This window comes from Onychomys torridus, chromosome X, assembly GCF_903995425.1.
Source record: "Onychomys torridus chromosome X, mOncTor1.1, whole genome shotgun sequence".
NCBI lineage: Eukaryota > Metazoa > Chordata > Mammalia > Rodentia > Cricetidae > Onychomys > Onychomys torridus.
Genome location: NC_050466.1, coordinates 43,072,881 through 43,144,969, shown reverse-complemented (window position 1 = coordinate 43,144,969; position 72,089 = coordinate 43,072,881). Strand labels below are relative to the sequence as shown.

Sequence of the window (72,089 nt, the reverse complement as noted above, 5' to 3'; positions counted from 1 at the left end):
TACCATCCTTTTATAATTATTAATTAATTAACTTAGTCCACTGAGTCTAGATAGTGATGCCCATATCTTACGGGGTGTGACATCATTCACTGGAGCATATGGAACCTACTAGTGCCCATGCACCCATAAAACAGATACTCTTTCTCTCATGATTATCAAAATGCTGCATTCCCTTCAATTTAGGTCTTCAAGATACATGGGATCAGCCTCAACTAGGAAGTGACTTATCTTCCTCTTCACAGTCTATAAATTTACACATTTCCAAATACTCTCTCTATTGATCATGAATTCTGACTGTTGAAAGGGATGGAATAGGTGAAGTGGTAGAATGGTTATAACACATTGAGTTTTGTGAAACTCATAACATTGAGATTGGAATATAACCTACTTATAACTACTGAAGTTAGTTTTAATACCAGCTGAGTAAACAAAAGACACATATATGTGCACCAGCAATTTCTAACAACTTAATGTCCCAGATAAGTTGTCTATATACCATGTTTTTCATCTTGTAAGTATAACAAGGAAACCTGATTGTCACTATTAAAGTTTCTTGTCTCCATGTATGCCATTGAATCCTATTCAGTCTTCCATCCTATGTGAGACAACTATTAGATGGTCATCAAACTTAATTCTACACTGTATAATGCACCTTTTTTTGAGACAGATTTTCTCTGTGTACTTTTGGTGCCTGTCCTGGATCTCACTCTATAAACAAGGCTGGCCTTGAATTCATAGAGATCAGCCTGGCTCTGCCTCCTGAGTGCTGGGATTAAAGGTATGTTCCACCACTGCCCAGCATAATGCACCAATTTAAAATAACTATTTAATATAAAGTATCTTTAAATTTTGGATTTATATTAGAAAAGAAACTCATTTATGCTTGCTTTGGGTTTGAAATAACTAACAATATTTTTGAGCAATAAACCACTTTATGCCAGAGTCTTAAAATTCACAGAACCTAGGAGTTAAAACTTTGCATTGAAGCTGGAACTCAAACAACACAGTGGCAGATATTTTCCTGATGGGAGACTAAGGGACTGTGTTAAAGTGAGTTAGGGCATTTAATGAAAAATATTTTACCAAACCTAGAAATAATGGGAAACCTAAGTCTTGCAATTAAATTTCACCAGTTTGGGTCTTGTTCTGATGTAGTATTAGACTACTTTCATAACCATCTCTGTTCTTATTTTAAAACTGTTTTTGTAAGGTTTTAACAGGCACTAGTACTTAAGATTCAATGAGCAATAGATAGTACAAGTATAATGAACAGTGACTGTTTAATTTGCTTACTCTTCCTTATATCATTATGAAATCTTTTCCAGTTTTCCTGATTATCAAGCCTTGACTAAAGAAATGTCTTTAAATACCATTATAATCACAATCATATTTTGTGGTTTGAAGAGGGTAAGGCTTAAAGCACTAGGCCACACCTTAAGCAAACAAAGAGATGTGACATGTGCAGTATCATTCTGACTCAGAGGAACCTGCAACTGAATCCCCAAGATGACAACTGCCAAAGTAAGACCCAGGTCCAAATCAAGAAATACCACAGCAGCTGGAAGCAAAGCCTGCCAAATACCACACACATAAATAACTCAGCTCTTTGTTTAATAAATGAGATTCCTTGCATACCTCCCAGAATCTGTGCAGTTGATTCTACATCTGTCCACCCCCTGACCCCAGAATCAGAGACAGAGGGACCCCAGCTGCAGAGCCAGCAACATTGGGTTTGTTGATACAGCTAAGATGTCAAAATGCAAAGTGAATAATAAAAAGGTATAATTCTAAGGACTCAAAAAAGTGATGAGCATTGAAGAGTAAGCTTTATCAACTTCCATGTCTAGGGAACTGTGAATTTCAGTACAAATAAACCAGCAATGTAAACTAAAAATGCAGAAAAGAGAGAAAAAGAAGGTAAATCTTCTAAGTAACTGCTGTGTCACCACCACCATACTGTGCATATCACAGGTGACCAGTTTAATATTTGCAAAATTATTGCATTTAGATTGTATTTTATAAATTAGTAAAGTCTGTCATCTATTGAATGCCAAAAGAAAGTTTGAATTGTAGTCTTTCTGATTCATAAAATGATGTACATTTTACTATATCCTTAGAATAGAATAGTTGGCTTCCTAATGTTCTGATGATCACAATGAAAAAATTAAAATGAGATCAAACATACTTATGACAACATACAGACATTATTCATAAAAGATGAGGGAAGTAGTAAAATAATGATAATCCAGCATAATATTCTCACTTGTTATAGAAAGACTTCAAGATAAAATAATAATTTTCACCAGTGATGAGGTGATTCTAAAAAATGTAAACATGAAATGACAATTCTCCCATGCACTATTACCACAATCTCTCATTATAGCTCATAGAAATACATTAGATTTTTCTAATTTGTGATGGTTTTCAGCAATCCAAATTTAATATGATTCATGTATACATGCAAAGCCCTATTATACCATTGTATGCCTTACCAGGCCAGTTGTTATTGTAGTTCAGACAGTTCTCAGTTGGGTAAAAAAACTGATGATTTTTATCTCTAAAAACTTGAATAATAACTTCATGAAGTATGAGAGCTGTGCAGTTCTGGCCATTTTCAACTCAGTTATAGCATGATTTATCCATTTCTTATTACAAAATTGTGTCTTGTTTTGAGCAATAGGGTATTATTATAAAGGTCTAATGTGTAACCAAGAAAAACTGCAGTAGCCTATATTGCTTGTGGAGTTATGTGTATAATTCCTCTTTCCCAAAGCTTAGGGAAGCTCCCAGAAGGTGGGACAGAGAGTCTGTAAGAGCTAGAGTTTGAGAAAGAGTATTTGGAAACTGTATTTTTTGGGTATGACCCAGACAACACACGCACACGTTTATATGCACAAAACATGTACAAGATCAAAACATTGAACCTTTTATCATAGAAGGCAGAAGGGGTAACAAGGCTGCATCTCCCCCAATGAAATACTAGCAGTTAATAGTCCCTAGCAAAGGAGTATCACTTTTGACAGTAGTGGAGCCACTGAAAAGTTGCCTATGCTCTGATAAAGAATCTCCCACCCATATTCATGCAATCAACCTTACTTATACTCAGTGGAACACACACACACAAACATACACACACTCAAACACACCATAAAAGTAAGATTGAGAGTTGTTATGAAAATTAAAACCTTTCAACAGGAGAAATAGAAAAATAAGGCAGGGTAATAAGGAGTGAAAGGACTAAAATTCATATACATACAAAGAATAATATAAAATTTCAAATAATAAAAAGAAGAGATGAAAGTACCCCCAAATTCTTCTGTATCTGTTGCTCTAGTGCAGAAATGAAGTATTACTGTGGCTATTTGGTGCCATAAATAAATGGATGGTGGATACCTGTTTGAAGGTCCTTGCTATACTTCTTGAAATATAGGGCATAGACCTCAGTATCCCTTACTGGTCCAGATATTTTGAAGTATAAGTTTCCTATTAGGGTTGCGTGTACCAAAACAGTCAAAAGAGGTTTTTTAAGACACATATATTGGAAGAATAAAGAAAAATCTCCTATGTCTTTACTTCATGAACTTTGGAGAAGTATTACAAGTATTTTAGTATGAAAGATAAAAGATGTAGGAATATACAGCTGCTCTTGTTGAAGTAGTCTCCCAAATAGAAGAGTCTGGAACAAAACTTGCAATACTTCCAACAAAGAAATTTAGTTAGAATATATATAAAGACCACATACGACAGTGGTATTTGAGCCACCAGTTGCAGCCACATAAGGTGATTATAAAGGATAGAAAGAGTTCCATGGCCATGATCTTTCTTTTCCTTCCCCAACTCTAACATTGTCAGTATAAGTAAGAAAAGACTGTTTGACTTAGGTTTCTTCAAAATAGTACCAGATTCTTCAACAATGTTTGGGAAATGTTAGGTTTCCTGAAGCTACATAGGCTTTCTTTTTATAGGTTTTGCAGAATGTTCCTGCATTTCAATATATTTTTTAAGTCATAACAATAAGAGTGTTATATATAATAGATCCTGTGGAACACCTATTAACAAGTCTCAGAAGGGTATTTGCAGAACAGTTCAGGGATATGTTACTTTAGTCATTTTTACTATGAATGTATTGATATTGTCCTCAGGCAGTTATATTAATATGATCTGATTCTGTTCTTTATTAAATAAATAAAGTACCTTATCACATTTTGCTTACCATTCTTTAGTGCCCCAAAATTGTTGGAAATGATTTTGCTGCAATTTCACATTCTTCTCAAACATTGTGAATGGCAATATAGTATATTTGGTAATTTTGCTGTCAAACACTACAGAAATTTTTGAGTGTAGTTTTTTTTTTCTTTTTGGTTGAAATTAAACATTATCCTTGCTTTCCTCTGTATCTCTCTCCAAATTTCAATAATCTTTGTGACACTGAACAACACTTTTCCTTTCCATACATAAAGTTTGGACAAACTAACAGTTTAATCCCAATGCTATGTAATCCTTTAAATTCAAAGCTTGGATTCTTTTTGAAGAAAGAAATACATGTTTTCTATCATCTCACTCAAAAGAAGGAACTGAAAAAGAAAACTTTGAGCTACAAGTATTTTGAGTTTTTCTATGAAATTTGTTAGGTTAGAAAGATAGGAAAGCATTTTGATAACTGAGCTTACTTTCAAGAACTTAGAATTGAGAGATTTCTCATTTAAAAGGCACAGATTGACACACTTTTATCAGTTTCAAATATTTTAGACTCGACATAAAACTTCAAATAACTTGAAATCAAGCAATATCAGGAAATATTTTGCTTTAGGTTATAGTAAGCCATACTGCTAGAGGAAATGTTCTCCCAAATGTTAGTGACTTTAAGCATCAAAGTCTATGCCTCACCCTCACTAAAACAGTCTTGCATAATGGTCTTCTATCACATGATGATACTTCTACACTCAGTCTATTAGAAATGACACTATAAACTATTCCTTAATGGTCATAAAACAATTTAAGCTTCCATTTGGCCAAATTCTGCTGTCTGTCAAATATAATTTAATAATTATTTTGTTATTTTATGTGTATGGATGATTTTCCTGAATGTATGTTTGTGCACTAACATGCATGCTTGGTACCTGCGAAGGTCATAGGATGGTGTTGGATACCCCGTAACAGGAGCTACAGGCAGTTGTGCAGTACTATGTAGGTGACTGGAATTGAACCACGGTTCTCTGTAGGAATAACACATGCTCTTTAACATTGAACCAACTCTTCCATACCACTTTAAATATGTTTTGGTTCAGTCAAAAGCTATCACATGTAAAAAATATGTCATCTCTCTAATAGCTTATCACAGTACTGAGGATATAGTTCAGTTGGTAAAGTGTCATAAAAATATAACAACCTGAGTTTTAATCACCCCAAACCCATGTAAAAAGCTGTGTGTTATGACATGCACTTGTGAACATAATCCTGGGGATGTAGATACAGAAGGTTCCCTGCAGCTCATCGGTCAGCCAGCATAACTGAATCAAACTCCATATTCAGTGAGAGATCCTGCCTCAAACAAATAAGATGTAAAGTGGCTAAGGAAGATAAACAATGATGATCTCTGGTTTTTACAAGCATGGTCACACTTCTGAACTAATGTGCACCTGCACAGAAACATAGACACGTGCATGAACACATACATAGCCATACTCCATTGGTGAAAATAAAATGTAAAAACAGTAAATATCACAATTTAAAGGAATAATTCACTGAGACTCATTATTTTTGTGGTTTAACTACCAAAATTTATAATTCTATTTTTTAATATTACTTAACATATGTTCTCCCCCACAGAGTATAAATTTTATTGAAAAGTATAATTAATGGAATGGAGAAAATACACCCAGTAATTGGTTTTATTGATAGTATTTTATCTGAAATGATGTCATTTAATATAACCTTGATTATCTTACTCCCTTTCAGTTGAACAGTAATAAAACAGAAGACAAGCTTATTATTCCATCTTTAAACATTTTGGTGAAATATAACCATTTAGTTAATGAGAATTCAGTACTTCATTAGATTAAATTAGATTTTCTGGCTTAACTCTATTTCCTTTTATACTATAGAATTAATAGAACTGAATTAATAAATGGGTATTTTAATATTTTCACTGAGCTCTGATTCCACCTAAATAACACAGAGACTTGCACTCCTGCTCACAGTTTTGATTCAATTATAGCATCCCAGTACTGTCAATAGCAAATGCAAAGAGCTGGTACCAATTGTGATATAATCTGTTGCTTCCCTTTTCAACAAGTGGTATATTTTCAACTTTTGGGTTTCTACTATAAAACACCTGAGATGGGTATATTGATAATGATTAGGAATTTACTAGTTACAGTCCTGGAGACAAAGAATCCCCAAATTAAGATGGGAACAAAACCAATGGGGATAATCCTTTTCACAAAATGCATCTTATTGCATATGACAGAAGGACAAGGGGCCTCTGAGTTATCTTTTATAAGGGCATTTTATTTAGGATTCCTATTGCTGTGAAGAGACACCATGACCACAACAATTCTTATAATGGAAAACAATTAATTGGTGCTGGCATTGAGTTTCAGAGGTTTAGTTCACGGTGGGAAACATGGCAGCATGAAGACAGACATGGTGTGGGAGAGGTAGCTGAGAATTCTACATCTGGATCTGAAGGAAGCAGGAAGAGAGAGTGACTGGGCCTGTTTTGAGCATCTGAAACCTCAAAACCCGCTCCCAGTGACATACTTCCTTCTACAAGGCCATATCAACTCCCAAAAGATCACACCTACATATATTGCCATCAAGTATCAATTAATTAAGAATCCTCTCAATGGCTCTGGAAATTTTCTTTTCATAGTAAGATGACTATTGTTGGTCCAGAGATTGTATTGGTATTAAAATTTTTAATGAGGGGTGGTTACTTTTGCCTTTTAAAATATCAAGGCTTTCTTAGACCCCTTGAAGGAGAGGTATATTTCATACCTTCAGGAATGTCACATAGGTATGTTTAGTTCCAAAGGCTGCAAATGTAGGCATAATTTTTTCAAGTAACATTGGAAGCTATGGAGAGGTTATTATTGTGGATTTTAATCTATGTGGCCATTGAAATTATTTTGAGAGTCTTACTACATATGCTTCTCTAAAGTATAACTTCATGAACAAATTGTCTTCAGCTTCTCTGGAGATATCTTAAAGTCCTGTTAGCTGATCATATATGTGAGATTTTGATTTTAAGTTAGGAAGTGGAAGAGCATATTCATGTGAAAGTTATCTTGCTGTTGAGGGTTGATATATTTGCACTGAGTTACTTTTCTTCTTAAGCTAAAAGAATCATGTCTATTGTTTGCAAATAAGACCTTAGGCTTATAACAGTGAGTTATAGTTGAACACTAGTTGGGAAGTTGTTATCCAAGGGAGGGTTTTGAAAATTAATGTATGATGTGTACTTGTTCTAAAGAAATCATGATCTCTTAACTACATAAAGTAAAAATGAGAGACTAGAATCAAGGAAGCCAGTCAACATAGGTTTTAAATAATCTAGTTGTGAGTTAAACTATTTGTAGCAGACCTAAAAATGAAAATAAAAACAAATGCAATTAAAAATAAAATGGGAATCTCAAGAAGGAGAGATGTTAATAGTTTAAAGTATTTGACAGGACTACTATTTAGAGGAGATAAAATAGGTCATATTTCTCTATCCTGTGATTTTGTTAATGTAAGTAAATGTGTTAAATAGTTGTACATAAATTTGACACAAGTTGGAGTCATTTGGGAAGAGAGACCCTCAATTAATAAAATATCCCCACTAGATTGGCCTATGGACAAGGCGACAGTATAGTGCACTTTCTTGATTGATGCTGGAGGTGGGAGGTCCCAGCTCACTGTAGGCAATGCTACCTCTGGGATGGTAGTATTGGGTAATATAAGAAAAGAGTCTGAATAATTTGTAGAGAGCAATCCAGCAAGTGACATTTCTTTCCTCTGTGGTCTCTGTTCTAGTTCCTGCCTCCAGGTTTCTGCCTTGAGCTCTTGCCCTTACTTTGCTGGATAATGGAAATAATCCCTTTCCTCCCAAAATTGCTTTTTGTTGTGCTTCTTTATTGCCAAGCAAGAAGCTCTAACTAAGACAATAAGTGAATTGTCAAAGGAGGAGTTCATTGCTGTTATAGAAAACATAAAATAGAAAGAAGTTAACTATTGGTGAAATTATTAAGGCCACTCCATGTAGTTAAAAGGGAGGTTTATTTTGTGGGGTAACTTAAAAATGAAGGGATAGGTTGCAGGGTCTTGGATAAGTATGGCACAGTCCGGTGGTGTTCCCCGAACCAAGAGAAGCCTTTCCTCTTGATCCTGGGTCTTCTGCTTCCTCCCTCAGCCCCGCCCTGTGGGCGTGACCATTACCGAAGCCTCAATGAGGGTTGGAACTTCGAGGCCAAGGCTGGGATGGCTACCCACTACAGTTAACAAAGAATCTAGGAAGGACTCTTCTCTTAAAGGAACTGAAGATTTATTTGGAAGAATAAATAAAGATAAGTGTGTGTAGGAAAGGAATCCATTACAGAATTATGAGAAGTGAACAAAAATAGGAATTTCTTATTATTACACATTTGTCTATAAACAGTTTTGAAAAGTAAGGACATAGGTGTCATTTGGATTGAGAGTTTGTATCATTATTTTAGAGCACATGATAAGAAGTTATGAAAGATGATAGTGACATCAGCAAATATGGGTAATGGTGTTAGTGATGCAGGCATGCATTGAGAGAGCCAAGATAATTGGTTACACCAGAAAAGAAAAGGCAAAAAAATGACAGGAATGGGAGACAGAAGGAGAGATTCATGAACATTCATCAGGTTCAGTTTTTCCTGAATTATCAGACTTATAATTTTAAGTTATGCAGCACCCACACCCATAAACATATTGACCATCAAGTCCTGTCAAAAAACTGAGAAGACCCTTATTGGACACATTTCCCCAAATGCATTATTCCTTTATTCATATTCATTATACTTATGTCATTCTTTCTCAACATCTTCCAAAATATATCTTCTTTCAAAATTGCAATTATCTTTTCTAGAAAAAGACCTCTCTGTATTAATCGTACTCATTTTAGTATTTATGTCAATGTAGCCTTTATTACAGTATCAAACAATCATTTTAAGTTTTGACTCCTTCATTATACCAAGATAATTGATGGTACATACATTGTCTCATATGTCTTTGTTTTTCAAATATCCATAACAATAGCAGTTTGTAGTAGGATCATAATAAAATTAATGACAAAACAATCAATTAATGAGCCAAAGCTTGACTATTCATGGCATTCAGAAAGGCCATCTTTTTCATTATGCTTAACATATTTTATGAACTGTAGCTTCACATTCATCAGTCCTTACTCCCTCAACATAAAATGAAGTCAAGGTATGGGATTTACATCTGGGTCAACAGCTGGCAGTGCAACTCATTTTGCATCTGGAGTATGTACTAATTTTCATAAGGAGAAATATTTTTGGAAATGCTATTTAGTATGTGTGATTTCTATGTTAAACACAAAATATGCCAAATCCACTTGTTAGGAGGAAATTGAGGCTAGAGAGATGGTTCAATGTTTAAGAGCAATCATTACTCTCACAATCTAAGTTTGATTTCCCATATCTACATAGTGGCACATACTTCCTTTTAACTCCAGTTTTCAGGGGATCTGATACCATACTTTTGCCTGCATGGGCACTGGCATGCATTTGGTACACACATACAAATGCAGACACACACACACACACACACACACACACACACACACACACATACATACATATAAAACTAATAAATCTTTTAAAAAGAGAAAACTAAAGCATAATCTAAGGTGTTTGAGGTATAATGAATGTTAAAAGTCATTGTTCTGATGTAATCAGTTTTATTTTTACAATAGGGAGAATACAGCCACTATAAATACATATAAGTTCCTCAAGTGACTCATTAGCAGAGAAATAACGTGACTATAAAATAGACAAAGAACCTGAATAGATATTTTTCAAAAGGACACATACAAATGGCCACCAGGGATCTGAAAAGATATATACCATTTCTTATCCTTAGAGAAAGGCCCATTAAAACTACAATGTGAAATCCTCTTATATTTGTTAAGAAGTTGAGTATCAAAAGAAAAAATACTGATACCAATGAGAAAGAAATAAAACATTTTTATACACAATATCTTTATTGACACTTTGGGAATTTCTCATCATACACCCCAATTCTGCCCACTTCTCAGTCCCTCTATATCCACCCTTTCACTCTTACAGCATACCCCCAACAGATAATTAAAAAAATTAAAACCAAACCAAAACAATCAAAACAAACACCTCTCCCCTCCTCCATCTTTTCTTCCTCTCTAACACCTATTCATTCATCCTGGTGACATTGGGAGCTGCTGTGTGTCATATAATATAGCTTTTTCCCAATCAGCTTTACTAGCAAATGTTCATTGCAATGAGTCATTGGGCTGGTTCAAATCATCTGGTTTCTAGTACACTGGATCCTTACTGAAACACATTTCAGCTATCCCACTGCTGCCTTGTGTCATTGAGATACTTCAGGTATCATTCTGCAGGATCAAACACTTCACATGTACCAGTAGGTCATAGATGGGGTAGATATTAGGGTGGTCTACTCCAAGGCTCTCAATGTGGGTCTGGGTTGTAGATGAGCTGGTCAAACATGGCTTCTGAGGCTGGCCCTGTAAAGCACAGGCCAAGCCAGCTCTCCTAAACCTGTATCAGTGGGCCCAGCTTTCCCATGCTTGTCATAGAGGAGGGGCAATCACTCTTGATTACAGGGTGCCAGCTCTCTCATGCTCAAGTCATTGGAGCCAGCTCTCCTGTGAGGGTCCAGGCCAGCTTTCCTATTGCAGTGTCCAGTATTGGGTTTGGCAGGGCCAGCTATCCTAGGACCAGAGAAGGGTGGGGCCAGCTCAGTCTGGACCTCAGATTTCATCATGTATTGTTTTTATGGACCCCTGTGGTAACACAGGCCACAGAAATCAACACAGACCACAGCTGGAGCAGGACCATGGACCCAGACATGGCCCTTGGCAGTAGCTCTAGCCCAGATGTCATCATAACCCCTTTGGCAGTACAGGTCATCCAGATTAGTACGGCCTCTGCAGCAGCATGACTCTTGGACACCAACATGTCCTTAGGTGGCTAACCAGACCCTAGGCATCCTCACAGTCCTTGCTTGTTCCAGGAACCACAGATGTCAACTCAGACCCTGGCTGCTATAGGGACATGGGCCCAGACATGGCCCTCAGCAGCAGCTTGGTCTTGGACAATACCATGGCTCTAGGTGGCAGCACCAGCCAGTTATATCAGTATGGCTCCAGTGATAGCATGGCCCTTAGACACAGGTTGTGGCCTAGACCCTGGACATCCATATTACCTTTGGTGGCAACATGGCCTCAAACTTCAACACAAACCATGACTGTAGTAGTAACACAGACTCAGACATAGTCCTTGGCAGCAGCAGGCCTAGATATCACCATTGCCCCAGGTAGCAGATTGGCCACTCATATTGGCATGGCCCCAGCAGCAGCATGGCTCTCAGACACCAATGTGACCACAGATGGTTACCCAGACCCAGAGAATCTGCATGGCCTTTGATGTTAACAAGGCAAGAACATCAATATAGGCCTTGGCGTTAACTGGGCCAAAGACCCAGATACGGTCTTTAGCTGTAGTTCAGGTCCAGATGTTACCATGGCCTCCAGGTAGCAGCACAAGTTATATATATATATATAACAACATGGTCCCAGTGTTAGTGTGGCCCACAAACACCAACATGGACTCCATGTCTTTCAACAGCACATGAACCATTCCAATTATTTTTCTCTCCCATTTCTCCATCACAAATTTGCTCATCATAATGGCACCCTCCAGACCACAGCACTGGACAGTACTCTAGTAGAATAATCTTTTTTGTCAACTGTGAAGATTTGTCACTCAGACTGCTTTAATAAAATGCTGAATGGCCAATAGCTAAGCAGGATTTATGACCAGAGAGAATGTTGAGAAGAAGTAGGGCAGAGTCATGAGAAGACCCCAAAACTCAGAGGAAGCAGCATGGGCAGTACAGAGTAAAGGTAAAAAAGCCATGAGACAAAAAGTAGATGGGTAAAAATGGGTTAATTTAAGTTATAAGAGCTAGTCAGAAAAAAGCCTAAGCTATTGGGCAAGCATTCATAATTAATAAAAAATCTCTATTATAGTGATATTTTATTTGTATTGAAATGTGATTTTATTTCTATGTTAATAAAGTTGCCTTGAGGTCAGAGCAAGCCAGAGCAGAAGCTGAGCAGTAGTGGTGCATGCCTTTAATTCCAGCACTTAGGAGGCAGAGTTAGGCGGATCTCTGTGTGTTCAAGGACACAGCCAGCATGGCAGACACATGCCTTTAATCTCAATAGCAACCATAGAAGACCTGGAGGTCTGTATAAACAGGCAGTGACGAGGAGGTCATGTGGCTGGGTTTACAACCAATGAGAAAACAGAACAGAAAATCTACAAAAAAGATAGGACACACAGAGGTAGCTCTCTGATGGAGAGGAAGAACAGCAGAAGCAGGAAAGGTAAGGTTTTCCACTCTTGCTCTGACCTCGTGGTTTTTAAATCTGCAATTGGTTCTGTGTTTCTTATTTAACAAGCCGGTTACAACTACACTCTATGTTGTTTCTTGTAAGCTGGTAGCTGAAAGAAAAATCTTCCTACATTGAACCCTGTATTTTTAGCCAGTCCAGGCCTTGAGGACCCAGGCTGGCCTGTGGGTGGCTTCCCACCAACCCAGGACTTGAGGACACAGGATGGCCAAGAAATCTTTTTTACACTATTGTTAGGAATATACATTGTTGTAACTATTGTGCAAAACAGAATGGAGATTGATATACTAACTAAAAATAGAACTAATTGTCTTAGTTACTATGCTATTGCTATAAGGAGACATCATGGCAAAGGTACCTTATAAAATAAAACATTTGGTTGAGAGCTTGCTTACAGTATCAGAGACTTAATACATGATCATCATAGAGCGAATCATGGTGGAAGGCAGACAAGGCATTGTGCTGGAGCAGTAACTAAGAGGTACATTTGATTGACAAAATGGAAGTAAATAGAGAGTGAGACTGGGCATTGCTTGGGTTTTTTTAAACCTCAAATCCCACCTCAAGTGACATACCCATTCTTTTTTTGGGGGGGGCATAATTAAAGCCTGAGAGAAAGATCAGAGTAATAGGACAAACCATAAGCTAACCTTACCAACACCCCAGCTTCCAAAGAGAGCTTCTTCCTGTATACTCATGTTTATATGCCTTTTCTTTTCTGTTCTCTCATTGGCTCTCTTAGCCCCGCTACATCATTTCCTCTTCCTACACAGCTCTGTCACTTTCTGTCTGTACAGACTTCCAGACCTCTATAGTTGGTGCTGAGATGTGTCGCCATGTTTGGCTCTGTTCCCTAGTGTGATCTTCAACAAACAGAGATCCTGCATACTAAGTGATAAGATTAAGGGCATGTGTTACCCCTGCTTGACTTATTTGTTTATTTATAATGTCCTTTTTCCTCTGGTCTCCAGGCAAACTCTATTTATTAAAGCACAAATAAAATATCACCACATGTCAGCACAAATAAAATATCACCACCATACAGGGTGATACTTTAGATTAAAAATGTTTTAGAATAAAAATGATTTGAATAGTGTCTAAGAGTTACAATAGATAATAAGAAGGCTTAGCTTCACTTTTGGGGCCCAATTGTGTAAAGACAGCAAAAATAAAGGTTCATGTGTCTTGAAAGGCTAACCACTTAAAAAAGAAAAGAGAAAAGAGAAGGGTGTGCCTAAGGGTAGCACATATGGATAGAAGTCTCCGTGGTTATAAGCAAGACCATGGTCTATGGGTCTCATAGATAAAGATATTTTCCATTCCACATCACAGCCTTATGGTATTATGTTCCCCACAATATTGTGCAACCTAATAAATTTATCTGGGGTCAGAGAACAGACAGCCACTAGAACAGAGCCAGAAATGGTGGTTAGAAAATGAGTCAGAGCAAGCCACAGCAGAATTTGGGCTGTGGTGGTGCACACCTTTAATCCCAGCACTTGGGAGGCAGAGCCAGGTAGATCTCTGTGAGTTCAAGGCCACATTGGAAACGGCTAGACATGGTGACACATGACTTTAATTCCAGGGAGTGAAAGCAGAAAGCAGAAAGGTATATAAGGTGTGAGGACCGGGAACTAAGTTAGTTAAGCATTTTGGCTGGTTAGGCTTTTAGGCTTTGGAGCAACACAGTTCAACTGAGATTCATTGGGATGAGGATACAGAAGTTTGCAGCTGAGGAACTGACAAAGTGAGGAAACTGTGGCTTGTTCTGATTCTCTGATCTTCCAGCATTTACTCCAATAACTGGCCTCAGTTTTGATTTTATTAATAAGACTTTTAAGATTCATGCTACAAATCACAGTTCCCACTCCCTCCCCTCCTCTCACTCACCTGACACATTCCTCCCAATTCAGCTCCCATCCACTCTCACACTTTTGCCCTCTTCCAACTCCTACAAGATTTTCTATACCTCCCTGCCCACCAAAATTTGTGCCTTTTCCTTTTCTCTCTTTAAAACAAAACAAGAAATAGAAGCATGTGCATACAATATCCACAAATTACAAAACTGGAAACAATACTATAGAAACAAAAGACCAAGTATAAGATGTAAAAATTACAAAACAAACCTATATGCGACAAAATTCCACAAATGTATTATAAAAGTAGTTTTGTGTTGGTCATCTACTCCTGGGATTACCCTGAAGAATATACCCAGTGAGATTCCACTAGAGAAGACTAGTTTTTCCTTTGCAAGAAGGTACCAGTTTTTGATAACTTCTTGGTTAGAGGTGATATCCTGCACCCATTTGCTTCTGTCCACATTGGGCACCTGTATGGAGTGAATGTGTGCAGATCCTAAGGAAACCCTCACAGTCTCTATGGAGTGTATATTTGAATTAATCCTGTTGTGTCTGCAAGACACTTGTTTCTTAGATTCATCTACACCCTCTGCCTCTTTCCACCTCTTCTTCAGATTGGTCCCTGGGCCCTGAGGGAACAGTTTGATGAAGACATCCATTTAGGACTGAGAGCTCCAAAATCTCTCACTGTCTGCACATTGTAGACTATGGGTCTATGATTCATTTTGCATCTACGGAGAGAAGAAGCTTCTCTGGATGAGGCACTGAATTCTGAGGTCTTTGACTTCTTGCATATTTAATTTCCAGTATCAATTTAGTTTGGGTTTTCTCTAGTGACTTTATTTGTTAAATCCTATTTTCATTTCTTTAATGGTTTTCATTATTTCATTCAACTGTTTCTTTTTGTCTTTAGGGTCTTAAATAACAGATTTATGGTGGCCAGGCAGCGGTGGCACATGCCTTTAATCCCAGCACTCAGGAGGCAGAGGTAGGCAGGATATCTGTGCATTTGAGGCCCCCCTGGGCTACAGAGGGAGTTCCAGGAAAGGTGCAAAGCTACACAGAGAAACCCTGTCTCGAAAAACAAAAACAAACAAACAAACAAACAAAAAACAGATTTATGTATCCTCTTTAAGGTCCTTGAACACTAATATTTGCTTCTGTAAACTCCTTCCCTTGTGATTCACCTATATTGTTTGTCTCATGGCTTACTGTAATAGGTTTATTGGGTTCTGGTGGAAGCATATTATCTTGCCTTTTCATGTTTTTGTTATTATGCTGGAGTCTAAACATCTGGAGTTATAATGACTGAGTTATTTTAGGTGTTGATATCTTTTCTTCATTTTTGTTAATTTGCTGTCCTCTTCTATAGTTGATATTGCCCTTTCTGTGTTCTAGGCAAGTGTGATAGCTATAGTAGCAGGTACTCCTTCAGGTTGCTTGATGTCAGAAAGGAATAGAGATTGACTAGGAAGGAAGGCTGAGAGAGGACATGGAGATGAGCTAACAGGATTATGTCTTTATGAAAAGTCAAAGTCCCCAGGGAGTCATGTAGTATGAATATTAAATGGTCTTATTAATAAAATCAAACCCAAAGCCAGATACTGGGGTGAATGCTGGAAGATTAAAGAAGCAGAACAAGCCACAGCTTCCTCACCTTGCCAATTTCTCAGCTGATCCTGTTTCCTCAGACTGGAAGCTTCTGTATCCTCATTCAAATGGATCTCAGCTGCACGACTCTGTTAGGGACCAAGATTTCAGAAACCAAACATGAACCATGGAAAGTACTAGCTAGGCCAGAGAACAAGTCATAAGCCCACTGCTCTTCCACAGAGCAGTAACACCTGTTTACTAACTGGAGGCTCCCAAAGATAAGAACATTCCACAGTCAGGTGCCATGACAACTGAATGTAAAGAGCATTCCATGGTCAGGTAGCCTAGCAACAGAACAAATGGCCCCTGACCAGTGACCTTAGCCAACATCTTGCAGTTGCATGACCTGCATGTCTCCCACGTCTTGCACACCTTCCACATCTCTTCCTCTTCCCACCTTCCTGCCCCCTCCCCTCCTATGCTATATAAGTCTTGCAGAGATAAATAAAAATTGCAGCTTGATCAGAATCTTGTCTTGCTGTCAGTCTCTCATGTCCCCTGTCTCTTTCATTCACTCCCATAGGTGGGTTGCTCCCATTGAAACCCTGCTGGCCAGGGCACTGCTCCTAAAAACCTGAAAGCTTAACCAGCTCTAGTTCCTCGTCCTCACATCTTAAATACCGTTCTGCTTTCTGCCATCACTTCCTGGGATTAAAGGCATAAGTAACCATGCCTGGCTGTTTTGAGTGTTGCCTTGAACCCACAGAGATCCAGGTACATTTCTGCTTCCTGAATGCTAGGATTAAAGGAGTGTGCCACCATTTTTTGGCCTCTACATTTAGTGGGTGTTCTGTTCTCTGCCCCCAGATATGTTTTTTTTATGGTGTACAATAATTTGAGGAACACAATATTGCCAGAGAGTGGTGGAAGAGGGGCTCCAGCAAGTAGGTTACAATATGACAAAGATCAAGTTTTGATAGACAGGGTTAAGAGGTTAAAGGAGTCTCTGTACCAATGTGTACAGTCCACAGTGAATGGAACTGGAGGGAGTGTAGGGGCTTCTGCAATCAGGCTTCTACAATATTAAGAGAAGCCTGAACAGGACATAAAGGAGGATTGAAAGGATAGTGAAAGTTGCTTAACTGAGTCTTAGACTCATGTGGTCTCTAGTCAAAAGTGTTTCTGAATATTGGCAGCTCACACAAATTAAGGAGATAGGAAAGAAGGGAAGTCTGAGATGGTAGTGAATAAAGAGCTAAGCTGGTACTGCATCAAGAAGCAGAGTTCCTTCAGATATAAACATAAAGTGATAGAAGTTGAGACCATTAAAGATATTGTTATTCAAATTTTTGGTACAATGTCCTGAACTCAGTGGCTCTAATAAGTGACATTTTGGGCATCTCTCTCCAATATAGCTAAAGAAAGAAAAAAAAGTAATAGTGAAAACAAGAGAAGAGATTCATGTAGTATGGCTACATTGGAAAGAGAAACAAGTAAAAATGGTAGTGAACAATAAGTCCATTTTGGAAACCTCACATGAGTTTTAGGTTTAATGTTCAGGCTTGATGTGTGCATAACTAAGCAGTCCTGGTTAAGATGTGGTTCAATTCATCACTGAACCAACTTATATTGGTAGAATTGTTAAGGCAACTCCATATAGTTAAAAGGAAGGTTTATTTTGTGGGGTAACTTACAAGTGAAGGGAAAGGTAACAGGGTCTCAGAAAGGTGAAGAGCAGTCCAGGGGTGTTCTCTGGAGAACTCTGCTCATTCTACCTCCATTGTCCAGGATCCAGGAATCATGAGAGCTGGCCCATCCAGATCTTGGTCTTCAGGGGTCATGTCTCAGCTCTGCCTTGTAGGCATGACAGTTACAAAAGCCTCAAAGAATGTGATACTTCTAGATCAAAGCTGGAATGGCTACCCACTACATCTCCCCCTTTTGTCTAAATAAGAAGGTTCTAACCCAATACAAGACTATATGCAATAAGAATGATTATCAAATATTGTCCAGGAATGATAAGGGATAATGACCTAGATAAGATGGAACTACAACCAACACGAACAATATCAAACAAGAGACACGTATTAAATGTCTTAGAAGTCCAACATTCTCTCAGGATCAAATTGGTGCTGCTAGGAGCAATTGTGTCCCATGTCAACAGAATTCTAAGTTATTTAAATGCCATATTCTCCAGGTCCATGAAGAGTTTGAAGATTACCTGTCCATCCAACATATGTATCTGTAAACCTGAATAACATAATAACATAACTATAGAGATGACAAGCATAGGTGACTACAAATCTATAAGTTTTATCTACTTAAATAACCTAAGGACTAAGGCTTCATGTAAACAAGGTAAACAGCCTGTAAGCAAATGTATAGTAAAAGGACAATGACTTCAAAATTGTGACAATACACAAAATATCTTTAGCAAAGGTAGGAATATATAGTACAATAAGCAATATGATAATAATCCTAAATATATATCAGTATACAGAATATCTTAAACAGTTGTGCTCTCTTGGTGTACAGCGTGAATGGTTGGTGACTGTTTTTTTATAGCATATTATGATATTATGCCTAGAAACATGCATTGGGCTGTATTCCTTTTCTGAGAGTGTAGGAAATTTAATCTGGGTATTCCACTGTTGTAACAGATCTTGGTTCCAAAGATTGATTGCTACATTTGCTACATATGGCTTCATCCTTCCTCTCTATTTTTCTGGCACTATGCATTCAACCAATCTCAAACTCTGTTTTATCTGAGATAGAGTTCCAATCCCTAGCAGCTGGACATCTACCTTTTGAAGAGGCCAATTTGGATGCCATGGTTTTTGTGTAATTATAGTCACATCTGTACCTGTGCCAGCCAGGCCCTCCAAAACAAGGGCATTAATTCTAATTCAAAGCTTTGGTCTTGTTCATTTATGGAAGCCTGCCAAAATATTTGGTTTATTGTGTTCTTTGGAAATTATGATTCATCTATCAGATCTGTTAGCAGATTCCAGAGAAAGAATCTTTTTATGTAAGCCTTTATTGCTGTCATCCAAAGCCTGTATCAGTCCTAATAATGACATATCTTTGTTCTTATTATTAAACCAGTATTTGAACACTGTGTGAATTATTACAGTAAATGCCAAAATGGTACAGGCCAGATACGCCTTAGGAAGGTCATATATTTCCATGATAATGTCATTCATCATACAGGCAAAAAAAGTTTTTAAATTCTTGTGAGGTAATGTTGTTGGCCATATTAGAAAAATTACTCAAAATTTGTTAGTCAGTTTTAAGGTGTAAAATTATCAAGTACTCTTATTTGAAATAAAACCCTGGCTTGCCTATCTAACCTTCCTTTCAGTAGTTTTGGGAGTGTAGTAGCACTTTTCAGCCAGAAGGAGGTGCTGGTATAGCTGCAAAAGGCCTTGGCTGGCAGCAGCTTCTGGCAGGTACTGAGTGAGCACAGGCAGGAGGAAGTAGTAGGAAGTTCTTCCTGTGACTCCCTGGAGCTTCAGGGCAGGGAGAGCTCCAGGCCAGTCCAAGCCCCTTGCTGCCTAAGCATGGTGCCCCTGGGGACAGTGTGGTGTCTATTTTAACCAGGTGAAACTGTGAAAGCCTCGGGCTAGGGTGGGGAGTCAGCACTCTGGGAGGAGGGGAAATGCCTCACTCACAGGGGTTTTTCAATGGTCTGGGAGCTAAACTTGCCTGGGCAATGAGATCAGGCATAGCTGCTTCATTTTTCAGGAATGGAACCTTGTAGGTGTTCCCTGTTTATACTAATCTCTGCAGGAATCTTCAGGTGCCCGCCAGCTGGGGAGGAGGAAGCAAGGGAAGGGAAGAAACAGTTGGTCCCTAGGAGAGTGTGTGTGTGTGTGTGTGTGTGTGTGTGTGTGTGTGTGTGTGTGTGTGTGTATTTTACAGAAAAGAAGCGACTGGGATGCGTAGTAGGTGTGGAAACTGTACCACAACAGCCACAGAAGAAGCTGATTGTGGGGGCCACCCAGGCCTTTGAATTTGCCTCACATGAGTGCCAGATATTGGTAGGATTATTAAGGCAACTCCTGTAGTTAAAAGGGTGGTTTATTTGGTGGGATAACTTCCAAGTGAAGGGATAGGTAACAGGCTCTGGGAAAGGTGAAGAGCAGTCCAGCAGTGTTCTCTGGAGAACTCTGCTCAGTCTACCTCCAGTTTCCAGGATCCAGGAACCAAAAGAGCCAGCCCTTCTGGATCTCAGGTCTTCAGGGGTCCTATCTCGGCTCCACCTTGTAGGCATGACAGTTACCAAAGCCACAATGGGGGTGGCACTTCCAGGTAAAAGGTGGAACAGCTACCCACTACAAACTTACTATTAATTCTCTCTAGACACTCTTACAATATACTCTTACACCTGTGAAATATCTTCATGGGAAGTTAGTTCAACCTCTGGCTAGGAAAAGAACTTTAGCTTTTCCCTTACTACAGAAAGAGCTTCTAGGGATCATTTATTTCCCTGAGGTACATTCTTCCAGCATTCTAAGAGCAAAAGCAAGAGACAGAAGTGCCTATGTGTTGTGTTATTGTGTCCCCCAGTATATTGTGCATCTTACTAAATTTATGTGGGGTCAGAGAACAGAACAGCCACTAGATAGATATAAAGGCCAGAAAATGATGGCACACACCTTTAATCCTACCACTTGGGAAGCACAGATCCATCTAGATCTCTGTAAATTCAAGGCTACACTGGAAACAGCCAGGCATGGTGACACACAACTGCTGTGAATATTGCTCTGTGTAAATAAAATGCTGATTGGCTAGTAGCCAGACAGGAAGTATAGACAGAACGAGAGAAGATAAATCTGGGAGGTGGAAGGCTGGGTCAGAGAAATGCTGCCAGCAACCTCCATGACAAGTGAGATATAAGGTACAGGTAAGCCAGGAGCCACATGGCAAGTTATAGATTAATGGAAATGGGTTAATTTAAGGTAGAAGAAGTAGATAACAAGAACCCTGCCACAGCCATATAGTTTATAAGTAATATAAGAGTGTGAGTTACTATTTTACACATGGGTTGTGGGACTGAGTGGGCTTGGTGGCACCTGAAGAAAAGCTCTCAAGCTACAAATGGCACCCAAAATCTTGAGTTTCCACCTTAAACCTGACAATATTTAATAATCAATTCAAAACAGACCTAAAAACAGTTTCCTACTTTGTTGAGACTGCCTCGACCAGCAAGGATGACGCAACACTGGAGCTCTTCTTTAAGCAGTTTATTCAGGACCTTGTTAGTAGTGATGTCTCCCCTCGGGCAAGCCTCTCCCAGCCCTTAAGTAGGTCTGGGCTACCAACCCCAGACAGCCACGTGGGCACTATCCATAGGTCCACACATATGCAAGCGGCACACAAATCCAGCCATAGCCAAATAAGGAGCTGTTTACCACAAACAGTACTTGCTGTCGGGAAGGCAGAGGGTGGAAGCCAGCACCATCTTTAAGGTGCGGCTACACGCAGCTCTCTACACTACTTGTCTCTCTCAAGTTGGCAGGTTCCTGGCAAGCACATTTGACCAACAGTATGGCAGAAATGAGGCGTTTGCAAGCAGCACATTACACTGCATGGTGGATTTAGCCTTTGCTAGTAAAAAACCAAAAAGGTTTCTGGGCTGCATGCTGTTTGATAAAACCATAGAACCACTGTTTCTAAGAGTTGATGGTGGCTCCTAGAGCTGGCAGTAAACATACTACGGCCATGTTGGGAAGCTGAGGTGGGTGGAGTCAGCAGCCAAAGCTGCTGTTTTGGCCCTAGTAATGCTACATTAAACAGATTCAGATGAAATAAGACTTTAAAAGCTCTACAATGTGTGTAAAAATGTATATAGGCTTGAAAGAGAGAGAAAAAGGAATATACACAGTTATATAAACAAATAGTAGTTTTTTAAAAATGAAGTCTTTAAAGAGACAGTAAAGGTAGCATGAAAAATAAGCCATGTAAAGATGGATATTATACAGAGAATCTGGATTGTGTTGTCTTTGGAATTTTTAACTGAAGAGAGATATTTGATTGTAAAGACAGCAGAGTTAAGCCAGTATGTATATTTTAAAAACACCTTGACTTCAAAATTTGGATCTAAGGATATTTTGCTTTGGAAAGGAGGCTCTGCTTATGTTTCCACAGAAAGCCAGAGGCTATGGATTTGTTCCAGATTAAGATACATCAGGTTTGACCAGCCAAGACCCCCTGACTGGTCTCCAATGACACCATGGCCCAGATGATCCAACATCCAGAATGGTTTCAAGTCAACTGGCTCAGAAGATATTCCCTCACAGACTACTCCATAATCCCAAAATTTTCTTTGTGTCCCGATAAGATACAGCACCCACCTCCAGCAGGAAGTAGTAACAGAAACTATGCCCAAATTCCCAATATATCAAGCTGGCTTTGGAGATGGAATTGGCTCACCCCTTCTCTAAACCCAGGCATATTGCTAAAAGAAAAGGCTAAGAGATTCTTGTATCCAAAATCAAAATAGCCCTCTGGTGTGGGACATAGAAAAACCAATATTTTTATTTAAATCAGGTTGATTATAAATGCAATCTCTTTCTAAAGAAGAAAAGGGGGTGGTTTAGATATGATAGAATGAAAGGGTAGATTAATGAACCTACTTTTAAATACCAACAACTTGTTTGAAATGTTTTACATTGGTATAGATTTTAGTTTACTGATACAAGTTTAAACTTAATTTTGTTATACTTTATATACATTTCTACTCTTGTTTGAGGCATTATGTTTATGTAACTCATTTAGATTTTAATGAACAATTAAGAAATACAGAACAATTAGTCTTCTATGATAGTCAAATTTATAGTCATGTTAATTTTTCTAGGTATACAAAATATATTTCAGATAGACAGGTAATCTTCAAACACTTCAAAGACCTACAGAATATGGCATTTAAAATATTTTTAAAAATTTAGACTTTCTGGACAGTGAGACATGTCTGTTCCTGGTAGCACTGACTTACTTCAGAGAGGAGGATGGGCATCAAAGACACTCCATTATGGAGTTTATCTTCTTCTTGGTAAAAATAGTCATTTGGGCAGGAAACTGTTCTTGCCTGAACTGCTTGAAAAAATGTATCGACTGGACATGCAGGACCCATAGGAAGGTGACAATTAAACTTTGCTTGGTGAAATGGTCCGTCAGGTTCCTGCTTCTCAGAGGAAACTGCCAGAAATTCTACAGGACACTGAGAAAAGTGACTGGGAGACTATAGCCCTGTGGGCTGAAGACAGATTCCCCATCTTTACAAAGGAACATTATGTGACTGTCCAGGCTGCCAGCTGTCTCTGTCTATTATTGCAAGATTCCTAAAAGTTGCTTACATCTTGCTCCTGGTTCTCAGGTAATATTATATCCTTCTGAGGTCTTTGATGTGGTTGAAGACTAGATAGTTATAATTTTCCTTTGTTATGATAAAAGATAAGTTAGATATAAAACCTTAGACTCATGAATATAGGATAGATAGAATATTTTGTTTAATTTTGCCAAAACAAATAGACTAGATATTGTAACTGTAATTATTTCTTGATAATTGTTTTGTTATATGTAATTTTACTATGTAAAAGTTAAAACCTTCCTTTTAAATAAAAAAAGAAAAGGGGAAGTGCTGTGGATATCACTCTGTATAAATAAAATGCTGTTTGGCCAGTGGCCAGGCAGGAAGTATAGGCGAGACAAGAGAGAAGAGAATTCTGGGAGGTGGAAGGCTGGGTCAGAGAGATGGTGCCAGCTGCTGCCATGACAAGGGAGACATAAGGTACTGTATGCCACAAGCCACATGGCACTTTATAGACTAACAGAAATGGGTTAATTTAAGGTATAAGAACTAGATACCAAGAAGCCTGTCATGGCCATACAGTTTGTAAGCAATATAAGTTTCTGTGTGTTTACCTAGTTGGGTCTGAGCATCTATGGGCCTGGTGGGTGAGAGAAATTTGTCCTGACTGTGGGTCAGGCAATAAAACTCTAGCTACACACAACTTTAATCCCAGGAAGTAATGGCAGGAAGCAGAAAGGTATATAAAGCATGAGGACCAGGAAATAGAGGCTTTTAAGCTTTTAGGCTTTTAGCAGCAGTTCTTATGGGATCCATTACAGTGAGGATTCAGACATTTCCAGTTTGAGGAAAAAAGATCAGCTGAGCAGCTGGCAAGGTGATGTTGGCTGTGGCTTGTTCTGTTTCTCTGATCTTTCAGATTTTGCGCCAATACTTGGCTCCTGAATTTTTTTATTAATAAGACCAGTTATCAATTCATGTTACATTTTGTGCCCAACTTGTGGGGTACCAATTCTCAAAAAAAGCCACTTGTCTATGGCCTTACATTCCCCACTCGGGTCCAAACTGCACATGGCCAGTTTTAGTGGCACACACTGGTAGTATTTCCTTAAGGAGGCAGAAGCAGGAGGATCCTGAGATTGATGCCAGCTTAGGAGAATTGCTAAGGAGAAGCTGTGGCTGGGGCAAGCCAGGCTAAAAATGGTAGCAGTGGGACCAAGGAGGTAGTGCCTGCTGCTCTGCATTACAGGCTGTTTCTTATCATGTTGGTGCTTGGCAGTGACACTGCTACTGGGGATGAAGGGTTTTCTACTGCTTGTTCTGAGAATAATTTCCAGCACTATCAGTTTACAAGGAAGCATTGGCAAAGGTCAGTTTGGAGAAGTTTGGTGAGCCAAATGGCAGGGAGAATTTGCTGTGAAAATATTTTCTTCTAAGGAAGAAGATTTGTGGTTCCCAGATACAAAGTTTTATCAGACTTTGATATTACACCATAAAAACATCCTAAGATTTAGAGCAGCAGACAACAAAGACAATGGCACATGTACTCAGTTGTGGCTGGTGTTGGATTACCATGAACATGTATCCCTTTTTGATTACTCAAAAAGATACACTGTTTAATCAATTGATGACCAAACTCATTCTGTCTGTGGCAAGCCTTCTTGCCCATCTTCACATGGAGATTGTTGGTACACAAGGAAAGCCAGCTGTTGCTCACAGAGATTTGAAATCAAAGAATATGTTGGTGAAGAAGACTGGAACCTATTTATTGTAAATTCGGGACTGTCTTTGAGATACAATTCTGCCACAGATACACTTAAGATTGCTCCAAACCACAGAAGAAGCACACAAAAAAATTCTGCAGGGAGCCATTACCAGGCTTAACAGTGACTTTGAAATCTTCAAAGAGATGACATGATCTCACAATGAGGATTCCACATGGACTATGATGAAGCCATTAAGCTGATTAATACCACTCAAAGATTGGGTTTGGACTACAAACTATTCAGGATAATTTTGAGATGGCTAGGTAAGATGATCCAGCTTCACAGCCTACTTGAGCAAGGACTTGAGATAAGCTCTGCACTTTCCCATTATGCAGAGACTGGACAAAAGGTACAGCTACCTCTCTCAGGACTTGACAGTTAATCCAATATTTTCCTTTTCAGGATTCCCTGAAGTTGACTTCACCCCAAGATAGCAAGAAGTAATTTTAAGAACACAATTCCCACATTCCCAAGAGGTAGGGAGAGTGGTTTTTTATCATTTGATTATGGATATTTTTGTCATTGTTTACAATGGTTGGTTACAAGTTGTTAATTGTTAGTGATTAGGGAAAAAAAAACTAAACAAAGGAGATTGGAGTCAGGGTTCTTGTTATAAAAATAAATAGAAAAATGAGGATATAGATAAGAGGTAGATTATTGAATCTATTCTAAAAAAAAGACATAGAAGTACAGAATAAAATGGTAGATTATTGAATATCCTATGAAAAGAAAAAAGAGAGAATATAGATATAATAAGATAAAAAGTTAGTTTATTGAATCTACTTTTTAAAAGAAACTAATTGTTTTAAATATTTTACATTGAATTTGATGATTATATATTGCATAAAAATTTTGGACTCATCAAAATAGGAATTTTTTCCAGAATTTGTCAAATGTTAATGGACTGGACATGTTAATGTAAATCATGACTGTATTTATTTTGGATATATTTTTTCTTATATTAGCTGTAAGCTTCTTTTATTATTTTAGATAAAAAAGAGGAAATATTTTATCCCCCAATATATATTTGCACCCTAATAAACTTTTCTGGAGTCAGAAAACAGAATAGCCACTAGGTAGACATAAAGGACAGAAAATGGTGTCACTCACACCTTTAATCCTATCACCTTGGATGCAGAGGCTTTTAAGTTTTTATGTGTTTAGCAGCAGTTCATCTGAGATCCATTCACATGAGGACTCAGAGGTTTCCTCTTTGAGGAAACAGGTTTAGCTGAGAAGTTGGTGAGGTGACATTAGCTGTGGCTTGTTCTGCTTCTCTAATCTAATAGCTGGCACTGAGTTTTTTAAAATTTAATCAGACCATTTGAGATTCATGCTACACCTGTTTTTAATATCTCTTGGACTGCCAGTGTGCTGTACTTCCATTTATGTGATACCATTGTTCCCAAAAACCATGATATGTAAACACTTTGAAAGTCTATTAACGCATGAATAGATAAAGAAAATAGCCTATTTACAAAGTAGAATATTGTTTATCCCTAAGAATAATTAAATTCTGCTACTTGCAAAAATATAGATGAAGAATATGATATTATGTTAACTGAATTAAGCAAGACACAGAAAGTAAAGGATGATATAATACCACTTTATAAGGACTCTAAAATTTCATACACATAGAAGCAGATGAAATAAAAAAGTCTTAAATAAATGGGGCAGTATTACTCAGGGGATCTATAGTTCAAGTTTTCCACTGTACAGCATAGTACCTATTGTCATAAAAACTACACTATAAAGTTAACATTTTGTTTGTAGTTATTACAAAAAATAAATAATGTTGTTAATAAAGAATGTGATGACATTCTTGTTATATATAGTGTCCTAATATTTTAAAAATATATACTTATCTAAAAAGTCATCAAATTATTCTTGTATAATATCTCCATATCGCCATTACTTCCTTAAACTGGTTAAAATCTTATGTAAAATAAACCAGGAAGGGTTGAGATGAAGAAAGTAGACAAGTGCTGTTGGATATCTTTCTGTATACTGCGAATTTGTGCTGCTCTGATTGATTGATAAATAAAGCTTTATTAGTCTGTGGTAGTGCAGCTAAGAGGCTGGCTGGAAATCCAAGCAGATATACAGAGAGAAGAAAGGAGAGGAGGGGGAGATGCCAGCCGCCACAAAGGAGCAGCAAGATGTCAGCAGACCAAGAAAGCCATGGCCAAATGTCAACATATAGATTAATAGAAATGGGTTAAGTTGTAAGAGCTAGCAAACAAGAAGTCTCTCATAGGCTGTACAATTGATGATTAATATTAAACAACTGAATAATTATTTTATAAGTGGCTGTGGGACTGTGGGCCTAGGTGGGACCTGAGAAAATTTATAGCTCCATTTGGCTGCCCAACATTGAGCAAGAATTTCCACCAAAAACCTGACAGACTTAATTAGAGCTTCTAAAACAGAGCCCCAAACAGCTTCCTACTTCATGTCTCATGGGGTCCATGATACAGAGACATTACAGTAAAGAGACTTCACAGCATTCAGGCTTGAGCACAGCATGGTAGATTCTTGAATTTGTAAACAGAACTGTCTCCAAGCTGTACATCATGCTGCATGGTGGATTTAGCTTTTACTCATACAGACAAAAAGCATTTAGGGGCTAGCAGCACACTATCTGATGGCAGCATGGACACCAGAATTGGCAGGGTAAGCATGACTCTCCTGGGTACCTTTGCCATGTTGGGAAGCTGAAGTGGGCAGAGTCAGCAGCCAGGGCTTCTGCTTCAATCTTAGCCACACTGCAGTTTGCAATGATCAGAAAAGGAGTTTAGATACACAAAAGAAAGATTCAGATGGAATAAACCTCTAAATGGTTTACATTATATGTAAAAATGTGTGTAGGCTTGGAAGAGAGAGGAAAAGGATAGACAGTTATATAAAAAATAATTAAAAAATAAAGTCTTTAAAGAGACAGAAAAAGTAATATAAAAAGTAAGTACATACAGCTGGAAATCACACAGAGAGCATGGATTATATTGCCTTTGTGTTTTTTAATTGCAGGAAGACATTTTATTGTAAAGGCTGCTAAGATATATATATATATATATATATATATATATATATATATATATATATGAATATACACACACATATATATGTACATATATATATATATACACACATACATACATACATACATGTATTCATATATATATACCTTGACTTCAAAATTTATGTGTATGGATAAATTGCATTGGAAAACAGGTTTTGCTTTTGTTTGCACAGAAGATGAGAACATGTGGATTGTTTATAGGCTAATATGGTTTGATCAGCCAAGATCCTCTGAAAGGTCTCTGATGACATCATGGCCCAGATGATCCAAAATCCGTAATTAGCTTCAAAGCAACTGCCTGAGATGATCCAACCTCACAGACTACTACAGCCAAGATTTAACTATAATTCTTAATTTTCTCAGGCTCCCCATAAGATTGCCTGCATCCCCATTCAGCAGGAAATAGTAGAAGTTATACGCAAATTCCCAAAATATTGTTTAAAAATGTTTATTTTATTTAAAAGTGTTTGATTAAAATACAGTCTCTTTCTAAAAAAGAAAAAGGTGTAGTATAGATATGATAGTATACAAGGGTGGATTATTGAATCTACTTTTAAAGAGCAAACTTATTTAAAATGTTTTACATTACTGTGGATTTTAGTTTATTGACACAAATTTAAAGTTAATTTTGTTATACTGTATGTATATTTCTACTCTTGTTTTAAGGTATTATGTTTGCACATCTCATTTGAAATTAATGTATAATTAAAAATACAGATGAATAATTAGTCATCTATCATAATTAAACTTATAGCCATTTTATTTGTTTTCTAGGTATACACAGATATATTTCAATATATTCTCCAAACACTTCAAAGACCTACAGAATATGACATTTAAAATGTTTATAAAAACTTAGACTTTCTGGACAGTGAGACACATCTGCTCCTGGCAGCACTGATTTACTTCAAAAAGATGATGGGCATTGAAGAAACTATATGGAGTTTGCTTTCCTTATGGCAAAAGTTAGCCATCTGTGCAAAAACTGTTCTTGCCTGGACTACATGACAAAAGTTGTATCAACTGGATATGAAGAACTCATGGAGAAATGACCAAAACAAGGCAAAATTGTGTTTTAGGTTCCCGCTTTGCAGAGGAGACTTCCAGACATTCTGCAAGACACAGGGAAATGTGACTGAGAGACTCTAGACCTATAGCCTAAAGATGGATGCCACAATGTTGCAGAGGAACTTTTGAGTGAGTTGTCTCTGTCATTTCCAGAACTATAGAAGTTGCCTGCAATGCATTTCCTCTTCACTCAGGTAATATTTTATCATATATATATATATATATATACAGTCTTTGATATAGGTGAAGACTAGTTATAATTATAATTTTCCTTGATTATAATAAAAAATAAATTATGTATGAAAACTTAGAGTTACAATTACAGAAGAGATAGAATATTTTCTTTAATTTTTCAAAATACAAATAAACCAGATATTATAACTATAATTCCTACTTAATAACTGTTCTATTATATGTAATTTTACTATGGTAAAGTTAAAAATCTTTTTTGATCAGTCAGAAAAGGAAAAGTGCTATAGTATGTCTTTCTGTATCCTGTGAATATGTATTTCTCTGATTGGTTGATAAATAAAGCTGCATTGGCCTATGGCAAAGCATGTTAGAGGCATGCAGATGGGCAATCCAAGAAGATATACAGAGAAAATAAAGGAGATGAAGGGGAGATGCTAGCTGCTGCCAAAGGGGAGATGCCAGCTGCTGCCAAAGGAGCAGCAAGATGCCAGGAGATCAGTAATGTCACAGCCACATGGCAACTTATAGAGTAATAGAAATGGGTTAAGTTATAAGAGCTAGCTAGCAAGAAGCATGCCAAAGGCCATACAATTAGTAATTAATATTAAACCCCTGAATGATTATTTTATAAGAGCCTGAGGGACCATGAGGCCAGGTAAGGCTGGAGGAACTTGGGACTCCAGGGCTGGGAAGGACCTGAGAAAACTTACAGCTACAGGCCATATAACCTGGATTAAAATCAGGAGTAGAAAATTGCTTTAATCAGAAAATATACTTAAATATGGAAAATACAGATTCAATCTTCTTCTTTTAGGATGAATTAAAAAATGAGTTGTCCTCATCCTCTTAGTGGGAGTGCAAACTTTTATAGCCTCTTTGGAAATCATTATGGTGGTTTCTCAGAAAATTGGAAATCAATCTACCTCAATACCCAAATGATACCACTCTTAGGCATATACAAAAGGGATGCTCAATCATATTGCAAGGACACTGGCTCAGCTATGTTCATAGCAGCATTATTCATAATATCCAGAACCTAGAAACAACATGCATGCCTATTAACTGAAGAATGGATAAATAAAATCTAGTACATATACACAATGGAGTACTACTTAGCAGTGAAAAATGATGGTATCATGAAATTTGCAGGTAAATATGCATAGTAATGTTCATACTAGAATTATATGAATGTATTATTGAACCATGATTTGGTGAAGCTAAGAGAATCTTTAAGTTTGATGCAGTTTATCTTATGTGTTTATACTGAGAGTTTTGATTTAGAAAACGTCTTGGCAGAGCTAAGGCTGTTTTACACATATTAGACCCACTCAAATAGAGCATCCCATCTTTATTACCCTCGACTCCTTTACTTGTGGGTGTGGCAGCCCAGGGATTGCTGTTGATGTTCTAGCTACTTTTAAGCTCTTAGTAGTGACATGAGTCAAATACTGACAACTTTCTTCTTTCTAGCTTCCAACCTAAGCCAGAATTTTCTTGATGGAAAGTGTATCTCCATAATGGGTAAGGAAGATCAGTAAAGAAGAATGACCTAAGTCTATCTGAAGGGCTTGGGGAATCCTTTAACATATAAAGAGTGGGGGTTATGGGGACCAAAGAGGTTTCCTAGTGAAATCTGAGCTTGCTTCACCCAGAATGGCTGCATTAGTGGATGGCTTGACTATTGCATGGTTACCAGGTCCTGGGAAGTGTCTGCACTTGGGTGTGCTAGAGGGAGGTCTTTTGCCCCACACCTTGGCATTCCTATGAAAAGACTTTTTGAAGAGACAGTAGGTGCCAGTAGATATTGATCCAGGTCCTCCTGAAGCTATCCTGTGTTTCTGTCTGTATTCTCAACACTATTTTCCATCCAAATATTTCTTATCACTTATTTGTGAAATTATTAAGGCCACTCTATGTAGTTAAAAGGGAGGTTTATTTTGTGGGGTTGCTTACAAATGAAGGGATAGGATGCAGAGTCTGGCAAAGGTATAGCACAGTCCAGTGGTGTTCTCTGGAGAACTCTGCTCAGTCTACCTCCAGCATCCAGGGTCCTGGAACCAAGAGATCCCTCTCATTTGGATCCTGGATCTTTAGCATCCTCCCTCAGCCCAGCCTTGTAGTCATGACCACTACTGAAGCCTCAATGGGGTTTGGAACTTCCAGTCCAAGGCTGGAATGGCTACCCACTACAATCACTCTCTCCTCAAGATTACCCTGGGAAAAAGTGGGAGCCAGCTTTTCACAATTATCAAGGGAAATACTAAGCTATTTCTTATGCTCTGACTCCATAGAGTCATTGACTACAGAGAGTGCTCGAAACCAGGGAATTGTAAGAAAGTGGATAAAAGATAATTAGAGGCAGTCAGGGTAGATAGATGGATTATTGTAATATACTTGGAAGTTAAAACATTTAAAATAATCAACCAATCATGTGTCCTATTTTACTGTGAAAATAGAAGCAATTAGAAGAAACTTACACTGAATTCCCGAATTTCATCTGTTCACTTCTTTCACCTCTTCCTATATGTACTGTTCTATTCTAATTAAGGATGAACATTGTTGTTTTATGAAGAACAATCAGTCTACAGTTTGTGTTTGAGCACTAATCTTCTCAATTACTAATATAAGGATATTGCTCCAGTATGACTTCCTATGAAATAGTTAACCTTAGAAAAATCTTGAAAAATTTATCCTGAGTGAGGTAACCCATACTCAGAGAGATTGATATGGTATGTATTCATTTATAGGTGGATATTGGCTGTTAAGTGAATGATGAAAATGCTACAATCCACAGACCTAGAGAGGTAAGGTAAAGGGGAGGGCTCTAGAAGGGATGTATGGACTTTTCTTGGGAGGAAATTTAGAATAAATTTTGTGGGTGACTGGGTATGGGTGGGGACAGGAGCAGGAAGGATCCAGCAGGGGTGTAGGGAGAAAATATGGGGAAAGACAGCTAGAATTTGGAAGCATTGGGGAGTGGTGTGGAAACCTAGTATAGTGGAAATTTCCTGGAATCCATGAGGGTGACCCTAGGGAGGACTCATTGTAATGGAGGATAGGAGTCTAAACTGTCCACCTTTTGTAGCCAGACAAAGCTGGCAATGGTGAGACTGGATTGCATTTAGTTGAGTTTTTGGATGAGGGGGTCCCATGAAGATCCCAAAATAACTCAGGCTGATGCTAGGTCACTTTCTGAAAACTGGCAGTGGGGTGGAGAACTTTTCCAAGGACAGCATCCACATAGCTCACTGAAAATAGAGAGGTCAAGATGGTATAGGCATGGATCCTTTACCCCTACATTCTAATCTCTTTGGCATGGGAAGATACACTACAGGCTTAAGAAAGAGAAATCTGTATACCAACACAGTCACACAACCATCTACCTACAATCAGTTCTGTCTGAAAGATGCGCTGGGGTAATGGTGGCACAGAACTTGTAGAAATGGTCAAACAATATTTGATTCAACTTCAGCCTCAATCTATAATAGGGAACTCATGTTCTACTTTGCCTTGTGGACAAGAACAAGAGGTTAAATATGTCAGGACCTAGGATAGAACCAAACATGACTGACAAAATAAGCAATGGAATAATTACAAATGATATCTTACTATTCTCATAGATTGGTGCCTAGCCCAATTGTTATCAGAGAGGCTTCCTCTAGTAGCTGATGGGTGTGGATGCAAAGAATCACTGCCAGAAATTATATGGAAAGTATGTTAAATTGGAGGTATCCATCAGGTCTCTCCCCTTGAAGATAGGGAATCCTGCAGAAGATGGGGATGAAATATTATCAGAGTTTGAGGGGATAGAGGATACCAGGAGAACATGATACACTGAATCAATTAAGCATGGCTCAAATGGGCTCGCAAAGACTGAAGCAGCAAGCAGAGAGCCAGCATGGGTCTGACCTAGGTCCTTTGAGTATATCTTATGGCTGCTAGGTGGGACTCCTAGCACTCTAAGTGAGTGTTTCTCTGACTCTTTTTACCTGCTCTTGAGACTTTTTTCTCCTATTGATTTGCCTTGTCCAACCTCAATAGGAGGGTTTTGCCTTGTTTTATTCTACTTTGTTTTGTCCTGTTTTGCTGTCTTTTCTTGGAGGCCTATTCTGAAGAGCAAATGAAGGAATAGAGGATCTAGAAGAGAGGGGAAGTGTGGAAGGAGATGGGAGGAGTGAAGAGAGGGAAATTGTGGTTAGGACATATTGTATGATAGAAGAATCTATTTTCAATAACTTTTTTAAAAAAAAGAAAACAGAAGTTCTGATATTTTTTCATCTACTAAAAAGAAAATATAATTGAACAATCGTCCCCCAAATATAAAATGGATGATATTTTCTTTTTCCCCATCTACTGTCAATTCTCAATGTTGTTTCCATAAGCAACATGTTGTTTAAAAGAGTTTTCCATATAATATGTTTTAAATTACTCATCTAACAGTCTTTCTAGTATCTAGATTCTTTTCTAAGCTTTTCTACCAGATGTACCCTTGTCTGTGGCCACCAATACATGGCTAGCCAACTCTCTCAACTCATAGAGGGATTCAACAGTATTTGACACAGTTGAATACTAGACTTAGGCATTGATCTGATCTTTCTATAAACTGCGTTCACTAAAATACAAATAATTTCATAGTTAATTTAAATGTGTTAATGGTTCTCACATACAAGAATAACAGTCTGAAGCCACCACCCAGACCCTGTATTCAAATATCCTACTCAGTCCTGGACAATTTCCACTTAGTTATAAAATATGTCCAAATAAATTGCTAGTATCCCTCAAAGAATATTTGTTTGAAGTTTCATACTTCTCAGTTTATGACAAATCTGTTATTTTAGGTTCTTAAACCAAAATCATGAATGTATTTTCATTATTCTTCCTTTATTACAATGCCCATTCTCTTTGGAAGGTTGTTCTGGCTTACTTTGATCACTCTGACTTCCACAGTGTCTCATAATTTTAAAGAATATAAATTTTGTCACAATATATTATAGTTTAACATTATTTCTCAAGTCCCTATTTTGACATTCAGTGATCTCCATGGCTATTCCACATATCTCTTCTCTTTTCACTCTATACTTCCCCACTCTAAAACCCTATGTTTCAACTTTGCTGGTATACCACAATCATCTTAAACCACAGCAGGCCTCTAGAAATCATTTAGTTTGCATGATATCTTTTCTTTTTGAATTATTGTTTTCCCCCAGGATAGTCATTTTCTGAGTCCTCAAATATATTAGTGGTAGTTGTGAGAGCTCCTCAGATTTACCTTCTTGGCCTATGAGAAATAAAATGCAACCTCACAAGACGTACAGTAAAGATGGTGCAGCCGTGGCATATAAGCATGATAGACAGTGGTCCTAATACAAGGAAGCTTCTGCCCTATGAATGATGATATAGTCAGTAAAAGAAATGAGGAAGGTGGTATCCCACAGGTTATATTCTATGGAGATACAGAATCATATTTAAGGACATAAAATATGCTGTAAACAAAGAATAATTATATTGTGGTATGTAGTTATTTGGTATTTTTTGAGACCAGTATATAGAATGTGTAATTCCAAGAAAAAAATCACATAACTTAGAGTGGTATCATCCACTGACTGTCAATATCTGTCCTTGTTCACAAAGCTCTAGGCTTTAGAAATTTAATAATTTTAGTTATCAGAAGAAAAATGTTTGCAGCACAATACACAGCAAATATATCATCAAGTATTAAACTATTGGTTCTTCCCTTTCAGTTGAGGTTCAACATACAAAAAAATATAACAGGTATAGAAAGAACTCATTCTTCTGACAGGGTGATGTTTCAGATGAATATAGAGCTTTTAGTTTACAATGGGACTGAGAGAATACATTTTATAACTAGATTGTGCATTTGCATGTCTCTCTCTCTCTCTTTCTCTCTCTCTCTCACACACACACGCACACACACACACTCACACACACTTGCCCAATTGATACTGATGCTAAATGAACAAATATCTTGTTATAAGCTGGTGTACTTCTTAGAGAATATTAACTGACTGATGACAACATTCTTAAACTCACACTACTGGAAATTGAGAGTAACTATCACGTGTTATTTCATCTTTAGTGTTTTCATATGAGGTCAGGGGAGGACTTTTCTCTCTGTGTCTCACAGCCCTATTTTTTTCCTGTTCCTGGTCCTGTTATTTCTCCATTGATGTTACTTTGAAGAGTGTTCCCCCAGACCCACTACATGATTGTAACAGAACTTTCTCCATCTATTTAGGATCCATATAATGTATAACTTGGAACTTATTATTCAGATATTCCTCGATTTTCTTGGCCAATGTACAATCAGAAGGAAGAAGGAGACTTATCAAATAAAAAATAAATGATTTTATTCCTTTCACATGACAGCACAGAATGGTTTTACTCAGAGAGAGTGAACTGAGGTAAGTGGGTACAATGATCTATGGCTTAACAGAGCAGTTTGATGAGACTGAGAGTTACAGTGCTGATGATTTATAAGGAAGAATCTGGACATTTTTCATACTTGATTTTTTTTTATTTTTTAAGTCAGTGTCTCCCTCTGCAGTACCAGCTGGTTCCAAACCCATGATCATTCCATTTCCACCTCTCCCATGCTGATGTGCTACCATGCCTGGAAATTAAAAGAATATTTTAAAAATGTTACAGCTGATTGTAATTCAGTACAAGTAAAGTAGGTCTGGACACCAAGAAACTATGAATAGACTTTCCTAAATTTATTCTGTATTGCCTCAACACAGTTTCAATTTCTTCTGAAAATTTTTTATTTGGTTAGACATGAACAAATCTGAGATTTCTGCAGTGCCGGTAGTGGAAGAATTACTTTCATTTATTTACTAACACCATGGAGAAATCCTATGTATATTTACATAAATGCCCTGAGATAAATTCATTCACAATGTTTTAACAAATTTGACAAACTATGATGTATCTATAAATTATAAGCATGTGTAGATCATGACAGAAATTGTGATTAATTTTTCAGGACATGTAATATTCATGGAAATTAACTTTAAGAATTGCTTACTAGATCCAATGCATAGATTTAATTTTTAAATGTTCTAGTGTGCATGCTCTAGTTTCTATTAAAATCTACTCTTTTCTAGTATGCAGTGAGTCAATTTGCCTCCTGAATTTTGGGAAAGCAGTGCTATTAGGTTTCTGACTTTTTCCTTTTATAGAGATTATTTTCATAGTTAATAGACTTAGGCACTTATAAATATGTGAAATTGTTTGATTCAGCCTTTAGTTTTTGACATTAAATCACTTGAAACACTATTAGTATATTTCCTGTAATGACACACAAAATCCTTTTGGGGGCAGATATTTTATATGGAAATTAATCTTTTACCAACACCATATTAAATAATTGAAAAACTAGAGATTGAATACCATAAGTACATATCTTTCTCTCCTTTTGTTTAGAAGTGTGCTGTGAATTTTATATGGCAATAAACATCTTAATTAATACCTCTAAAATTCTGGGGTAAGTTTGACCTTTATGTGCTGTTTGGACATATTCTAACAATTTCACAGCTCAGAAATCAATACAATGACCACATGCAACTTGCAACTAAACATAGTAAGCAATATTGCCAGGCTCAGGAAATTGGTCTTTGTGATTTTAAAGACATCCTCATAGACATGATCTTAAAAATCAGGTTTAGATACTATTCCAAAGTACCTGGTAGGCCTCAGAAAGAAGGCAGAAACTTACCATTTAATTATTTGTTGAAAATTTACATGTAGAGCTGAAGTTTGCTTATTAGCCATCGACAATTCTCACTTGTGCCACCTATGCAAATTCTGTTTCTTAGCAAACAAAATCACGACTATTTTTGTGGAGCAAAATAATCTTTAAACTTTAAGTTGGTTAAAATGAAGATTGTTGTTCAGTAGACATGCAGGCCTATAGCCTTCTAGATATTGCAGTATATCTGGGACCACAGAGTTATGCAAACGATTAGGTATACTAACATCCTTATAACAATGATATGTACCAAGTACAATGATATTGACTGTATATCATAATGTTGTGCCTGCATCACAAGTCTCCCAAGCAAGACTACCAAAGAGCAGATATCCGATGCAAAACACACAGGGGTTTATTAGTTACAAGCCAGCCCAGGTTTGGTCCATGTCCAATACACTGACACAGCCATGGAGGAAGATGGCCCTGAGCTCTCAGAATGAGGGTTTTTTAAAGGGAAAACTAGCAAGCAGGGTGGTACAAGACTTTGGGTCATATGATTGTCTGAGGATATGTAACCTTTGAATTTACTGTTCAGGAGTTACAGTTATCATTTTTGGCAGGCCTGAACAAGCACCAGGCTCTGTATTTGAGCTGCCATGGAGGCTGCCTGGTCTCACACATACTGATGGTGGCAGCTGACTCAGTGGTCCATGTTCTGTCCTTGACTCATGCACATAGCTCTTAGTTGATGAGGGGTACCAGACAGTAAACAATTGGTTGAACCTTGAGTAGTCAGAGTACAAGCAGAATGGGAGCTACTGCAAGGACTATGTCTTTTGTTCATGGTCTCCCCAGAAACTTCTTGCTCAAGTCTCAGGAAAATGAAATTGAGGCCGGATCTCTGAGAGAAGACTAAGCTCCCTATTATGGAGTCTGCTTGGTACTTTCAATAATAGCAAGCTGAGTGATTACCATAGGTGCATTTTATTGAAATTTGAACCTAACACAGTATGCTCTATCTTTTATCACAAATAATATCAAATATTCTTACTGCTTTCAATTTTGGTCAAAAACCAATCCAAACAAAAGAAAATAAAAAACCTTAACCATTCCAAATAGTCATTTTTCTATCTGTGTAGAAATATAAGAAAGAGGAGCTTATTTCCATTCAAAACTTAATTAATGCTCTACACTTCTCCATCATAATGCCAAACAAGCTTACCAAGATATTAAATGCTTTTCAGTGGGTTTACATCAAGCCAGTATCAGAGCAAAAACACTTGATTGGCTTTTGATTACATCATAGTAATCTCTGAGCAGATGACTATTGCACCAGTCATGGAAGTACTTACAGTACTCAAATTAAACATGCCCAGTGTGTGACTAATCTGGAACTGGAGCACAGATTGATGACCACATTTAAATGATTGGTATCTGCTAGCAGCACATAAGTTTCTGCAGGCTTGCTTGACTTTATAGTTTATCACAAACATGATGATGATTTATGCAATTTTGTAATATTATAAAACTTTCACTGTTATGGATTGTTGGTTGAAATCTGAATCAAGAGTGAACCTGGAAAATAATAATCCAGATGGTACAAATTAATAATGCTTTACTAAATGTAGTTTGGGTGAAAAAATAATTCCAATGCAGGGCCCAGGGAGGAAGTAAACTGAAAAAAGTTGTTGGAAAGTTGCAATTCAAGGAATTACTTCATTTGTAACTACTTTTTTTTTCCCTTGTAACTCTGGAGTTCATTTAAGAGGCATCAAAGTAGCCAGGTGGTGGCAGTGCATGTCTTTAATCCTAGCACATGGGAGGGAGAAACAGATAGATCTCTGAGTTCCAGGCCAGCCTGGTTTAAAAAGTGAGTTCCAGCATAGCCAGAGCTGTTATTCAGAGAAACTCTGTCTCAAAAAACAAACAAACAAATAAATAAACAAAAAAAACCAGTAAATGCCATCAAAGCCTTAAGTGTACTTTGGAAAATTAATTATTTCTTCTTTAAATAAATCATAACTCTTTCTCTATGGGTGAATTAGAGGATTTACCTAAGGCATAAGTACATAGATATGTAGACAAAATACCCAGAAGAGCATTTTGAATACCCTTCTGCCTTCTCTACAGCAAACAATGTCAAACTCCAATGCCTACTTCAGAGAGAACTTTGTACTGTTATTCAAAAATACTCTGCTCATATTGATCTGAGTTCTTTCATGTATGTAATCCCTATTAATTTATCTTTCAAAAGTCTCAGTACTATCAGAATATCACAAGCGCCAGTGTCATTTGTTTTTATCTGTAATTTTAATACTAATAGTTTGTGTATATTATTTGTTTTCCTTGAGAGGTGCTCATATATGCCATACTGTCATATTTATTACTGATGCCTGAATGCTTTTCTACAAAATATTTGTTCTCACCCAAGAATGATGATTCATACTTATTGTCCTAGTTAACACTATCTGCTAACTTTACATGGCCTAAAATCACCTGACAGAAGAGTCTCAATTGAGTAATTACTTTTTCATGTTGGCTATGGCCATGTATGTAAAGGACAGTCTTGATTGTTAATTGTTATAAAGAGATTACAGCCTACTTTGTGTGGCACCATTCTGGGGTAGGTATAGGATGATTAAGTATAAATAAGTTTGAAGCAAAGAGTAAGGCAGACAGTAAGCAGATTTTCTCAATTGTTCCCAATCCATATTCTTGCCTTGGGTTCCTATCATGACTTACCTCAATTATGGATTGTGTTAGCCAATAAACACTTTATTCCCAGTGGTGTTTAGAAAGACAGAATTCCCATACAGGCTTGGGTATTTTGCAACTTGCTTGCCTCTGTTTAGAGAAGTCATGAGGAAGAGTAGCCTTACTAGAGAAAGTGAATCAAAGGAAATAGGTTTTAAGAGTTTATAGACTCTCTTCTCCTTTCCTCCTTCATCATGCAATGGACTCCTGACTTGGCTTCTTACCATGTCTTTTCACAAGTCTTTCAGAATCAAGCAATTCCTAGCCAAGATACAAAAGCAAAATCGTCCTATTCCTCAGTGGATTTGGATGAAAACTGGAAAGAAAATAAGGTACGACTACAAGAGAAGACACTGGAGGAGAACAAAGCTGGATCTGTAAGGATTCACACAATGGCATGACAGTTTATACTGAATTGTGGGTCATCAAGCAATCCTACCACATTGATTTCAATATTTTAACATAAATACTTGGTCATGTTTTAAGTTGGGGGAGTAGTTTGTCCAGTAATAAAAGAGTTTATAGAATTAAGTACTTCTAATTCACATTCTCTGCTTCCTACTTTCAGTTCTTGATGTGATCACTTAGCTTCATGTTCCAGCTACCTGCTGTCTTGTTTTCTCTGTCATTAAATATTTTAACATCCTGAAATCATAGGCCTAGTAAACTCTTTCTTTCACATTTTGCCTTAGTATTTTATCACAGCACCAAAAAAGTATTGAATACAGAATTTGATACCAGTGTTGACTGTTATTGTGGAGAACCTGGGCATGTTGGATTTATTTGTTAGAGTTGTGTGAAGGGTTTTGTGACTTTGTACTAGAAAAATAATTGAGTGAATACTGTAAGCACAGCTTAAGAGGCTGCCCTAGTTAGAGTCTGGAAGACACTACCATGGAGAGAAATATGGGCTTTGTGAGGCCCTGCTTAAAAGGTGTCAGAGGGAACATATATTAGCAACTGGGCTAGAGACCTATTCTGTGACATTTTTGCAAAGTATCTTGCTTCTTCATGCCATTGTCATAAGAATTATCTTGAGGTTAAATTGAAAAGTAATGAATTAATTTCTTTAGAAGAGGAAATTTCAAGATAAAATAATGTTAAACCCATGGTAATATCGCTATTGTAAACATTTATGGAGTTTTACAGTGAAAAAGAGCGAATGCAGAATAAAATAAATAAATAAATAAATAAATAAATAAAATGAAGGAAGGAAGGAAAGAAGAGAGAAAGAAAGAAAGAAAGAGAAAGAAAAGATATATGTGGAGAGAAAAAGACTGCTAAGAGTTTTAATGTTATATCCAAGGCATATGCAGGAAGAGGGGCTGTAATATTAGCATCACCAAGAGACTTTCTATGTATTAGAACAAATGGAAGGGTACCATCAGGACAAAAACAAAACAAAACAAAACTCCTGGTTAAGTTTCCAACCTGTGAAAGAGAAATTTCTAAGGAGTTTTCTGTTCCTAGAAAGAAACTGGAAAGAAAATCTGATAATAAGATTCAACAGATCAAGATACCTTCCTAAGCTCCCACCAATACCTGGCAGTGCCATCTACATGCTAGTGGATTTTGAGTCATGAATTATAACAGAATAAAAGGACAATAGATTCTTCCTCCACAGTATCAGAGAGATGCTGAGGCTGGTCAGCATATAGTCATGGAGTTCTGCATGAAGGCCATGAGAGGACAAGATGTTTTGAGTCACTATTACATGAAATCCTGAAAATGGAGTCAGGGCTGGGTTGCAAAGGACAGTCAAGATTTGGAAGATGCCAAGGAAAGATGAATACAGGGACTAGAAACAATACAATAGAGAACATCAGACAGCAAAAATGGATGAATTAAGCTATCCATTCCTTTGACAGTGGATATTGAGCTTCAAGATTTGGTGTTCCCTGCAGGGGTCTTGTGTTTTTACAGTATTTCTTCACTGTGTGCCATTCCTACTTTCTGAAATATTAATAATATATATGTTATTTTATTTTTAAAATTTTTATAGGGGTTACAATTAAGAGGTTGACTGTAGTATCAGAATATACTTTGGACTTTAAATAGAATTAAGACTATAAACAGCTGTGCAATTTTTTTAATTTGTACTAAATGTATTTTGAAATGCATTATGCATAATGTTATGGTCATTAAATTATGAGGGTCTAGGAGTGTAATGTGATATGGTTTGAATGTGCAACATCCCCCATAAGCTGTAGCATCTGAACACTTGGTCCTCAGTTGATGGTGATGTTTAGTGAAGTAAAGAGGAGATGTGGACTTGCTGGAGGAAATATATCAGTTCAGCCAGGCTTTGATAGTTCATATCCTTGACCTATTTCTACTTTTCTCTCTCTGCTTCATGCTTTCAGTTAAAGATGTGAGCTCTCATCTTCCTGCTTCAGCATACTTTTGCCAATCTGCCCCCTCCATTATGGACTCTAAGTTCCTAGACTATTAATAAACTCTTCAGTAGGCTATATGCTCATGATATGTTACCACAGCAATGAAATGTAACTAATAAATTTCCCTAAATTGCTTTTGGTCAGAGTGTTTTATCACAGAAAGAGAATGGAACCAAATCACGTGTCATCCCAACACTTTTGAAGCTAAAGACAAAAAAAAAATCTCTTAAGCCTGAGGCTAGCTTGGACTACATAACCAGAACTTGTCACAAAAGGAGGAGGTAGTAAAGAGTAGAGAAGATAGAAACACACACACACACACACACACACACACACACACATACACACACATTTCCATATATGGAAAAAGAAGAGTTTTATCTGATAAAATTGGAATTATGTCATGATATGGCTACAAAAACAAGGACAAAAGAAAATAAAAAAAGATTGCAATTTAAATTTTTGTGTGAATTTCATGAGTACTTTGTTTATATTTCTACCCTCCTTTTCTATTCTTGAATTTCTCCTGTATTTCTCTTACTCCCTCTCAATTTCATTTTTTTATTGTTTTGTTACACACACACATATATGCATATATACAATATGCATGTATGTGTATTTCAGTTTACATGTATGTGGATGTATATAAAAACATTTTTGTATATATGTAAATATGTGAGAGCATGTGTGTGTGTGTGTGTGTGTGTGTGTGTGTGTGTGTGTGTGTGTGAAACCTACTGACTAATTTTGTTGTATTCACCTGAACATGTGATTAGGGTTGACCACACAGGATTGGATAACCTGCCCAGGCTCTCATCCTAGAGAAAAATGATTGACCCTCTCACAATAGCTGTTGTTTGAGTCAAGGACAGAACATGGGGTGGAGACTTATGATATGTCCCCCAAATATTTTGTCTTGTGGACTGGTATTATCATTATGCAGATCTTACTTAGAAAAGGATAAATATATATAAATTTTAAAGGCAAAATATTTGAAGTTCACTCTTCAGTGGCATCTAATTTATTAATATTCTACAATCTGCCCTTAGTCATTATTACCCGAAGGTGAAAATGAAGGTTATCCTGGGTTTTGGCAGACCTTTCAAAGCACACAGAGCAAATTATTATAGAACCATGTTCTTCTTACCTTCCCAGTAGTCAGCATGTCCCAAATTATGAAGTATTTACTGTCATGACTATGTTATTTTTGGAAATTTGGGGCAGTAGTTGATTTCTGGACATTACTCTTTTAATGAGATCTGGAGTTTCAAAATTTCCCTGATCCAATAAGAAGTTGTTCCAAAAATACTCCATGTCACTGAAAAATAAGATGGTAAAAAAAAATAGGCGAAACTTTCTATATTTGTAGGTGGATTTAGACAGATTTATAAACTAATATCTTAGCATGTTTGACTAAGGAGTTTTGCTTCATTCAGGGTTTCCATTGGCCCTTTAAGCTTCAATTTTGAATAGTACTAACTCTTCTGGTAATGAGAAGACTTCTAAGAGGTCAGCTACATATTTCCTACTTAATTGTCATGCCAGATGTACTCCTAAATCCAATGGCCTTAAACATAAAATTCTCATACTCCTTTGAAAGAATAGAGGAGGCATTATTCTGCAAATTTTCATTAAAATAAAATTATCTTGAAATATCCATATGTTGTACTTTATGGACTGATTTTTACATGAATAGAGAGGCTTATATTTAATTGGATTGTCAAAAATCTGTCCTGGTACATCCTACCTGTAAACTTTTCCTGGGTGGAAAGTTATGGACCATAAACAAAGAAAGTGAAACCAAAATCTAGAAGTGAGACTTGAGAAAATTAAGACATTGCATTACTAAAGTATAAGTGTGTAGTGGATAGCCATCCCAGCATTGGCCTGGAAGTTCCAACCCCCATTGAGGCTTCAGTACTGATCACACCCACAAGGCGGGGCAGAGGAGGGAGCAGAAGACCGAGGATCAAGAGGAGGTCGCGCTCTTGGTTCGGGGATGCTGGACGCAGGAGGTAGACCGAGCAGAGTTCTCCAGAGAACACCGCCGGACTGTGCTATACCTTTGCCAGACCCTGCAACCTACCCCTTCATTTGTAAGTTACCCTACAAAATAAACCTCCCTTTTAACTACGTGGAGTGGCCTTAATTTCACCAATATCTGGCGCCCAATGTGGGGCAAATTCCAAAGGCCCAGGTGGCTCCCTCCCTCAGCCTCCTCCCGGCTGGCGGCTGGCGGGTACCTAAAACCGCCTGCAAAGTTCCATTTAACCAGGGGACGCCTACAAGGTCCCATTCCCAAAAAAGGGAGCAGCTAGTCTGGTCTCAGTTCCCTAGCTTAGCCCCTAGACCAGCGAAAACCGCTGTGAGTGAGGCATTCCCACTCCTCCCTGAGTACCTGCTCCCTGCCACCTTGGTTCCTGCCTTCAGCTGCAGCCAAGGTCGCAAGCAGGCCTTACTTTGGAGCTATACCAACGCCTCCTGCTGGCTGAAAAGTACTACTGCACCACCCAAAACCACGGAAAGGTAAGCTTCTTTCAAGTAAAAGTAATTGATAATTTTACACCTTAAAACTGACTAACAAATTTTGAGTAATTCTTGTAATATGGCTGACAACATTACCTCACAAGAATTTAAAAACCTTTTTGCCTGTATGATGAATGACATTTTCCTGGAAATATACGACCTCCCTAAGACATATCTGGCCTGTACCATTTTGACATTCATTGTAATAATTCACACAGTGTTCAAACACTGGTTTAATAGTAAGAACAAAGATGAGTCATTATTGGGACTGATACAGGCTTTAAAAGTTAGCAATGAAGGTTTACAGAAAAAGATTCTCTCTCTGGAATCTGCTAACCAAGATTTACAGGTTTTAAGAGATAGCAATGAAGGCTTACAGAAAAAGATTCTCTTTCTGGAATCTGCTAACCAGGATTTATAGGCTTTAAAAGTTAGCAATGAAGGCTTACAGAAAAAGATTCTGTCTATGGAATCTGCTGACCAGGACTTACATAAAATGATTCTCTCTCTGGAATCTGCTAACCAGAATTTACAAAACAAGCTTGTACCCAAAATTGCTTTTATTGATAATAAATATGAGTATTTAATGGATAGAACACTAACTCTCCAGAGTGAAGTTGTAGCTACTCAGACACTATATAAGGAAGAGAAATTATCATTACTTGATAAGATAAGGTCCATGGAATCATGTATTTCAGAAGAACATAAAAACTTCCATGATTCCATGAAAAATCTGGAATCCCTTACAAGAGAGGAGGTTTACTCCCTGGAACAGACCCTAGGTGCTCGTTTACAAGCCCTGGAGGAAACTCTCAATAAACATGACAAGGGACTGAATAAGCAGAAGGGCAAGACCATACAGGTTGTAACATCTCCAAATGGCTCTCATACAATGGCTTATCCTGTTATCATCCATGAGAAGCCAGCAGATGACACTAACCCTGAGCCATATATGACATATACATTACAACCAATTTCAACAAAGGACTTTAAAAATATAAAGGAAGCAGTAGTTACATATGGGATACACTCCACATACGTAAAACAGATGTTAAATTCATGGTCTACCTATCAAAGAGTCATTCCAGATGACTGGCATCAGTTAATTTCAGCTGTTCTAGAATATAGCAGGCAGTTACAGTGGAAAAGCTGGTTGAGAGAAGAGGCAAGAAATTTAGAACAACAAGGTAAACTCAGAGGTTTTGAGATCTCCCAAGATCAAATACTTGGTGAGGGATGTTTTGCTGACAAGAATGTACAAGCCATTTATGATGAGCATACAATATCCCTATGCCATACAGCCGCTCTAAATGCTTGGGAAAAAATTCCAGAACCTGGAAAAGCAACTGAGGTATACACAAAGATATTTCAGGGACCACATGAACCCTTCACTGATTTTTTACAAAGGCTGAACACAGCTATAACAAAAGCTGTATCAGATAAAGAATTAAGAAAAGTATTAACTGAGTCCTTGGCATTTGACAATGCTAATGCAGAATGCAAAAGAATACTTACACCATTAAAGATCAGATCAGCTCCTTTGGAAGAATGGATTCAGAATACTAATGGTGTTGAATCTCTTAACTACACTAATGAGGCTTGGATAGGAGAGACAAATCCCAGAGGTGAAAGAAGGCCCCATGGTACCAAATGTTTTAAATGTGGTACACCAGGTCATATAAGTAAAAACTGTACATGGGGTAATCCTAGAAGTAATACTCCTTCTAGGAATAGCATAAACAGGAGACCCCAACCACCTCCTGGATTATGTAGAAGATGTGGCAAAGGCCGACATTGGACCAGTGAGTGCAGATCAAAAATAGATATACGAGGTAACCCTTTACTGGCAGGAAAGTCATTCCTCTCCAGGACAACTGAATAAACCAATGCCTATTGTAAAAACCAATACTGCAATGGATGATAAAACAGCTCTGAGAGATGAAACACAGTTTAATAAGAACACAATAAAACAAATATTTTGGCAGACTTCCATAAATGAACAAAGACCAAAACTTAGAATTCGAATTAATGGCTTGGTTATGGAGGGCCTGGTAGACATAGGTGCAGATGTGACTATAATTACACCAAAATCATGGCATCCAAATTGGCCTCTTCAAGAGGTAGATGTCCAACTTTTAGGAATTGGCACCCTATCTCAGATAAAACAGAGTTCAAGATGGGTTGAATGCATAGGGCCAGAAGGAGAGAGAGGAAGGCTGAAGCCATATGTAGCGAATGTAGCAGTAAATCTATGGGGCCGAGATCTGTTACAACAGTGGAATACCCAGATTAAAATTCCTACACTCTCAGAAAAGGAATACAGGCCAATGCATGTTTCTAGGAATAATATCATAACATGCTATAAAAACCAGTCACCAACCATTCAGGCTGTACACAAACAGAGCACAACTGCTGTTGAACTCTCAGAAGTACCAACTGCCTTACCTTTAAAATGGCTAACTAATAAACCTGTCTGGGTTGGACAGTGGCCTTTGACAAAAGAGAAGCTACAAGCTTTAGAACAGCTGGTTCAAGAGCAGTTAAATGCTCAACACATTGAAGAATCTACCAGCCCTTGGAATTCTCCTGTATTTGTTATTAAAAAAAAAGTCTGGTAATTGGAGAATGCTGACAGATCTGAGAGCTATTAATAAAGTAATTCAGCCAATGGGCTCCCTACAGACTGGGATGCCTTTGCCCTCTCTGCTACCCAAAGAATGGCCTATAACAGTTATTGACTTAAAAGACTGTTTCTTTACCATACCATTACAAGAAAATGATAGAGAAAAATTTGCCTTCACAGTTCCTAATTATAACAATTCTCAGCCAGTCAAGAGATATCAATGGAAGGTCCTCCCACAGGGAATGTTAAACAGCCCTACCTTATGCCAATACTTTGTGCAAAAACCATTGGAGATAATTCGTGTAAAGTTTCCACAATCCATAATTTATCACTATATGGATGATATCCTGTTAGCTGATCCAAAGTTAGACACATTAGAAAGCATGTTTGAAGAAGTAAAAAAAGTTTTGCCTCGCTGGGGACTACAAATTGTTCCTGAAAAAATACAAAGAAAAAATGTCCTACTTGTTCCTTCTATAATCAAACTCCATTACCTGCAGGGAGCAATCCAAAAGGTATACAAAGAAATGAAATTTGGCAGATGGATGTGTTTCATTTTGCAGAATTTGGAAGATTAAAGTATGTACACCATACCATTGACACCTATTCAGGATTTCAGTGGGCAACTCCTATGAGTTCTGAAAAGGCTGATTCTGTGATTACACACCTATTAGAAGTTATGGCCATCATGGGAATACCTGTACAAATTAAGACAGATAATGCCCCAGCATATGTCTCCAATAAAATGAGACAGTTCTTTGCTTATTACAATACAAAGCATGTTACAGGTATACCACACAATCCCACAGGCCAAGCAGTCATAGAAAGATCCAATCGAACTTTAAAGGATATGCTAAATAAACAGCAACAGGTAACAATGACTCCTAGAAATAGATTGCATAGTGCTTTATTAACCTTGAATTTTCTCAATGCTGATGAGAAAAGAACAACAGCTGTGGAGAGACATTGGACGACAGACAAAACTCCTGAGCTAAACCAACCGGTTTATTTCAAAGATGTGTTGACCTCAGAATGGAAACCTGGATATGTCCTACGTTGGGGAAGGGGTTTTGCTTTTGTTTCCACAGGAGAAGAAAAGCTACGGATACCAACAAAATTAATAAAAATTCGATTCGAACAGGAGAAACCCCTTGATGAGGAGAAATAAAAGATCATCCACCAATGTGACATCTCTTCAGGTTGTAAGAAAAAGTTAACAATCAAAGTTTGGGGTAGGCTTCTGTTTTTGTCTTTCCAGGATAATGGAAATACCCATCTTCCAAAAATCATAAGGCCTTGGATATCCGGATGTTTACAGCAGAAAGAAAGAATCTATTGGTACCAATCTACACAGGGTAAGATATCACTGTCTAACATCTATATCTCTATCAATCTAGAATAGTTGTGGTTCCAATTTAATTATAAACCACGCTGGCTTTGGAGATGGAACTGGCTCACTCCTTCTCTAAACCCAAGCATATTGATAAAAAAAAAAGTTTGAGAGATTCTTCAGTCCCATATCAGAAGAGCCCTCTGGTGTGAGACAGAAGGAAACCAATTATAAGGGACCGTTATCTTCAAGATTCTAATTCTCTCCATGCTTATTCTTGATTTCTTGGAATCCTTTCTCACATGACATGACATCTTTAAATCCAAACCTTCCATTCTGATAAAAAATAAGTTTTTTTCCAATAGCAATCTCTGAAGTCTCCAGAAGGAAGATGGGGCCCCAACAACAACAACAACTCTACCCAATCCAGAATGATGCCATGGTAATCATCATCATACTCCACTTCTTGCCAGAATTTCAGACAATCTTACCCATTACTCTAAGAGTTGCTGCAGAATCTACAGTTAGTCTAACTGAGATTTAACTATCTGAGCTTTCTCACAATACCCAACAGAGATACCATCGCCCCCTAAACAGCAGGAAGCAATTCTAAGAACACGACACCCCTTATCCCTTAGGTTTCATATTTCTCAGGGTTATGGATAATGGTTCTAGGTTGGAGCTGGAAGAAATGGTTAAACTCAGTATTCTTCTTAAGGAAAGACAATATGTCTCAAAAAAAAAAGGGAAAAGAAGAAATGGAGTGGATACGTATAAGATATTATGGTAGACTATCCTATACATTAGTAAACAAATTTAGTAATATAGGAGCCTTTGCACTGTTATGAATTCTTATATGTTTATACAAATATGAGCTTTTTATATTCCTATTTAAGATAATTTGTGTATTGATACAAATGCAGAACTATGTTTGTTATATTGTACACATATTTTTAATCTTATTTGAAATATTTGTATATTGATACAAATGTGAATTTATGTCTGTCATACTGTATGTATGTTCTACTTCTGTTTAAGATATTGTGTATACTGATATATATTTAGGATTATTATCATATTGCATATTGCACTATACATTCCTACTTCTGTTAAAGATATTTTGTGTATTTTCACAATTTGAAGTCATTGTCCTTTTACTGTACATTTTCTTACAGACTGTTTGCCTTATTTATAGGAAGCCTTAGTCCTTAGGTTGTTTAGGTAGATGAGACTTACAGAGTTATTGTCACCTATGCTTTTCATCTCTTTAATTATGTTAGTTAGGTTATCCAGATTTATAAACACATAGGCCAGATGGACAGGTAATCTTCAAACACTTCATGGACCTAGAGAATATGGCATTTAAATAATTTAGAATTCTGTTGACGTGAGACACAATTGCTCCTGGCAGCACCAATTTGATCCCGAGAGAATGTTGGGCTTCTAAGACATTTCCATTTGGAAGTTTGTCTTCTTGGCACAAAATGGCCTACTGGGCAAAGAACTGCCCTTGCCTCAACTGCTGACAGTACAAATGCTGTCCTTTCTGGACAAGTGGGACACAAGGAAAGCGACCACCATACTTTGCCAAGACAGGGTAAGATGGTCTTTTAGAATTCTTCTTCTGAAAATGGTCTGTCAGATACTCTAGGCCTGTAGCCAATTTGAATGCACCAACGATACTGAGAAACATTAGGTGACTGTCCAGGCTGCTAGCTGTCTCTGTCTACTCTTGCAAGACTTCTGAAAGTTGCTTGCATCCTTCTCCCATTTCTCAGGTATTATTATATTCCTTCTCAGGTCTTTGATGAGGTTGGAGATTAACAGTTATAGTTACAACTTAGTATATATACATATATAATATCTTAGAATATATTAAGTATTAGACTCAGGTTCTTTAGGATAGTACACCTTTTGGAATGATCCTTGTAACATGCCACCTACCCATGCCCTAGACTTCCCTGGATTTTAATATGTGTTTTTTGCTTGATATTGTTTGCACTTATTGTAATTCCAACTTATCTAAGTCATTATCCCTCATTACTCCTGGACAATATTTGATAACCATCTCTTTGTATATAGTCTTGTATTAGGTTAGAACTTTCTTATTTAGACAAAAGGGGGAGATGTAGTGGATAGCCATCCCAGCATTGGCCTGGAAGTTCCAACCCCCATTGAGGCTTCAGTACTGATCACACCCACAAGGCGGGGCAGAGGAGGGAGTGGAAGACCGAGGATCAAGAGGAGGTCGCGCTCTTGGTTCGGGGATGCTGGACGCAGGAGGTAGACCGAGCAGAGTTCTCCAGAGAACACCACCGGACTGTGCTATACCTTTGCCAGACCCTGCAACCTACCCCTTCATTTGTAAGTTACCCTACAAAATAAACCTCCCTTTTAACTACGTGGAGTGGCCTTAATAATTTCACCAATATAAGTGATCACGTTTCAGTCATGTGGTAGTCCTTCAATGGATAGATAGTTTTTTCACAATGAAAGGGAAATCAAAAAGCATCTCATCACCTATAACATCAGGGTTGAGTAAAAATGTTGGAGACACTCATTGAAGAGAAAGACTTGGATAATATAGAATATATCAGTTCTACAGGTATGATCTAGCACATAATTAATCTTGGCTAGATACAATTTTCAGATACTGTGGCTGTTAATAAGTAAGGCAGAAAAACTTGAGCTAGAAGGTCTAGCATGAAGCTAAAGCATTTTGCAGGCTTCTGATCTCCCATACTTTTGACAAAGGATGAAAGAAATAGAGAACAAGAAAAACAAGAAATAATTTAAGAGCTACACAGTGGAGGCAAAAATAGAGATGTTTAAGGATTCAGTTGTTATTGTAAAGGATAAGTCTCATAGCAAGGATTTAGTCACCATCTCCTTAGTCATGCTACATAAAGAACATGTTACATAATAAAAATCAGCAAATAACAACTCATAGTTGTCAAACTATTGATAGACAACCCTAGAATTGTGCATTAATTTTAGATGAAGATTTAATTTAGACGATGCTGATGCAATCTTATGCCAAAGTTTTATACTTCAATGTAGAAAGTAGACCATAGAAAAAATTATATATATTTGTCTCTCGAAACCTTGTCCTTATTAAGTTACAGCTTATATTTAGTTATCTAGTAGGTATTGGCTGTCTATCAACAACTTATATAATGAGAATTACCATGTGATCCAGTCACTCAAATTTGAATATATTCACAAAATATTTGTAAGCAATTATCTTAAGGAAACAGGTGTAAATTCAAGTTCACAAAAGCATTATTTGTAAAAAAATGAATTAGCTGTGAAAATAATCTGACAGTCATCAGGTGAAGCAACAAACAAAATGTGGCATATATCTGAAATGTAATATAATTTACTCTTAAAGAATATGGCATATACAATGTGGATGTACATTGTGGTCATTATTCTGAAATAAGCCATTTATAAGAATACAAATATATATATATATATATATGAAATCATATATGTATGATTTCAATTATGTAAATGGAAATTAAAATAACTAATATTAGATAGAAAAATTGTTTTGCAATGGTTTAGTAGTAGGAAAGAATGTGTAATTATTGTTTACTTAAACAATCTTATTGTATATCTTAATGCATATAGTATAACATTATAAGATACATAGACATTTTAGAAATATACTATAATAAATTAGCATAACCATCATATCACATAATTACCAGTTTATTTCATTTGGTATTATGAAGCATACATACATACATACATACATTGTAACTTTTTTACTTACAATCTTGTTTCATAATAATTATCCTACCTATTTTCAATTATGTATCCTTCAATGAAACCCATTTTACCATTTCATTAATAGGTATAGTTTGAGTCACATCAGATTACAAGAGGTATTGAGATGGACAGTGGTAATGATTAGGTAAATTTGTGAATATTTTGGATATTATTGAACTGTATAAAAATGTCAGTCTGGAAAATTATGTGTATATTTTACTGAATTAAAACCTGGAAATAACTTATTTATATACTTTAGCAAATAAATAGGACGTATTTATTTATATATTACACAATGACTATTAAAAATAGAATACAAGTAAGCAAAAGTGAAAAAACAGAATCATGTTAAAGAACTGTGGATTTTATTTGAATTTGGAACAGAAAAGCAAGGTTTTACTGTTTTAATTAAAACTTATGGGTATTGTGTTTCTTGATAATCTTTGTCCAACCAGACACTTGCACAAGAAGACGCAGATATAAGCAAGGAAACCTTTAATATGTCTGAGAAACTGAATATTGTTTTGTTTTCAATAATATTTGGGCAAATGCCAACTAAGGAGTAGAGCAATAGCATGCATTTTTATCTTCAAATATTTATCTATATGAACAAATCTTATGCACATTATTCTGTATGTGTAATTCTGAACAGATTTATTAAATAAGAAACACAGAGCCAAATGTAGAGTTAAAAGCCCAAGAGGTCATAACAGAAGCCAACAGCTAAGACCAAGACCTTCTTCTTACTCCTTGCTGTTGCTGTCATTCTTCCCCTCAGAAAGAGACCTACTTCGGATGTGTCTGTCTTTTTATTGACGTTCTATTCTGCCTTCTCATTGGTTGTAAACCCAACCACATGACCTTTGTCACTGCCTGTCTATATAGATTTCCAGGTCTCTATGGATGGTATTAAAGATTAAAGGTGTATGTCTCCATGCTGGCTGTATCCTTGAACACACAGAGATCTCCCTGTCATGTGATTGGAATTAAGGTCATGTGCTACCACTGCCAGACTTCTACTAAATGACTTTCTATTAGGGCTGATCCCAAGGCACTTTTATTTACTAACATACAAATAAAATTACATTTCAGCACAAATAAAATATCATCATATTTCCCTTTTCTATGCTAATAAAAAGAAAAAGGGATCCAGGCGGTGGTGGTGCACGCCTTTAATCCCAGCACTCGGGAGGCAGAGCCATGCAGATCTCTGTGAGTTTGAGGCCAGCCTGGGCTACCAAGTGAGTTTCAGGAAAGGCACAAAGCTACACAGAGAAACCCTGTCTCGAAAAACAAAAAACAAAAAACAAAAAACAAACAAACAAACAAAAACAAATATAAGAAAAACTATATATAAAAAGTACAATAATTGCATATAATATATACAAGCAATAAATACGTAAACAATATCTAGTCCCTTTGCATTTGACAAATTAAGAGAAAATAGTTCCGTTATTTATCCTATTTTTGTAAGCCCAAAATGCACCTGATTCACTTTCTATCCTAACATATTACTAAGAGAATTATCTTATATTGTCTTTCAAATTTATACACCTCCTCAGTAAGTTTCTTTTCTGAAATTCTTACAAGGAAAACTAAAACTACAACTATCTAATCTTTAACTATAACTATCTAATCTTCAACTCCCTCAGAGACCCAAGAAGGAAATAATGTTATGTAAAACAACAAAACAAGAAGTGCACACAAGCAGCTTCCAAAAAAGTTGTGAGTTGTCAGGCGGTGGTGGTATATGCCTTTAATCCCAGCACTCAGGAGGTTGAGGAAGGTGGATCTTTGTGAGTTTGAGGCCAGCCTGGTCTACAGAGTGAGATCCAGGAAAGGTTCAAAGCTACACAGAGAAACCCTGTCTCAAAAAAAAAAAAAAAAAACAAGTTGTGAGTTGACAGAAGTAGCAAGCTGCCAGGACAGTCAGTCACCTGAGGTTTCTCGAAAGCATTGGGGCATCATCTTCAGCCCATAGACTTAGATTATCTGACAGACTCATTTCTGAATGAGGATGTACACAAAGCCAATAGTTTGACCTCACGTTTGGTGAAATCAGTCCATGTACCAGAAACACCTGAATTCCGCTAGTGTCCTGTCATGATTCAGGTTTTCAAATTCTGGAAATTGTTGATTTTTTTTTAAATTCAGCTGTCCATTCTTCTTTGCTTGTGTGTGTGGCTTCATCTTGGCATCCTGTTCTTCTCCACATCCCTTTCTTCTTCAGTGCCAGTCTACCATTGAGAGGTTGGACTCTGTCAACTTAGTTACTTTTTCAAGAATAACTCTTTCAGATACTGTTCCACTGCACACCAGAAGCAATCTGTACACTGCCAATTCAGCTACCTTCAAAGAAAAGGGCACTGTACCTTTTCTAGATTGCAAAAGCCACTTCAGGGATGGTGCCATATTATCCTGGCCTCAGAGGATGTCTGTTGCTAAAGCCACAACCACACTTTTCTTGGTAAGAATCGGTAGCCCTTTGTTTTGTGTCCAGTCTGTCCATTTTGTCCTATTTGTCTGCAGTCAATTTGAGGATACTTTCTTGTCCATTGGCTAACTTTTGCCACAAAGACAGTTAACTCCATAAGCAGTTTCTTCAATGCCCATATTTTCTCTGAAGTAGATTGGTCCTGCCAGGAGCCAACATGTCTCATAGCTATAAAAAAAGAAAAATATTTCTAAGTTATTAAAACATTTTAAATGCCATATTCTGTACATCTCTGAAGGGTTTGAAGAGGACCTATTTATCTAAAATATATCTGCTTTATCTTGAAAACATAACTAACATGTTCGATTGTAATATCTAACTACTAACTTTCATTTCTTTATAAACTAACAGATGGTAGTAACATTCAAGGATCAGCAATTGCATGACATTGTTAAATGAATGATATAAGTACAATATATTGAACAATATTAGAAATATATGCATGGCATTTTCTAAAAATATCAATCTCAATATATATAATTTGTATACAATACACAAAAATCCAATCCAATGTAAAGTGTTTAAAACCAGTATTTTTTTTTAAAAAGTAGATTCAATAATCTATCCTTTTATCTATATCATACCTATATCTTCTCTTGATTTTTCTGAGTAGATTCAATAATCTACCCTGTATTTAATTATTTATTTATTTAGCTAGTTAGTTAATTTATTTTTTGAACAAGAAACTTAAATCTAATCTCATTTGCTTAGCCATTTTAATAACCCTTAACAACAACTTGTAACCAACCCTCCTAAAGAATGAAAATTATCCCAGACCCAAAACCCTTAAAAGACCAAAAACAACCTGTCCCACACCACCTCTTTGGGAGTATGGGTGTCTGTCATATTCTTAAATTTGCTTCCTATTGGATATGGTTGAGGGAATTATTATTCTGAAAAAAATTTTTATTAATTGTCAAATTCTAAGAATGGTAGCTGGGTATCCTTTGTTGTCCAATCTGAACATAATGCCAAAAGTTCAGGGCTAATCTCGTGTCCTTATTCAAGTAGTCTTTGATACTGGATCATCTCAGCTAGCCATCTCAAAATTGCTATGAGCACTTTGTAGTCCAAAGCTAATATATAGATGATGTTTCTCTGCTTAGTGATATTATTATTTATTGTCTGCATGAAATTGTTGTTGTGGGGTCCCATCTTCTTTATGGAGACTTCATTTTTTTTGTTAGGCCTGGCCATGATTTTGGGCAGAAAACTGATAAAGACTAGAACACAAAGACATATATATGCAGCTAATTTAAGCCTTTTTGCCTTTTTTCTAGAATTAGTTAGTACTCTATATGACCATTAATATCTTAACAAAGTTTTATATTGATATTGATATTATAAATTTTGATGAAAAATCCATGCTTTAAGAAAAGTTTAAAGAATCAGAATAGAATCAAAGAATTGAGATTAGTAGAAATAGAATAGTCCCTTAATTTTTTTTATTGTTTTTTGTTTTATTTTTGGTTTTTCTCCTGTTCCATATCAGAAGATGGCTATTTCTTCTGACATGATACAGGAAGTTTGCATTTTACTTTTTAACAACATGCTTGAGTTTAAAGAAGGAGAGAGCCATTCTCCAACACCAAAAATAGCTTTAAATTTTAATTGAGCTGGGACTAAAAGAAGACCAATAGTGTTAAATGTCTTTAGAGAAGAGCAGAAACAAATATTTAGGAAGATTTATGAAATTTTATACATGATATACCAGTAGGCCAATTTACTCTTTTTCTTGGGACATTGTTTCTCAATGAATTGTCCTTTTACTTCAGTTGTCTCATTTATCCAGTGTTCTTCAGATTCCTAAGCCTTCATTCTCCTAAAAGACAAAAACAAAAAAAACCTTTCCCCAAGACTAATTTTGTGGAGGTCCCCTTTTGTCAAGTTATATCTGATTAAATGAAAAGGCATGTATTAATGGTATAAGTTAGTTTAAATTGAATGGTCATTCTGGTTGATGAAATTTCATCTCTTCTAATTAAGATGTCTCTCTTGTTCAAATCAAACCTTTATCAATTTTGATGATATCCACAGATTATCTTCTCCTGTAGAAACAAAAGCAAAACCTCATAGCCAATGTAACATATATCCTGGTTTCCATTCTGAGGTCAGCACACCCTTCAAGTATGTAGGCTAATTTAACTCTGTGGTTATTTTTCTATTATCCAATGTCTCTCTGGAGCTTTTGTTCCTTTCTTATTAGCATTGAAAAAATTCAAAGTTAATAGAGCATTAGTCAGTCTATTTCTGGGGGGTTTTGTTACCTCTTTCTATTTATTTAGCATATCCTTTAGAGTTCTGGTTTTGATCTTTCTGTAACTGCTTGGCCTGTAGGATCATGTGGTATACCTGTTATATGTTTTATATTGTAATAAGCAAAAAACTGTTTCATTTTAACAGATACATATGCTGGAGTATTATCAGTTTTAATTTGTACAGGCATACCCATGATGGCCATAACTTCTAGCAAATGAGTGATTACAGAGTTAGCTTTTTCAGAACTGAAAGCAGTCTCCCATTGAAATCCTGAATAAGTATTAATGGTATCGTGTATGTCCTGTAATTTTCCAAATAATGCAAAGTGACACACATCCATCTACCAGAATTTATTCCTCTGAGTACCCTTTGGGTTATATCCTGCAACTAATGGAGTCTGATTTTCAAAAGAACAAGTAGGATATTTCCTTACACTTTCTTTGGCTTGTTGCCAGGTTATAGAAAAATCCTTTTTTAAACCTTTACTATTGACATGATATTTTTTAAATAAAATTCTGAGTCCTCCAGCACATTTACCATCAATAGTTCATCAATCTTACCATTACGTTGAGCTAGAGGCCCTGGCAGGCCAGTATGGGATTCAATGTGAGTTATATATAAAGGACAACTCCTTTTCCTGATTATATCTTATAATTGAAAAAATAGTGAAGTTAATTCTGACTCATCAGGGATAAATTCTGCAGTCTCAATATTTAATACCACTCTTTCAGCATACTGAGAGTCAGTAACTATGTTGAGAGGTCCTGAAAAATCCATTAACATCAATAGAATAGCATACAATTCCGATTTTTGAACTGAATTATAAGGACTTTGAACCACTTTACTTAAATTTTCTGATTTGTAACCTACCTTTCCATGTTTGTTTACATCTGTTTAAAATGTATAAACTCCAGATATGGGTTTTTCCATACAATTAGAGATAAAATCCAATCAGTGCTCTTTATGAGATCAATTCTATCACTTTTGGGATATTTACTGTTAATTTTTCCAAAAAAAATACTGCAAGCTCTTTGCTAAGGTTCACTTTCTGCCCACAGTTTTTCCGATGACCTCCTTAGTAAAAGGTACAACCATTTCTACTGGGTATATTCATGATAATTGACAAAGTCTCAATTTTCTTTTCAAAATTAATTTAGAGATGTTTTCCACATAAGTTTTTAATCTTTTTTATTCTGTTTATTTGGTAAAAATATCCATTCCAATATAATATCTTCTCTCTGCATTAAAATTCCTGTAGTAGAATGCCTAGAAGGTAAAATAACCAAAATGCAATCCAGCTTTGGATCTATACAATCCACTTGTCCTTCATGCACTTTCTTTTCTACCAAGGCCAATTCTTTCTCAGCTTCAGGTGATAACTCTCTTGGACTATTTAAGTACTTATCACCTTCTAAGGTTTTGAACAAGATATTCAGTTTATCATTTTTTTTACCCCAACAATAGTTCATAGATGCTAAATGTCTCCAAATAATCTTTGAAAGTCCCTAAGAGTCTGTAATCAATCTTTCCTAATTTGCACCTTTTAGGTCTAATTTTGTGTAGACTTTTATATATCCTAAATAGTTAATAGAATCTCCTCTTTGTATCTTTTCAGGAGCAATTTGTAATCCCTAGCAAGGAAAAATTATCTTTATTACTTCAAGCATTCTTTCTAAGTATCTAAGCCTAAATATAAAAAATAGAAGTCAATATACCCATTTAAAACATAGGCATTTTTAAAATTTAGAAATAGAAAGACCCAAAAATGTCTCATATCCCTGTCAGTAATCATCAAAGAAATGAAAGTCCTTGACATTTTTATGTCACATTAACCTATTTGGAAGGCATTAAAAAAAAAAAAAACTAAAAACACTTTAACTAGCACACTAAAAACAAAAACAAACAAAATAGTATTGGCAAAGATGTGGAGAAATTTGTGTCATTGTGTACTATTTCTAGGGATATAAATTGATACAATTGCTATTAGAAACAATGAAAAGTTTCTTAGAGGAAATGAAAATAGAATTAATATATGATACAGCAATCATTCTTCAGAGAATATTTTTAGAACAAAGGAAGTTTTTGAAGAGATGATTTCTTTCATATTCTTCCCATTACTGTGTTACAAAAGCCAAGAGTTATAAAAATCACAGATGCATATTGGAAGACAGATAGATAAGAAAAATATGACATATTCCTATGAGAAAATAATATTAAGCTTTAAAACCAAGGAAATCTCATTTGCAACAATATAGTTGAATCTTTTGGATACTATATTGAAGGAAATAAAGCAAATTTAGAAAGACAAATATGATAAAATATCAGAGGTGTTATCCAGAGGATACTGATTCAGAGAACAAAAACTAGAATGGTGATTGTTCAAGGTTTTGGCAAGAGGGAAATGAAGAGCTGTTTAATGTGTATAAGGTTTTAATTTGCAAAATGAATAAATTCGGGAGTTTGGTCACATAATAACAAAAGTATATTTAATGTAGCTGAATACTGTTCTTTAAAAATATTTAAAATATCAAACTTTACATTCATGGTTTCTCATGAAATTAAAGTTAATGGTATATTTTTCAAAAGATCTAGGATTGTGTAAGGAGAAACTCTTGAAAATACCAGTTAAAGACAGAAAGTGACTAAAGCATCGGAGGAAATTCTCTAAATATAAAATATGCAAGTTTCCTGGAAAGCAGACTGATAAGGCTTTTTTTTTTTAATTGAAAAGTTAGAAAGTCTCATTGGTTAAGAGAAATTTCTGCTCTTACAGGGAACCCTAGATCAGTTCCCAGTATCCACATATTGGTTCACAAAGACCTATATCTCCAGTTCCAAGGGTTCTAATACCATATTCTGGTCTCCATGGTTACTGCATGAATAAGACTCACATATGTATATGCATTCAGAACACTCTCACACATAAAGTAAATAAGCATAAACCAAATTTAATAAAAAGAAAGACTATGAAGAACAATATAAACATATCTGAAATTACAGAGTAGAGTGATGACACTGGATTTGAGAATGTATTTAATAATGACATCAAACTGTTCATGAAAGAACATCTGATAAAGCAATTTATTTTGAGTAAGACAAGAGTTGAAGGAGATACAAACATATCAGATAATTATTTATAAGAACTGTAGTAAGACGTTGAATCTTCTATACCTATCCTTGATATATATTCTATATCATGTTTCCTAATTTTTTCAAAATTATGATCACCTAACTTAACGAAAAAGTTACAGGTTCCCATGATGTCACAATTGAGTGCCAGGAGGGTTGATGGTGACAGAGGACACCAGAAAATATAATTAAAATATATAAGTTTAACTCAAATACCTAATTCAATATAACAAAAAAGAAATATACAGACAATTGCTTGAAACTCACTGTGCCTAATTAGCATAGTCCAATTGTGTGCCTAACTGTAGCAAATGTGTTCATTGCTTGAGGCCAGAAATAAAGTGGGAATCCACATAGACAATTCTTTAAATAAAATGTTATTTTGAGATAGGATCTCACTCCATAGCCAAGAAAATCCTGAAATTTACTATTGAACCCAGACTGTCATCAGACTTAAGGTTTATTCCCTCCCCCTGGCCCCACTTCATACCCCTGATTTTGGGAATTGCAGATGTGAATCATGCCTAGCTACTAATATTATGTTTAGTACTGGAGGCTATGAGAATTAAAATTTTAGTTGTTCCAGATGCTATTTCTAGACTGGCTTCTCCAGGACCTTAGCAGTGGTAGCCCAATATAACACAGTATAGGATTTTATTTATTTCTACATTAGAGTGTCATCAATTTTATGGAGATCATTTGTTCATTCCAATAAATGCAGATTTCCTATGAGAAACAATGTCCTCATTCATTTGACTTAGGGAGTAAGTATATCATCCAAATTCCTAGAGATCTAGAGATCTCAGCCTACCCCACAAGTTTTATTTTTTTTTAAGTTGAAGTATTTGAGTAAACATTTACAGTGTGCTTCATCTATACACTGAATGGGAGAGGAAGGAGTGATGACATGCATATAGCCACAAGAGCCGTCAAGGGAACATTATTGAGGTTGTCTTTTGCTACATTATGACTCAATACTAGCCCACCATATTTTATTTGAGGAAAATAGTATAGTGCCAAGTGGAGTACATGCCTAGGACAGGTATATATTTCCCAGTTATGACAACCAGGGGATGGACAGGATATGCTGGTTAAGAATCCCATGCAAGTTGTAGTCCTTGAAAAGCTGCAACCAGGCTGTGTAGATAACTTGCCTCATCTAGTATTCATAGCAGTGTGCTGCGTCTGAGATGTTCAGTCAACAACTTTGAATCTTTCCCTCACTCCTGGTCAATCTTAGAGGCAGAGTGAAACAGGAACTGAAGAGGCTTCAGAAAATATAGCTTGGGCTCTTTGGGATACCAGAAAAAATGGTTGTAACGTTATGATGTTCATGCTTTTTCTGACTTGACAGTTGCTAATGTCAAAAGAGAGGATTTCTAGTAACATACTCTATATCATATTATTTTCACACACTAATTTAAATATTTTTACTTCATCATTAAGGCAAATTAATCAAGTTTCTAAACTCTCTTAAGAACTGATGTTCAAAGTGATTACGCAGGGAGCTTGTAGTAGGAATCTTAAAGGTACTTGTTAATAAAATTCAAACCAGAGGCCAGTTATTGGGGTGAATGCTGGAAGATCAGAGACACAGAACAAGCCACGGCTACCTTGCCTTGCTAGTTCCTCAGGTGATCCTGTTTCCTCAGGCTGGAAGCTTCTGAGTCCTCATCCCAATGGCTCTCAGCTGGACTGTGCTGCTCCAAAGCCTGAATACTTCTCAAGCCAAATGCTTAACTAACTAAATGCTTAACTCACTACATGCTTTTTCCTCTTTAGTTCCTGGTCCTCACGCCTCATATACCTTTTTCTTTCTGCCCCCACTCCCTGGGATTAAAGGCATGGGTCACCATGCTTAGCTGTTTCTAAAGTGGCCTTGAACTCAGAGATCTGGCTAGCTCTGCCTCCCAAGTGCTGGGATTAAAGGTGTGTACCACCACTGCCCAACTTCTGTTATGGCTTATTCTTCCCATTTTCTAGCCACCATTTCTGGCTCTGTTCTAGTGGCTATCTGTTCTCTGACCCCAGATATGTTTATTTTGGGGAACACACAATATTTCAGGGAACACAATACCCACCACAGGAGCTAAAGATTTTTTCATTTACAAATCTCCTAACATATCATATCAATTAGAACATGTGTTAGTAATAGGAATCCACCCAGATTTTAAAATATTTATGGAGTACAAATCAAGGAAAGATGTCTTTGACAACTTCCTCCATTACTAGAGCATACTGAGCAGTGATTAGAGAAATGCTTCTCTAGCTCTCTCTCTTTATTTCAGTCTTTGTCTTTGTGATTGTGTCTATCTCTCTTTTTGATTGTCTCTGTCTCTCTCTCTCTGTGTGTGTATGTGTGCATGTGTGCAGGTGAACATTCATGCATGCACATAAGGATATAAGTGCTAGATGCCTTTATCAATCACCAAGTTTTGAGACACAGTTTCTTACTGAATAAGGGGTTTATGAATTCAGCAAGACTGTGTGAGCAGCAAGTTTCAGAAATTCTCCTATCTCCATCCACAAAGCTCTAAAGTTTCAGATGTAGTACAGAAAACATGTTTTTTTGTTGTTGTTGTTTACATTTTTTAATACGGGTGCTAGGGATATAAATTCAGTTTCTGATTCTTTAAGGTAAGACATGTTAGCAATGAGCTACCTCCCTAGCACCCCTTCAGCTACCACACCTGGCTTTGATTATAGTGTAGCCTTGAACTCACATAGATCCATGCAGATCCCTGCCTCCCAAGTGATAGGAAAAAAAAGGTGTGAGCTAACATTGTATGACTTTTGTGTTTACTTCTAATGGCTAGATTTTTCAACTGATCTCCAGGCAAGCTTTATTAATTAGAGGGAAAATAAAATGTCACCATATTTCCCATTTTTGTCTAATAAAAAATAAAAAAGTTAAAACTAATATAAGAAAAGCTATATAAAATAAATACAATAACTATATACAATATACACAATCAATAAATACATCAACAATGTCTAGTCCATTTCCATTTAACAAATTCAGTGAAAATATTCCATTGTCTATCCTATTTTTAGTACAAAATGTACCTAATTCACTTTCTATTCTAACTTATATTACCAAAAGAAAACTATCTTATGATGTCTTTCAATCTTACACATTTAACACCAGTTAGTGAGTTTATTTTCTTAAGTTCTTAACAAGGAAAACTATAACTATCTAATCTTTAACTCCCTCAGAGATCCAAGGAGGAAATAATATTACATAGTAAAACAGGAAGTGCAAACAATTGACTTCCAAAAAATAAGTTATGACAGAAACAACTGGATTCCTGGACAGTCACCTGAGGTTTCTCTGCAGCATTGGGCATCATCTTTGGCCTACAGACTTAGCATATCTGACAAACTTATTTGTGAATCAGGATATATGCAAGGCCAAACCTCAAACTCACATTTGGTGTGAGTATTCCATATACCAGATAAATTTGAATTCCACCAGTGTCATGTCATGATTAGGATTTTAAATTCTGGAAATTGCTGCTGTTTTTGGAATTTGGCTTTCCATTCTTCTCAGCTTGTGGGTGGCTTCATCTCAGCATCCCATTCTTCTTGGCTTTTGAGCAGCTTCATCTCTTTTATTAAATGCCAGTCTACCATTGAAAGGTTATACTCTATCAATCTAGTTATTCTTCCAAGATTAACTGCTCCAGCTACTATTCTACTGCACACCAAAAGCCATCAACCCACTGACTGCTCAGCTGCCTTTGAAGGAATGGGCGCTATATATTTTTCAGATTGCAAAGTCACTACAGTGATGGTGCCATATTGTCCTGGCCTCAGAGGATGCCTGCTGCCAAAGCTGCAACCATACTAGTCTTGGCAAGGATCAGTAGTTCTCTGTTTTGTGTCCTGTTGTCTATTTTGGACAGCATACTGTCAGCAGTTGATGCTTTCTTCCCAGTTGCTAACTTTTGCCACAGTGAAATTAACTCCATGTGGAGGTTCTTCAATGCCCATATCGATCTCAAGTAGATTGGTGCTGCCAGGAACAGATATGTCTCATAGTCATAAAAAAAAAAGGAAAAAATCTATGTTATTAAAATATTTTGAATGTCATATTCTGCAGATCACTGAAGTGTTTGAAGATGATTTATCTATCTAAAATACATCTCTGCTTGACCTTCAAAACATAACTAATTTGACTATAATTTCAACTGTAATATATTAATACTAACTTTCATTTCTTTATATCCTAATAGTTGGTAATAATAACATTCAAGGATTAGCAAATTGCATTACATTGGTAAATGAACTGTATAGATACTATACCATGAACAAGATTATAAATATTTGTACAGCATTTTCTAACAAAATCAATATCAAATTTGTATCAATATACATAATTTGTATACAATATACAAAAATCAAATTCAATATAAAATATTTAAAACTAATAGTTGCTTTCTAAAAGTAGATTCAGTAATCTATTTATCTGTATTATATGTATATCTTTATTCTATCATTTCTCTCCATTTATTTCATAGTAGATTCAATAATCTACCTCTTACTTATATCCTCTTGTCATGTTTTTTTCAGACAAGAACCTTAAAAATAATCTCCTGATGATTAACAATAATAACTTGTAACCAACCACCCTAGACAATGACACTCACTGCAAACCAAAAACCCACTGAAAGACCAAAACCCACCCTCTCCAGCTCTTGGGAATGTGGGCATCATGTTCTTAAAATTGCTTTCTGCTCTTTGGGGGCAAAGGCATCTTTAGGGGATTTGAAAAAGAATTTTATGTGGTATTATTACTCTCCACTTGAAACCATTTTTGTGGGACCCCATCATCCTTTTGGAGACAACAAATTTTCTGATAGGCATGGTTATTATTCCCTACAGAAACCTGACAGAGATGCCAACTCAAAATCATGTATAGACAGCTAAATGAAGCCATTTTTGTAGAATTAGTTAGTACTCTATATGACCATTAATATCATGACAAAAGTTTATATATATATATATATATATATATATATATATATATATATATATATATATATTAAAATTTGATATAAAATTAATACCTCAAGACAAGTTTAAAGAATCAAAACAGAATCAAGGAACTGACATTAGTGGCAATAAAATAGTCCCTTAATTTTGGTTTTCTTCTGTCCTGTATCAGATGCTCTTCTAACATGACACAGAGATTTTGAATGTTCCTTTTGACAAACATGCCTGGGTTTAGAGAAGAAGGAACCATTCTCCAACTCCAAAGAGAGCTTTAATTGTTAATTGAACTGGGATTACATGAAGACCAATTGTGTTAAGTATCTGTAGAGAAGAGGAGAAACAAACATTTAGGAAGACTTATGAAATTTCATATATGATATAACAGTAGGCCAATTTACTCTTTTTGTTGGGAACTTTCCTTTGGATGATAAGCCATTTTTTCTTCAGATGTCTCATTTGTCCAGTGTTCTTCAGATTTCTTAGCCTTGATTCTCCAAAAAGACAAAAACAAAAACTTTTCCTCAAGCCTAACTTTGTGGAGCTTCCCTTTTGGCAAATTATAAATGATTAAATGAAAATCATTTGTTTTGATACTGGTATAACTTAGATTTAAATTGGATGGTCATACTGGTTGATGAATTATCACCTCTTCTAATTAAGAGATCTCTCTTGTTCAAGTTGAACTTTTATCAAGTTTGATGGCATTCATAGCTTCTCTTCTCCTGTAGAAACAGAAGCATAATCTCATCCCCGATGTAACACATATTCTGGTTTCCATCCTGAGGTCAGAACATCCTTAAAATATATTGGCTGATTTAATTCTGTAGTTTTTTTCTATTATCAAATGTATCTCCACAGCTGTTGTTCCTTTCTCATTAGCATTGGGAAAATTCAAAGTTAATACAGCATTATGTATGTATTTCTGAGGGATTTTTGTTGCTCCTTTTTGTTTATTTAGCATAAACTTTAGAATTCAATATGATCTTTCTATAACTGTTTGGCCTGTAGGATTATGTGGTATACCTGTAACATGCATTATATTATAATAAGCAAAAAAATGTAAAAGACATATGCTGAAGCATTGTCAGTTTTAATTTGTGCAGGTACACCCATGATGACCATAACTTCTAGCAAATGAGTGATTATATAATCACCTTTATCAGAGATCAGAGCAGTTGCCCTTTGTAATCCTTAATAAGTATCAGTTGTGTGTGCTGTGGGATGTTCTGTATGTCAAATGTGTTGCTCTGATTGGTTAAAATAAATAAAGTGCTAATTGGCCAGTAGCCAGGCAGGAAGGATAGGGTAGGTGGGATAAGGAGGAGGAGAATGCTGGGAGGTGGAAGGCTGGAGGGACAGACAGATATGGCCAGCCACTGCCATGACGCCATGACAAGATGTAAGGTACTGGTAAGCCATGAGCCACGTGGCAAAGTATAGATTTATAGAAATGAGTTAATTGAAGATAGAAGAAGTAGATAACAAGAAGCCTGCTATGGCCATACAGTTTATAAACATAAGTTTCTGTGTGCTTTCTTGGCTGGGTCTGAGCAACTCTGGGACTGGTGGGTAAGAGAGATTTGTCCAGACTGTGGGCCAGGCAGGAAAACTCTAACTACATGTGTGGTGTACATATTCCAATTTTCCTAATTCTATAAAGTGAATCATATCTATCTGCCAGATTTCATTTCTCTGAGTACCCTTTGGGTTACATGCTTCTGGTAATGGAATCTGATTGTAAAAAGTACAAGTAGGACATTTCCTTGGCTTGTTGCCAAGTTATGGAAAAATTATTTTTAAACCTTTACTATTGACGTGATTATTTTAATGAAATTCTGAGGCCTCCAGCACATTTATCCATCTCGTTATTACCTTGTGCTAGAGGGTCTGACAGACCCATTTGGGATTGGATATGAGTTATATTTAAGGAGACTTATATTAATTAAAACTGCTGGGGGCATTAGCTCAGGCTTCCTATTGAGTACCTCTTACACTTAAACTCAGCCTATTTTCATTAATTTTTCCATGGCTTTACCTGTGTGCCATGCTGCTCCATGGATAGCAGACTTGCATCTCCTGACTCATCCTTCCTCTTCCCATAATTTTTGTTGTCCGTTTATCCTGCATATACTTCCTGACTGGCTACTGGCCAGTCAGCATTTTATTAAGACAGTGTACAAAAGTATTATTCCACAGTATTTCCCCTTTTCTGTTCAATTATAAAGGAAAGTTTTAACTTCAACATAGTAAAACTATATATAACAAAGCAGTGATCAAGCAAAAATTACAGCTAAAATAACTAGTATATTTGTATTTGATAAAAACAAAAAACCTAAGTAAACAAGAAGAGCATTGTGAGTAAAAATCTAAAATGACAGAGACATCTGGCTACCTGGACAGCTACCCAAAGTATTTCTGCAGTGTTGGAGCATATATTCTTCAGCCTACATGCCAAGAGTTTCTCAGTCATTTTTCTCTGTATACTGTAGAATGTCTGACAGTTTTTTCTGCAAAGCAGGAACCTAAAGGAACATTTTGCCTTGTAAAGTTCAGTGGTCACCTTTCTATAGGTGCTGCATGTACAGTCAACACAACATTTGGTCAAGCAGTAGAGGCAACAACAGTTTCTTGCCCAAATGGCTATTTTTGCCAAGAAGTTAAACTCCATATGGACTGTCTTTGATGCCCACTTCTCTCTCTAAAGTAAATCTGTGCTGCCAGAAGTAGAAATGTCTCATTGTCCAGGAAAGTCTAAGTTTTTAAGACATTTTAAATGCCATATTCTGTAGGTCTTTGAAGAGTTTGAAGATTACCTACCTAACTGAAATATATCCATGTATATACCGAGAAAGCTTAACTAACATTACTATGTTTGACTATCATATTATTATTAATCTGTATTTCTCTACTATACATTACAATATAAATGAGTTATATAATCATAATACCTTAAACAAAGGTAGAAACATTTATAGAGTAAAACAAATTAACTTTAAATTTTTGTCAATAAATTAAAATCTATACCAATGTAAAACATTTAAACAAGTTGCTGTTTAAAAGTAGGTTCAAATATCCACTCTTTTATTCTAACATATCTATATCCTATATTCCCATATAATATCCCCCTTTCTTCCTTTAGAAAGAGATTGATTGGACAAATAACAATTTGTAACTAATTTCTAAACAAAGACAAACATCTGTATTGTATTTTTTTGGGAATGTGGGCAGTTTTCTAGACTACTTCCTACTGATAGAGGGCACTATATTTTTATGGGGATCCTGAGGAAATTAAGAATTATGGTCAAATACTGACTGAAAAATCTGTGTGGCTGCTTTGTCTGAGTGAGTTGCCTTGAAGGCATTTTTGGATGCTGGATCATCTGGGCCATGGTTTCATTGGAGACCTTTCAGGTGGTCTTGGCTAGTTAAGTCTGATCCATCTTAACTGGAAACAAATCCAGAGCCTCTTGCTTTTTGTGGAAACAGAAGTGGAGCCTCCTTTCCAAAGCAACATATCCTTAGAAGCAAATTTTGAAGTCAAGATACCTTTAAAATGCATATATTGGTTTAACTTAGCAGCCTATTTAATTAAAAGTCTGTGCAGTTAAAAATATCAAAGACACCACAATCCAGATTCTCTGTGAAATATCCATCTTTACCTTGAATGTTTTTATATTACCTTTATTGTCTCTTTTAAGACCTTATTTTTTAAAACTATTTGTTTATATGACTCTCTATATTATGCCTTTTCATCTCTCTTCCCAGCCTATATACATTTTTGCACTTACTATAAACCGTTTAGAGGTTTATTTAATCTGAATATGACTTACTGTGAATTTATTACATTAAACTGCAGTGCTTAGTACTGAAGCAGCAGTCTTGGCTGCTGATTCTGCCCATCTCAGCTTTTTAACATGGTGAAGATAATTCACTTCCAGCTCTGGGTGCCATGCTGCCCACTGACTCTGGAAGGCAGTAGGTCTATGTTTTTATCAAAGCAGTATGAAACCCAGAAACCTCTTTTTGTCTGTACTAGCAAAGGCTAAATACACCACATAGAATAATGTGTGGCTTAGGGATGCCTTTGGGTACCACAGCAGGAATCCACCATGCTGCAGGTCAAGCTGGCACACCACAAACCCACCATAGAGTAGCTCAAGCCCACAGGCTGTGGCTGGCCTGAGAGAGACAACTAGGAAGCTGTTTTAGTTCCATTTTAGAATCATTTTTTAAAGCTTTCTCAGGTTTTAGGTGGGAACTCTTGCCCCAGTTTGGCACCAAAGGAATAGTCTTTTAAATCAATAACTATAAGAGGTTATCCTATAGGTAACAGAGTAGGCAAAGGAATTCTAGACTGTAGAGAGCCCATAGGATAAATTGTTAATTGCTCTTAGGTCTGTTAACATTGCCCATTTACCAGATATCTTTTCAATAACAAATACAGGAGAATTCCAAGGGCTGGTTGATTCTTCAATATGCTGAGAATTAACTGCTCTTGTACCAGCTCTTCTAAAGCCTAGAGTTTCTTTCTTGTTAAAGGCCATTGCTGAAACCATACATGCCTGTCTGTTAATCATTTTAAAGGTGGAGCTGTTGGCATCTTTGAATGATCATCAATAATTGTGTCCTGTTCTTGTCCAATCTGGATGGCCAGTGACTGTTCTTTATAATAATACCTCCTAGTATTTCTCTCAGAAAGAAGTGTTACTTAATGCCTTGTTTCTGAGGCTGGAGGAATGTTAATCAGAGTATTCCATTGTTGCAATAGTTCATGGTCCCATAAATTCATGGCTATATTAGCCACATACGGCTTTAATTTTCCTTTCTGTCTTCCTTGCTCTATATATTAGAATCATCTTGCTCTCTATTTAACTTGAGATAATGTTCCAGTCCCTAACAGCTGAAAGTTTACCTCCTAAAGAGGCCAATTTGGATGTCAAAATTCTGGTGTAATTATTGTAACATCTGCACCTGTGTCTACCAGAACTTCCTAAAGAACTTCATGTATTCGTATTTTAAATTGTGGTCTTTGTTCATTTATAGAAGCTTGCCAAAAATCTGCTTTATGGTTTCTCCTGAATTTTCTCTTCTCTCTGCTACAGCTCTTCTATCACCCCCCAGCATCCTGTTTTTTTTTTTTCTTACACTAGGCATTTGGTTATTTAATTGCTCCAAGAAGGGGTTTCTTCTATGGTGGGAGGAAAAGTTTTATGTGAATTTTCTTTGGGGGCCTACATGAGGTCCCTAAGGGAGTTTCCTAATGGCAGAGACAAGAGATTACCTTGTCTGTCCCTTGTTGACCTACATTTGTTATTCCAAGTAACATTGGGTTTGTTTTGTTTTGGCCACCTACTTCTGGGCATGGGGCCTGTCCTTAAGTGTGGTTTGTATATCTATTGAGACTCTTTTGGAGAAAACTAATCTATACTTTGCTATCAGTTGACAATAGCATCTCAGTTAGGGGTGGGCACTTGTGTCTTCTTCCCCTGTTAGCACTGGGACACCATCTGGGTTAGACTTTTGCAAGCTCTGTTTATGCCACAATATAAATGAGGTCATATGTGCATCAGCTCTGGGTTCCTGAAAAGAACACTGCTTCTTTGGTGTCTTCCATCCCCACAGGCTCTTACACTATTTCTGCCTCTTCAACATATCTTCTAGAACCCTGAGGGAGGGCAGGTTAATGAAGACATCCCACGTAGGACTGAGTGCTCTGAAGTCTCTCACACTCTGCATATTATCTAGTTGTGGTTCTGTGTTCCTACCCACCTCCTGAAGGAGGAAGCTTCTCTGATGATGCTTGGTCAAGACACTGATGTATGAGTATAGCAGAATGTCACAATAAGTCATTTTATTTCTACATTCCTTCAGAAGAATAGTATTCTATTCTATTGTTTTCCCTTAGGTACAATTACAATATAGCTTCAGTTTATTGGCCATCCAAGTGGTAGTAAGCTTGGGTTTCCTCTCATGGAGTGAACGTTAAATACAACAAGCAGATAGGTTTTGGTTACTCCCCCAGCTTTGGTGCAACTATAGCACTAGCATACTTGCAGTCGTGTTAATATTACAGATTGAAGGAGTTGTAGCCAGCTTGGGATTTTTTTTCTCCTCTAGTACTTTCCAGAGTAACATCAATAATAGTAGGAATGAAGGCTCTGAATAGGTACCAGCTCATCTCAACTTCTCTGTATTTAGTGAGTTATGTAAGTGTTGCCTTTAGCAATAGGACCTCACTAACAGTTTTTGGAAAGCAGCCAGTATCCTTGGCAATGGCCTTGGTTGCTTTGCAGTTTTCATAGGGCCCCTTTGGATAATGTATCAACAAGTTTTAATCCATTCCGGGCACTGCATACTTCACTTGGTGAAGAGAGATGTCTAGCTGGGACTTTGTCTCCCCCATATTCAGTGATTCCAATTTAGATTTATTTATTTATTTAAAAATATGTATACATTTTTAAAATCTTCTACTGTATTGGGTTTTCATATAACCCCTCAAATGCCCCTTAGTTTTAGCTGTCCCTCCCTCCCTTCTTCTTCCCCTTATCTTCATTTGATCTTC

At 36.6% G+C, this 72,089-nt stretch overlaps 1 protein-coding gene across 1 annotated transcript; it reads left to right on the top strand.

The window, feature by feature from the left end:
* Positions 1-40,226: 40,226 nt before the first annotated feature.
* Positions 40,227-40,382, top strand: LOC118573664 (60S ribosomal protein L39-like). The gene has a single exon (XM_036173947.1). It carries the CDS (start codon positions 40,227-40,229, stop codon positions 40,380-40,382), a length of 156 nt encoding a protein of 51 aa, XP_036029840.1.
* The last annotated feature ends 31,707 nt before the right edge of the window (positions 40,383-72,089 follow it).

What these genes read in the sequence shown, in the direction of transcription:
- LOC118573664 (XM_036173947.1), top strand. Translation starts at nt 40,227, where the DNA reads ATGTCTTTTCACAAGTCTTTCAGAATCAAGCAATTCCTAGCCAAGATA.